Source organism: Amblyomma mixtum, chromosome 6 (assembly GCF_055824585.1).
Source record: "Amblyomma mixtum isolate Tamu chromosome 6, ASM5582458v1, whole genome shotgun sequence".
Lineage (NCBI taxonomy): Eukaryota > Metazoa > Arthropoda > Arachnida > Ixodida > Ixodidae > Amblyomma > Amblyomma mixtum.
Window position 1 is genome coordinate 39,681,735 of NC_143017.1, and position 72,089 is coordinate 39,753,823.

Genomic DNA, 72,089 nt, shown 5'->3' on the forward strand with positions numbered 1-72,089 from the left:
TAACAGCCCGCAAAGGGCTAACAGTATTTGGAAATAAATAAATAAATAAAATAAATAAATAAATAAATAAATGAATGAATGAATGAATGAATGAATGAATGAATGAATAAATAAATAAATAAATAAATAAATAAATAAATAAATAAATAAATAAATAAAAATGCAGCAAGCGATAACACGTACAGCTTATATTGACCAGAAACGCTGCGGTATTTTCTTCCGATATAATTTTTCGGGGATCGGGAGAAAATTCCTGAAACGTGATTCTTCATGGGCATAAAATATCCAGACGAGGCCATAAATTGCGCGCAAGAAGCATTTTTTGTGATCACTACATGGTACATTTTAAAATGGCAGCCTTTTCTTCGACGCTCTTCGAGGCACGAGTCCTCCATGCAGCAGGTAGCTGAGAAGCAGCACAGCCAACGCTTCCAGTTAGGTGGGGGAGAGTAACTGCATCTGCGCATCGGCGGAAGAGCGGCATCACATCGAACTCTGGAGAGCAACGCCACCTAAAAGCAGCCAAGATGGCGCGAAGCAAAACAAGCGCCAAACGTGCGGGCATGCCAGCTTTCACTGAGTTCAGTGCTTTGCACAGCATTGCTAAACGTGGTCAATGTTATTTGGGATCTTTTGGTATTGGGCTGAACGTCCCAAAGCGACTCAGGCTATGAGGGACGCCGTAGTGAAGGGCTCCGGAAATTTCGACCACCTGGGTTCTTTATAACCTGCACTGACATCGCACTGCACACGGGCCTCTAAAATTTCGCCTCCATCGAAATGCAACCACCGTGGCCGGGATCGAACCAGCGTCTTTTGGGCCAGCAGCCGAGCGCCGTAACCACTGAGCCTCCGCGGCTGGTCTATTTGGGATGGGCGAAATCGCTTTAGCTGAGGTATTTCAAAATTGCCTCTTACAGGTGGCTTGCAGGGTTATGCACCAGACTTTAAAGGTATTTTTGAGCACATATGTCATGCCGGCCTTTATCTTTACTCAGTGAGACTTGCTGTATTGGATGTACGCACTCAATCGGCATTCGTCGCCATCGGCTTATCCCCCGTCATCCTGCCTGCATCGCTGAAGCTCGATGCTAAACGCCAAACTGGCGTCCGTTATGTCATGTAAATGCCTCCTACAGAGCAGCTTTTTCGGCTGGTCATTGAGACATTAATTAAGCGTGTTATTCCGCTCGACTAACTTTACGCAGGTATGCGCGTAATTCATAGCAACGTTGCTCATTGTGCTATATATACTGCAACAAATGTCACAGAGATAGCAACACAATGCGGCCTGTAGTTATCAATACTGTGCCCCAAAAAGGTCACGATCATGTTATTCCCTTTCGTGCGGATGCCTCCTTATAAATACAATGAATTTTCTTGATATTTGGTATGTTGACCAAATATTTAGGGGAATCCCCCAAGGTGGAGTAGATTCAGGTGTAGTAGGTCCGGGGACCAGGACGAGTTTTTATTTAACTACGAAATTTCTGAGAAATCTGTATGGCTTTCATTTCTAGCCGTTTGGCTGCGCTCAGGTGGATGTCCATGAGTTATTACTCCCTTATTATATTTGGTATGTTTCGCTCTTAGTTCGTTACTTTAGAAAGCGCGTCGTGTAAATCAGCCGACATGTATCAGCACTCTACACCTTCATCCAGGAGACGTTTCATCATGCTCTTTGTTATCCGCTTTGGTTTGCTCTCTCTTTAACTTAACCCTCTATCTGTTGCCGTGAATAGATTTCCGACTTCACGCTTCAGGCTACGTGTGGTTCTTCAAGCCGGTGTCAAGCGCGCTCAACTCCTAAGGCCACCCCCAGTTTTGAGCGAGCCACAGCCCTCAAGATTCCCACTTCTGGGGGCGTTTCCGGAGCGAGGATGATAGCGGCTTTCCTTCCCCGGCGGCGCTTGTAAATACGAGAGCGCGGCGGTGGACTGCATCGGTCGATGGTCGGAAGTCGTTGACATCAAGAGGCGCTCTTTTGTCGCAGGCCTTATGAGATCTCTTTGGGCCGGCAGGAAGTCTGGCTGCTAGAGTAGCACAAATACAATCCCACATCTCTCTCTCTCTCTTTCTCCCCGCTGCCTCGGCAGGGCTTCAGAGCGTCCCCTTAATGGGAGCCACAAAAGGGCCTCTTCACTTCCGGGTCCCGGAAACAGTTTCCAAGATTGACGGCATTTGCAAGTGAGCCTCCGCTCCGGGCGATGTAGGCGTTGCCGACGTGGAGCGCTAGACTTTTTCCCGCGAGTTCCACGCTGTTAGCGCCCAGCGGTCGTACCGCCTTCGCCTGTCAGCGCGCGCACTGCGGTTCGAGCTGGGACAAGCGCGAGCTGAAGTTACGATTCGAGTGACTCCACTCAGAACGGCTGTGGGCGAAATCTAGCTCCTCACTCTCGCCTGTAAGACAAACAGTTTATGAATTATACTTAAAAGGTCTGTATGCGCCGACTTCATGCAAAGCTTGAGCGATCGCCACAAGGTCTGCAAAGAGGGACCATAAACGTGTACGTATGATATTTTTGGGGATAATAACCCGCATGTTATGATAACCTCGTCACCTTTGTTGAAGTGCTTTCATGGGAAAAAAGCAAGTGAGTTAATGTGTGCCCCTTGTTGAAGGCCCCAATCACTGCGTACCTTATGATGGAGATAATACCACCACTGATTCCTGGGGCAAACAGCACCGCTAATTTCCTACCGTTTCATGGTGTCTCATACATGTTTAGGTTAATACCAGACAAAAACGAACAAAACCACTGCCAGATGTTTTTAGTTTGAAAGGGTTAGGATAACGTATTGCAGCGAGCTAGTAAAAGGGCGCTCCGAAAGCGGCGAAGGTGTTATAAGCCGTGGCGTTCGGCTGCTGGCTCAAAGCCACTCCCGCACGCGTTTCTGTTGTGGCGAAATGCGAGTATGATCGTGTATAGGACTACGTCAGAGTAGCTTAAAGAAGTCTATGTGGACAAAATCAACCTGGAAACCTCCACTACTGCATCCTTTACAGCCCTAGTGCTGCTTCAGGATGTTACGCCATAAATGACAAAATATGGTGGCTCGGAGCACCATGGAGACCATTCCATGCTTTCTTGACACCGCCGGCCGCGTGAATTGTAGTGAAGACCGAGCACGCAGCAACTCGGGAAATTTATCCTCTCGCTTAAAACAAAAATTTTTCTGAATAAACATTTAAACTAATGCCAATATGTTGCAAGATGCAACACATTGTATTTAACATTTTTGTTGGGACCACCTCCTTAGACAATTTGTGGGAAACTGCTTTTCAGCAATTCCCCACGTATTCTTCCAAGTTTTAAATTTTACTTTCAGCATGGATTCTAACTGCAGCTGTCGGCAACATTGTATCGGCGGCTTCACCTTCTGGACAATATGGGAAAGCGGCTGGGATGACAACTGTTGTATGACGGAATGCAGTACAAAGAAAAATAACGGGAGGGAGAGTGACACGAAAACGCGGGCTTGTCGTTCATATTTCTTTGCTCCTTAGTCCACCATTAATTAAGCACCAACTCTCCCAGCAACAAGATTTATTACTAATAGACCGAATATTCTTCTTTCAGAGTTTCATTCGTACGAATTTGTTCTTTTCTGTACATTCCTTTATCGAGGTAACAATGCATCAAAGTAGCATACGGTTGTTATGTTTGGAGGCAGAATGCATTTCAGTTATTTCCGCATTCTTTACCCACGGCTAATGAACGCGGCAGTGCGCAAACGTTTAAAATTATTGCCCGGATCATGTAATTACAGATCTCTCGGAGGATGGAGACGACACTGTTAGAGACGCTGTGTTGTCGCCTGAATTGGTCCAGTCTCTTTTTACCGTTCTTGTTCTTCATAACACCAAATGGCCTGCAGCTTTGTCCCCCCTGTGTCAAGCAAACTTGCAACCTTGTACTTGAAAATGGCCATTGATCTCAAGCATGCCATAGGCATCGAAGACTGATGACATTATCCTACTTCGCAGGAAAGGAGACATTATTGAGTTGAAAAATGACTGACTGTGACAGATTAACTTACTATTGACTGCTCAAAAAGCATCTATTCGCCAAAGAAGTCTTTAATAGAATTACCGTAACTTTACATTTCACTCCACTAAGAGATGAGTCTGGCTCCCGGAAAGTGCACTGAACAAAGAACCTTGTTTAAACCACCAGTCAGGTTTTAGATCAGTCAGGTTTTAGATGCACAGACCATAAGTAGCGCTCACATATAGCTATTCATATATCACAAGAAACCATGCTAACGCAACCAAGATTTAAGCAGTCGCATTGATAGACAGGATATTGAGTCAGTTTTCTTGTGTTTTTTTCATTTAGTATAAGCTGCTACTTTTTTCTACAACGCACGACACTGCAAGAATGAGATAACGTATCGAATTTTAAGCCGTTTACAGGGACGAGTTTAGAGGAAACTTTGAACCAGAAAAGACACCTGATCATCGTTGAGCGCTTAACGCAGCACACTGAAATAACACCCTAAGCTGAGAGAAAGGTACTGCTATATCCAGGTGTCTCATTTATCCTGCTTCCCGCTGCATTAATTTAAAATTGCTTTCCCACTTTCCGCGCCTTCAAGTAATGTTCGGGCCGCCTTTAACTTGCACATGCCCCGCCTCTTGAGTAACAGTTCGAGGTTGACGTTTTTGCAGCTACTGGTGGAGTTAGCCTTGCGACTTCGGCAGGCAATTGCTCCACCGTAGCGACACTTAAATGCTGAATATGGTCCCCAAATGGGGCACACACCTAGCACCTGACTGATCTATATGGCTCTAAACACAGTCACTATCTGGAGCGAAAATTCGAGTCCTGGAGGAATTATAAAAGAAGGCGTGAAGCTTCCTTTCTACACGACTGTGCGCGAGTAGGCAATGTCCTGAAGGGAATCCCTCACAGTTCCTGTATTCTGTTGCCCCAGCCTATTCTTTGTATTCTTGTAGTGTGCAGGCAGGGGCTTATTATTTTTATTTTCTTTTTGGTTGCCCCAACCTATTCTTTGTATTCTTGTAGTAAGCAAATAACACACACTTTTCCGCGTCGTACATTGGACATCAAATAAGACAATGTTCTGTATCTCTGCACACACAACAAGTGGAACATAGCGTTGACGATGCCAGACCCGTCTTACACATCCACGCAGGGGTACGAGCAGAGCCCATGCCAGTGCGATGTAGCAATGTGGCCTGAAATCTTTTAAGGCGGAAGCCTTTAATGCCTCATCGTTGTAAGCAGGAGTTGTCGACAGAAATGTCACGCTTTTCAGCTGGTCGAAACGGTCATGACGTCACAGTGCGCGAATTTCAAACGGGGCCAATTGTACTTAGGCTAGTAACCATGCAAACAATTAAAGGGATCGTATAGTAATGCTCCAAGTGTGAACGAGTTTAGTTAATTGCTTAATCACCCGATTTGCCAAAGCAACCTTTTAATCAGGCCAGATAAATAAATAAAACCAAGTAGGAAATTGGTCGAGTTCGGGAATCGAACCCCGGTCTCCTGAGTGCGAGACGAGCGTGCTAACCACTGCGCCATGTCAGCTCGATGGTTTGGAATGAACAGAGGCGCGTCTAGTGAGTACGGTGTCCGTTCACTCCCATCTTCCTCCCTTCCCGTTACGGCGAGGTTCAGGTGTCCACCGAAGGTATGCGAAACAGATACATTTCCTTTCCTCAAAAACCAATTTACCGACGAGCAAGGCGTAGAGCCGAACGGGCGATGGCGTTCTGTGGACTCCCTGGCAGCGTTGGAAGACGGTGTCGCGTTTCGAAGCTTGACATCTTAACAACACATCAGTGACACAAGCAGCAACATCACGCTTAAGGCTTTCGCCTCACCGCACTTTAGGTCAACAAAGTGCCCCCCTGAATTTTTAATCCCTTGGTCACACATGGATTGTTGGGTGCACTCCACTCGGTTCTGAAATGGCCGACCACCATTTCACTGAAGATTCTCTGGACATCTTGAGGGACCTTTTTAATGCATTACCTAAGAGCGCTGTATGAGTGAGACTGTCTGCCATTTCGTTGCCTTGACGCCTATATTTTAGGGAATCCATTGCACTCGTATGGAGAAACCTCTGCTCTGCAGAATATGCACCATGGGTAGAGAGCTAAGACACAAGGCATCACTAGGAAGCCCACGCTCCAACATTTCAAAGACAGATTTTGAATCCGCAACAGGATCGCAACACGTTGAGCCGTACACGGCCCTACCTTACGTAAAGCCGCCTCAATTGCAGCCATTTCGCCCGTTGTGGATAGCACGACTTTACTAAAGCGTACTGACCAATCAGTTCAGAGAAGGATTGTGAAAACCTCCTGCGCTGGCTCCTCTGACCTTATCCGCAAAGGCATCAGTGAAAATTTGAAGATGCCAGGCATATTCTGTTTCTATATGTTCGAGTACAAGTGAATGCATTGCCGCGAAAGAAGAATTGAGCTTAGCGCGCATGTTAGGAATAGAGACCGTGCAGTCGAGGCTCGCAAATGACCGTTGTGGTTTCAAACGCTTGATTTGTCTTTAAACATGAAGGCCTGTGGAAATAAAAGTATTGAGTGCCAAGTAGGCTCGAGACTCAGATCTCTTTCGGAGGAGCTGCAGAAGGGATCGCCCAGCTGCCGTCTCTCCGAGGCGGCCAAGTTGCATTAGTAACCTTTGTGACGCGATAAGGCTAAGAGGTTTCGATGGTGACTGATGAAGAACTGCGTTGTTAGCAGTCGCCTGCGGAACTGCAAGGGCACTTCTTGGGACCTTTCCGTGCAAAGTTTCAAGACGGTCAAGCTGTGATACCGAGGTGGGGGTGGAGGGGGGGGGGGGGTATTTAAAGGCAGTTGGTACATTACGCGACAAATCACCAGTTCTACGAGAAGTCTGACCATCGAGGAAAGCTGGTTTTACCTTTGCTCTTGCGATTCTACGGATCACATTTATACGCGAAGATAAAGGCCTGACAATCGAGTCCACAGCTCGTCGCCACTGCAGAAAGGATTCAATAATGGCGCACAACAACCGCATAATGTCTTGCTGTACATGGAAACAAGACGAAGCCGGATTTTCCTTTTGATCGAGATAACCCCACACCTTGAAAGTAACCTTGTACCAAAAGTAGGGTCTGTCGAGCTATCAAGACTAATCGCTTGTGCTGGTCTGCCTGCCATGCTGCCTGCCATCTGTCTGCCATGCTTTAGCATTGGGACAACAGAAGCTATCTTCCATGACGGAGGAACGTCGCCAGCCTCCCAAACTTGATTAAAGAAGATTAGGAGCACCTTCTTAGGTTCTGGAGGCAGGTTCCGCAACATTTGGTTCGTGATGCCGGGACATGGAGCCCACCCGCGCCGTAGGCCGCTGAGCGCTGTCTGGAGTTCTCCAAATGTGAACGGGGCATCCATGACAGACTTGCAGGGAGCGGGTCGAGGCATTGGTCAGGTGATTTGCCAGTTGTGAATCACATCACCGAATACACATGTTAGGTGCTCTCTGTACTTCTCCCAGTTGATAATATTGCCACGTATCATTGTAGTGTTTGTTCGTTCACGCTCAAGGCTGCAGGAAAGGGTTGTTATCACTTTTGGTTGTGACGCGAGAAGCGACCAGACTAATCTCGATTGATCGCAGCCATGAAAGGCTGCATCTAGCTTTTTCTAGATTACTGTAGATGATTTTGTCCTGTTATCTGGAAGTTTCCTTGCCGCCTTTAAATTGAGTGATGCCGCGAGCGGCGGACATTCGTAGTTCGACGACCGACGAGCACGTTTGTTGCTTACGCCGCCGCCGAGTGATTCAGTTATTTTGCGGGCGCAAGTGAGCCCAAATAAAGAGCTTCGTTTCCAAGACTGGCTGGTGTCTTCCTGACCACTGGACTGCCGTCACTACAACGTGACATCTTGTGGAGATGCTGGGTAGCCTTCCAGGTACCGGACAACCCGTGCAAGTCGTGACGCCAGCCCTCTGAGTCATTCACCGGAGGTCCTGACTACAGTCTACCACGCAGCCTCTGGAGCCTCCAGCCATGACTTACGCCGCAGCAGTGCGCAGTCCTGCACCTCGACGACGAGACCCAAGCCCCTATCGCCCTCAGCCAGCTGCGCTGGCTGGAAGAATACTCATCGCCCAGCCGCCTATCACGTTCTCCGTCACCATCGTCACCGCGCTATGCATCTCCTAGCCGAGGCTACGCAGTGCGTGGACGCTCCCCCAGCCCCCGAAGGTTAAACTGAATAAAGCAGCCTCTGGAGGTGAGGTTGCTTCTGAGCGCAAGAACTAAGATCCTTCATCGACGAAAACAAAAGACCATGCCCCCTACGACGACGACGACGAACCCTACGACAACGACGAACCCTACGACAACGACGAACCCTACGACAACGACGACCCCTACGACAACGACGACCCCTACGACAACGACCACCCCTACGACAACGACGACCCCTACGAAGACGACGACCCCTACGAAGACGACGACCCCTACGATGACGACGACCCCTACGAAGACGACGACCCCTACGAAGACGACGACCCCTACGAAGACGACCACCACTACGAAGACGACGACCCCTACGAAGACGACGATCCCTACGAAGACGACGATCCCTACGAAGACGACGATCCCTGCGACGACGACGATCCCTACGAAGACTACTACGACGACTACTACGACGACTACTACGACGACTACTACGACGACAAATACGACGACAACACCGACGACAACACCGACGACGACGACACGGCCAGACTTGAAGCTTTTACCGCTGCCCTTACACCTTATAAGGAACGCTAAAGGACTCTAAGTTCTCGAAGCATTCTCCGTGTTTAATTTCATTTTAAAGCATCGAGACGATGCTTCTTTGGAAGGGGGGTAATGCCACGTATCATTGTAGTGTTTGTTCGTTCACGCTCAAGGCTGCAGGAAAGGGTTGTTATCACTTTTGTTCGTGACGCGAGAAGCGACCAGACTAATCTCGATTGATCGCAGCCATGAAAGGCTGCATCTAGCTTTTTCTAGATTACTGTAGATGATCTTGTCCTGTTATCTGGAAGTTTCCTTGCCGCCTTTAAATTGAGTGATGCCGCGAGCGGCGGACATTCGTAGTTCGACGACCGACGAGCACGTTTGTTGCTTACGCCGCCGCCGACTGATTCAGTTATTTTGCGGGCGCAAGTCAGCCCAAATAAAGAGCTTCGTTTCCAAGACTGGCTGGTGTCTTCCTGACCACTGGACTGTCGTCACTACAACGTGACAATATGGCAGATTCTAGAGCCACGCATACGAAAGTCGCAATCAAACAGAAAAATGGGGTAATGGTCACTTCCCATGCGGTCAGGTACTGTTGAACTGTTCACCCAGACGCCAGGTGAATGCAAAATCAGGACTTTGGCAGTTGCTGAAGCTGGAGGTTGGAAGAAAGTTGGCCTTCCGTCATTGGCAACACACAGGTCCAAACTATCAATGACGTCGACAAGTTTAAGCGGGAATCCGTGTTCCTCTCAACCCCGACAGAATGATGAGCATTGAAGTCACCGAAGATAAGTCGGGGAGCTTGGAAGCGATCACAAAGCTGCTGAAGAAACAAATTCAATTCTACGTTCCTCCGTGGAGAAAGGTACATGAATGCAACAGAAAGAATCGGAAAGCCAAGCTGTATCCTTAGAGTCGCTACCTCAATGTCATCTCCCTGCGTATGTAAAGCGCTGCGCTTCCTTCTGGAAAAAAAATCATGCTGCAGTTTTTATGGCCGACATATCAAAGATCTACCACTTGGCAAGCCAGCTTCCGAGAGGGCCAGTACTGACCTTGACAGAATAGATTAAGTTCATCTAATCGACTTAGGACCCCAGCGCCATTCCATTGCATTATAAACGGCACTTTTCTATGGTTTTTAGATCCAGTAATGTTCCGTGAGGTCCCGCAAGGTTAAAAACAAGCCATATTAGACAGAAATAAATTATGTTAGGAGGAGGTAAGTGACGCCAACCAAGTAAAATACAGGAAAAACATGACGTTTCGAAACCGGCTCGGCCCCTCCTTCACGGTGTGGGTTAGGTTAGCGTAGGTTACGGTTAGCGTGGGTTAGCTACGGAAGCTAACCCACGCAGGAGGCTTCTACTCGAGTCGTGGCACATTCAGCAAACACGAGAGAATGTTAATCGTTCCCTGGGGACACTACCCTCATCCTACATCCATGGGCTGCTGCAATTGACCCGGAGGTACTCCACGCAGGGGCTTAAAAAGACAAGCTGCGCTCGCCCGTAGTCACACCGTGAAGAAGGGGCCGAGCCGGTCCCGAAACGTCGTGTTTTTTTTCCTGTATTTTACTTGGTTGGCGTCACTTACCTTCTCCTAACATTAAATTTCCCAACCAGACAGACTTCTGTCGAATGTTTTCTTTTGAGAAATAAATTACGCTGCGAAGGTGGTAATCATGCACTCAAAGGAATGCATCAGCTGTTGGAAGTTCTTCAAGGTGCCAGGAGACATCACTGTAACATGCAAAGGCAGGGCATGAAACAAAACGCGCAGAATGTCGATAATACCTTCGTTTTTGAGCTTCTTATTTTGCACCACGCACTGACTCACAACGCCGGGAAAAGATGCGGGCTGGGACACACTCTTGGCCACTGCGGCTGCTTTTCTCGTCGCTTGCGAGGCATGGAAGAGTCCTATCTGCCGTCGAGTCTGGCTGTGGCCTGGTCGCTCAGGAACATGGACACTTTTTGCTGAAGTTGCTCGAGCAACCGACTCACACGCAGGGGACCTTGTCGTCTTGCTGGAATCAGATCTCTCAGGGACATTGCTTGCTGACGCAACGCGGACATCAGATTTTAACGCAAGGAACGTATCCCTACGGGCACAAGCTTCTCAGTCTACTGGATTTTGGGTGCAGTAATGAAGGGCATTCGACGGTGTAGGGCGCTCACATAGAAGAGGCAACCACCAAAAGTCGCTGGATGGTCACCATTGCTTTTGGCACAAGCAAAATCTGCTTTACAAGCTTTAATATCATGTGCACCTCCGCACCGTTTGCAGAGTTGGTCTTTGGTGCAAACTTTGGCCACATGTCTAAACCGTTGGCATATAAAGCACCGGGGAGGAGTTAGTGTGAACTCGATGGCTGCATGTTTTGTGAATCCGAGGTCAATTTTTTCTGGGCGCTCTGGGTTGGGAGCGAATGTCAGCTCTACAGAGTTGGTAGGTTTCACTACCCATTCCTTTCCCTGAGAGTCCACACGACGCATCAGTCGTCTCACGTGAAGATCACCTTGCGGTTTCATGTAATCAAGAAGGTCGCTTTCTGAGCGCCAGTTTGGCACATCCTTAATTACACAGGTGCTCTTCATGTAAAAATGGGGCAATCGGAATATAGCTCTTACGTCATCAATCTCGATCAGAGCAGTTCTGAAGAATGTCAACCTGGTCTTCTTTTGAGATATCCAAATGAAGAGCTACTTGCGTAGTGAGTCGCCTGATAATCGGAGATGATCTTAGCAGTGATTTAATGGCCGCGAAGAGCATGATGGGGTTCCGCTCTCTCAAATGAAGCCCTTTCTCTGTGGGAGAAGCTATTACCGGGATTCCTATCGTTCTTTGCTTCCGATGGCTCACAAATTTCAAGCCCTCGTCATACACGTCGGCCATATCGGCCACAGACTCGTCACAGTCTACGATTGTTGATTCGTGTCCCCACTTAATGATGATGCCTCGGTGGACTGGTATTCATCCCCGTTGCCTGGATGATCTCCCCCCCTGTGAAGCCATGGCCGCATCCACCACGCTGGCCACCTTCGGTTGGCACGGTTCCTTCAGAGCCCGCGCCGGGGCAGCCGTATACCTTTCCCATATGAACACTACCGCCTTTAAGATGCGGCCGTCTTCCAAGCAAATAAATGAAATTCGTCCCAATTAGGTAAAATTGGGAAAACAACAGAGCTGAGGTGACATCACATCGAACACACTCTTCTTTTCGCCTTTTCAGTAGTTTCATTTGGTATACGACGAGTCTCATTCTACTGACGTAATTTTTATGTGGGGTCTTGCAGCCTTTAACTGGTGATTTGTGGAACTAAACACCGAATAAGGTCAAGCAGACTTATCAGGAAACCTCGCTGATGGAAAATGTGATGAAGCATTCAGTAGAGCCTGTTTGCCACAGGTTCCCAGCCTTTGGTTAGGTAAGCATAGAGCACCTAGCAAAAGGAAAGTTGCACTTAAATAGACGGGTCTGCATTTTTTCACCGGAAAATGCTATCGAAAATCGAGTGAAACGAAGCTGCCTGTAAGAAAAGAACTTGTGAAGCGTCAAATATGCAAAAAAAAAGAAAGCAGGGGAAGTTTTAAGGGTACAACAATAGACTAAAAGGCCAGTGTCGCGAAGTAAAATTTATTGTTTGATTACGAGCTTAAATAAGTATTGTTGTTCATGGTTGCCTTGATCTTGAAATACAGGCACAGAGTAAAATATTGGCTACTTGCATAATGGAAGCATTACGCTGGCATGTAATGCTGGTTGTCGGCCAGGCCATGTAGAGTCCTTCTGCTTATATTTCATGCCCATATCGTCTTCCACGAGCGAAACGAGAAAATATCAGTTCGACGCACAGTTCTCTGGGACCAGCTCCGATGCCGTGTATTTTTGTCGACCACACCTTGCCGCTGACAAGCTTCTGGCCGAACGGCCCGCGTCACCATTGCTTTCCCGCTCGTACGTCGTAAACAGAACCCCCGCCTCCCTTCCCACAAAAAGAAAGGGAACAATAAAGAGAGGCGGAGGGCAAAAACGTCGGGCAACAATCTGAACAGCCGTATATAAGCGGAGCACTGGAGCAGCAGTTCTTGCTTGGAACGGACAGCGTCCACTGCTCCAGCGAACGCGCATTGTTCCCCTTTAGCGTAATTCGTATAATATCTGGACCCTTTCATCGCCCGTTCAGCTTCCAGATATGGTCGTCGGCTGCCTTTTTTCTCCTTTCTTTCGCGACGCCATCCTCCCTTTCTCCCCAACTCCTCCACGCCCGCCCATTTCTCGCTCACATACACTCACTTCCTATAGCTTTCACGCATTCGGGTTTGGCCTTCTCCTGTACTTCCTTGCGCGTCAGGTTTTGCTCTGTTTTTTTTTTATTATTTCTATTCGTGCTTAACTGAACCCGAGACGCAGAGTTAGTGCGGTAAGGCTTTTATTTCTCCCGCCTCGCAATGCATGGCGCCTGGTCGTTTTTTTTGTTTCGCTCGCTTGTTCGAGCTCGATCCCCGGTCGGCTCGCCATGCCCGGTCGTTCGAGCCAGCCGGGCAATCGAGGTGGAGGTGGTCGTGGTTCCTTATCCGGGCTGCGTGGTGCGCTAAGAGGTGAAAAAATAAAAGGTATAGGGGGGTGGAAAGCGCAGCCGCGGCTCAAATGGGTTATGAGCTGCCATGAATGGGATTCCATTTTCCTTCCACTTATTTCTTCTTTCTCTCTGTCTGGTTCTTTCAAACTCTGCTATCGATTTTCTTTGTTTAGTTGCTATTTTGCCTTTAACACTACCGTTCAAATGTGTTTGATTGCGTGCGTGGAGATTTCACTCGCACCCGTCCCCCACCCAAAGCTTGTTCCTTGGGTGCCCACGGGTATTGACCTGCCGACCCCTCCACTCTCTTCGTTCGCATGCCGGGTTAGGCCCCCAGGGTGCCGCGAGAGGTAGCAAAAATACCAAATTAAAAAGAAAAGTCCTGCAGGGCAACTATCTTTCTGTCCCGACCTTCCCTCCGCTGTCCATTGTGAGGCAATATCGTCCTGTTTTGCACAGATACCCCACCCCTGAAAAGCTGCCCTGGCACTCTCTAGGAACGCAAACATGCGCTCAGGACCCAAGGTGCTGTTTACTAAAAAAATTTTGCTTGCTCTAAATTCAAAGCTGTTTAACTTTGGAACGGTGGTCCACCCCTTCTTTAAGTGCTTCCGATATCGCGGCTAACTAGCAGCCCTTCTTTACTGTTTTTCAGAGCCCCACCTTATCCTCTGCGGGAATTTCAGAACGATGTTTCATTATTAATACTTTCCTGTGTTCCTTGTTCCGTCCTTGAAAAGGAAAAGACACAGCTAGCTGTTCAGTTAAACGTCCGTAAATTACGAAAATAGAGCTCTGTATCGATTTCATTAAACGCTTACTGCACTGAAGAATACCGAAGTCTTCGGCATTAAGTCTTCACATAGGATTACGTACGATGTTGCAAAACAATTAGCACTGGAAACATAAAAGCAGTGAACGTTAGTTCCACGCCAACAGTACAAACGGCGCACAGAGCGCTTTAGAACAGTTTCATTAGAAGCCTGCACAGCTTGCGGGCTTGAAATTGAGCCCGCAAGCTTGGATATTTCTTTACCTTCTCTGACTGAAAAGTGGATCCCGGTGGGGACTGCAGAGACGCGTAACGTAATTACTTAAAATAACAACATACTTATGTAGCTTCCTACACGCACATACTTTTTTTGTGTCCAAGGTTGTAAGAAAGGCTCTCACGAGATCAGAAGCACACTCTGATTTCATTCTGTCAATTTCCTACCTTGAAGCAGCAGGCAAAGAAGAACGTTGAGGTTCATCCAATGAGCTGAAGTGGATTCTCTAAACAGTGTAACTAGGCAGATTGCCTTGCTTTACAGCTATATGGAAGATAACTAGAAAACTCAGGGCGTTATTTCCTTTTTCGTGAGATAATTAGGGAAGTGTATAAGGTTTGGTAAGAAACGTTGAAGGAAGAGAAGCAACAAAGAAAAAAAAATTACCGCGGGCCATGGAGACGAGCAAGAAAGAGTTCATCGACCTCAGAATAAAAATGCCTGGTATGGAGACGTCTCACTATGGAATGCATGCATACTGAAACACGCAGTGGCGATTCCCTTGTACTGCCACATGCATACCACAAAAACTGACTATAGAATCAGGGGTAATGCAAAGTCGGCGTAGTGCATGCTGCAACACAAAAAAAAATCACGTACTGCAGCAACATGCGTAGCAGCAAAGGCAACGCCCTCACATGGCTGCAGTGCGCAGTCATCAAAGCTCGCTTAGAACAGCGCCTCGGCGACACGCTCCCTCGGCTCTGAGATGAAAACAGATCGAGCGTGCTGAATTAGTCAATGCGAGTGAGGTGGGGGGACACGGTGGCTGGAGTTCATTATACCTTTTTCCAATATCTCCTCCTGCGTAGAAAAAGGATGAAACAAAAGACGGGAGGACAGAAAAGCGGAAGGAGAAACAAGGCTCGACGATTCATGTCGGCAGAAACACGGTCCGGGCGGGAGGCGAAAAAAGTCATTTATATCGCGGCTGCTGCCTCCGAACAAGCCAAAGCAGGCTCAGCCAAGCCAAGCCTAAGGTATGAGCAGCGGGGTTGGGTCGTTGTTCCCCAAACAGAGCGGAGCCAAAAGAAGATATGAACAAAAACGGAAAAAAACTGCTAGTATATTTTTTTTTCTGTCCTTCAGTTCTTGTATTCTTTTTTATTAGCGAGCTCGAGTGCGTGTGCAGCTAAATTTCGCAGGCACAGGAATGATTGAAAAGTCAATAGGAGACGGTTTGCGGAAACGACAATTGAAACAAAACGCGTAAAGCGATAGCGTCTGGACAAAAAGAAAAAAAAGCGAGGCGAATAGAGACCATGCGTAGAGTAAAAAACGTGGAAGCGAAATATAAAGGAAATTAAAAATGGGAAGAATCCCTGAGCGTCAAGCACAGGGACTCATCGTTCTCTGTTTTCTTTGTTAGAATGAGTAAAAGGGAGCTATCATTTAAGGGAAGCCGCTTTATTCTTGATTGCTAAGTACTCAACCGAATCCAATCGATTTCCTTTGTCTCAGAATCGCTCCAATATTTAAAGCTTGATTATTCTTTACAGATTTATTCTTTTCTCGGGCAAAGGGTAATCTGTTTAAGTGGAGCGCCCTACACCGTCGAATGCCCTTCATTACTGCACCCAAAATCCAGTAGACTGAGAAGCTTGTGCCCGTAGGGATACGTTCCTTGCGTTAAAATCTGATGTCCGCGTTGCGTCAGCAAGCAATGTCCCTGAGAGATCTGATTCCAGCAAGACGACAAGGTCCCCTGTTAGTCACGACAATCGACTGCTGAATCAGACATTTTTTTTAAGGCGTTATGTTTTCTACAAGATACATGAGGAGCTCGCAGGACCAATGAATAATGTTGTTACGTCTGTAACGCTGGCTGAATGATGCAGCAGGGAACAGTGAAGCTGACTCAAGCAAGCTGCAGCTGACTCCAGAATTAGAAGTTCGACAGTTTCTGTCTCCAGACTTTGACGTACGCGAAAGCATTTTCTTTGCGGTGCTGCTTCTTTTATTTCAGGAACATAATCTTTGCGTGGACCTCTAACATGTGGCCTTTTTTTTTAATTTAGCAGCCTTAAATACAAAGCACGAAAGCTGAAAGCGTTGATCACAGCCGGTGCGCGAGCTCTATGGTGCCGCTGTAAAGCGACTGTGGCGCAAACAGGTGTTTAATTGGGTGTCACGTCATTTTCATCTGTCAAAAGAACTTGTCAAGGTGGATCACAACGCGGAATATGAATTCATGCAGAGCGCAACCGATGAATAACAGCAAAAGTCGTTCGTGATGCTACTGTCTGTCAGCGTCCTGGAACTGGCTGCGATAAATGTGTGCGCTTTTACATGGATGCCGTATGCACAGTGCTTAAAGAATTCTGATCCAGCAGTGCTTATTATTACGGCCGTGCATTTCCGCAATGCAGGTCCTGGCGTGGCTCTATGATAGTTCATTTTTAAATGAATAATTTTTCCAAGTCGTATCGGAATAAAAATTTGGTGTTTACATACCTTTGAGAACTGCCCTGACGCAAGCGAATTAAACTATACGCTCCAGATGTTACTTGATACGGAGGCATTGCCGTAAGGAATGTGATATTTTAATTTAACAGGTGGAGGATAGTTAAACCTCAGTAGCACATTTCGTGCTAACAATTCGAAGAAAAGCGATATTGATCTTTTTGCAGCTGAATTTTCGCGGCAAATATGAATCTGCGCATCACCGTTATAGCAACGATGTCGACAAACCATAACCAGGGGTTTCTTCGACATGCTGAGCATGAATTCGGTGGGGACGTTTAGACGTGTCTTATTTGTTCTGCCACTGAACTTCGACTTAAAACGCGCATCTGAACTAAGAAAAATATTGCGTATCAGGAAATTAAAGGTGCAGTAACTGTCTCACCTAAGCCTCCATGAGGAAGGTGGGAGTGAAAGAAGGAGGAGAGAAACAGGTGCCACGGTGGAGGCTCCAAGCTAATTTCGACCATCCGGGGATCTTTAACACGTATCAACACCGCACAGCACAAGAATGCGCTTTTGCGGTTCAACTCCATTGAAATGCAAACACCGAGGCCTGGTTCGAACCCACGTACTGCGGCTCAATAGCCGAACGTCCCGAACAACTGAGACACCGCGGGAGGTGTGGAGTGAGAAAATGATATCTTTTACAAGAAAAGGTTTAAGATAATCTAATGCTGTGCTCCGTAGTAGACTACAATGCGATAGCTTCACGCTCGGAAAACGGCATTGAGATGAATCGGGGCTCGCGCACGTGGTTGTCACTGCAGAGAGCACGCGTATTCGGCACCGCTTGTGATCACCGCGAACGGTTTATTTTTTTTTTTATTTATGTACATACTGCAGACCATGGTTAGGTCCAAGCAGGAAGGGCAGGTGCACAAAAAGCAAAATTATAGCAACAAAAATACAACAATACAGCAAAGATAATGTAGTAAAACAACAATACAGCAATCCAAGACAAAGCAGAAAAAATACATAATACGCAATATAAAAAAAGATGGCTGAGGAACGCGTCTGATTTTCAGGGTTGATTAGGTTCGGTTAATGAGTTCCAGTCGGATATGGTGCGTGGGAAAAAGGAAAACTTGAACGAGTTAGTCCGGGCAAAATATGGTTTTAAAAGAGCTTTGTGATAGTGTCGTGTATTCCGTGTTGGCATTGGGGAAAGATAAGCAGAAGGGTCAAGTCTGAGTTTATTGTTAAGAAGGAATGAAAAAAAATCTAAACGAAAATTTCGTCTTATAAACAATTTAAACATCGCTCGATGATATTGGATTTCTTTCGATATCGTTTTAGCTTTTCTTGGACGCAGCTAGAAGGCCTGTAAAAAACTAATTGCTGTAGAACTGCCGCGGTAACACACTTGCGACAACCACCTCTGTAATTTTAACTGCATCTCTTAATACGGGCGTCAAGAACAATGCATTCAGGGAATGATCTCTTGCATGAATGATTTAAAGTACCGCCGGCTTAATTGCCCGCTTCTTTCTTTTCTGAGTCTTCGCTCCACTACTCACACCTTACAGCCACATAAGAGGCTGAGGAAGCTAATAGAGAAAGTACTAAAATGGAGAAAAAGGGACAAGGCCAGTTAATAGAAACATAATTTAGAACTTTGCGTGGTGATGATTGCTGCAGCTGCGGCTTACCCAGAGCAGACATGTAGAACTCCAGTGGAGACACTGGCATTGTAAGCGTACGAGAAATTGCTCGCTTATTCTTCTTTTTTTTTTTTTGCGGCCAATTTAAGCTCTCCTGAACACAACAAAATCTTCGACGACATGCGAGCAGTTCTAGATACTAATTTCGGGCCTCCTTATGTAGGAGTACGCTTTTTGGAGAAGTTATACTTTGGCGGTCACTTACAGAAAAATACCGCTGGCTTTCTGCGAGAAAAATATGGTTTTCTCCTCTTACCTTAAGTTTCACTATTATATTACCTTAGAAATTGGGGGGAGAAAAAATACAGCCATTAACCTCATATAAAAAAACGCGTGATTTGTTGGTACCGATAGTCACTCGTTGAAAGTATTAAAATATCTATACTCCGTCTCACAAGATGTTTGCAGCACTACGAAAGGTACAGCTCTCTCGTCCAATCAGGATGGCGCGCACTACATTAGTGTGTTCCTACGCGCCTGTGGCTCCATCCACCTGATGTCCAGGTGGCTTCTTTCTACCTCTAGCAGGTGGCGCGTGATGTCTTTTTATTCTTTTTTTGGTTTGTTTTTGGACAGGCGGACGCCAGTTCCAAAGGGACTAGCCCCACTTTTTTTTTTTTGTCGCAACCTGTTCTCATCAGTTCCTCTGTTGTCGCGTCGCAGTAAATTTCAGTAATCGTGTCATGTGCATATAAATTTATTTACTCCAGCGTGCCGAGGCAGCCGAGTGTCGATGGTGGCGAAATGCAAAACAAGCCGATGTGCTGCGCGAGAGGCAACGCACGTTAAATGGGCTCGATCATCTCATCGTCCTCATAACAACTGAAATAAAATACGCCTACCCTGGCGTCGCAGCTCCGCTATCTGGCGCACGTACCGGCGGCGACACTGCACAATGTGCGTCGCTTCGATTAACATCGCATTCCGAGAGCGCTTCTTGTATCGGAAGCCAAGTTTCTTCAACATCCTCTGCATTGTCGCTGCGGACACGGTCGGTATCGGTTCGTCCTCTTCGAAATGCGCATCCACCTTCGCGATAGTTGGAATTTCCCCTCTCTGGAAAAAGGTGTGTACCACCCTTCGCAACACGCTCAGGTGAAAATCGTCCAGCTTCTTCGTCCGCTCGCGGCCTCTTCCGCCAGAACGCTTCTTCGGTGACAACACTAGGCCCGCGTTCAACGTCTCCGTTGTCCACTTGTGAAGCGTTCGCTCGCTCACCTGCGTGAGTTTTGCCGTCCTCTTGATGAGCGCATTTGTACTCCAACTGCCCCCGCACTCGACGCGAAGCACTTCAAGAGCATTTAAAGCCACCTGCTTCGCCTGCTTGGGGAAACAGCGCACTGTCGGTGTAGAGCACACAGGAGACACAACAGACTCGACCGACGCCATGTTGGAAAGTGGCGACGCATCACTACCTCGCAGCAGGCCTCCGCAGAGCTGTGTCCGTACGGGCTTTGTCTGGTAATTTCACCAGTGATTGAAACACTCCCTACCATTTAAATATACCTGTCCAAATCATGTTTTTAGTTGCAATGCTTATTGTTTTGATTAACAGTCATACACTCCTCAAATATTCGAGGGACTATTTTCTGCGTTTCTGCAGCCCTGATTCGACGAGAGAGCCCTACCTTCCGTAGTGCTGCAAACATCTTGTGAGACGAAGTATATGCTCAGTTGTCTACGCCTACCAGATATGACGCTTTAAAGGAAAGGCGTCTCTTGCTCAATTACGCTTCGAAGGGCCCTTGTTGGTCATCGACCTTTTCGGGGAATCAAAAGCGTGCTTCACTCGGTTATTTGAAAACGCCCATGCAAGCACGTTCACTCCGATATCACTTCCTTGTTCGCTGGTCTGAAGGAAGCCGTACTTCATCGCGCATTTCTCGGGTTTTCAGTACGAGTCCCGAGTTTCTCACTTGTTATACTAAAAATGCGTACTCGGTTTTTGCGCACGCAACATATTTCAAATCCCGGAAGTGTCGCTGTGCTCATTCTAAATGCGAAGAAGCCAATGTACCCAGTGGTGCCTACGGGCGCTAGATTGAAGGCACGTTACTTTGTATTAATTTCTTCATTTCTTTTCTTTTGTTATGAGAAGCGCAGAAAACACGGCTTTTTCACACCATGTTGTAAGCGTAGTTCTCTTGGACCTGCTTTGTGAAAAAGCTGGTAGTTCAGAAACAAAACAAACTGGCAGGCTATTTTCAATAATGTGCTTTTTCATAGAACCCGTCAGCAATGCTACAGTTTATAAATAACGGGCTCTAACCTGGAGCTGTGAAGGATTGTACTTTTTACCGGATTGGTTTCCTCTGCTGATGCGCTGCATATCCTTGCCAGACTTTTAATTAGGTTTTCTATCAAGTTGGTGCATTGGGCTAGCTGGGTGCTCTGTAAGTAGTTTTTTTGTATACACACACACGCGCGCGAGCGTTTGTGTATGTGTACGCGCGTGCGCATGTGTGTATGTGTGTGTGCGTGTGCGTGCGTGCGTGCGTGTGTGTGCGTGTGTGCGTGCGTGCGTGCGTGCGTGTGTGTGTGTGTGTGTGTGTGTGTGTGTGTGTGTGTGTGTGTGTGTGTGTGTGTGTGTGTGTGTGTGTGTGTGTGTGTGTGTACTTAGTGGCAATTCATTCCCAGAACAAATTTATTGAACACCTTTTACCAGCGCTGCGTGAAGGTACCGGCGGTTATAGGTTTTTTTATTTACAAAATTAGGCAACAATTTCAAGAGTGCCTTTCACAATAACTTAATGCATCAATAATACACACGCAAGCCTTTCCCGGCGATCATTCCTCGATCCTGTTGAAGCATGGAGTCCAGGAAGCTGTCAGTGAACGTTTAGCCCAGGGCTCATTGCAGCACCAACTCGACTTTGCTAGGCGCTGCTGACTGTTTTGTCGCTCAGACAATATCCGACACTTATCGAAATCATCATCATCATCAGCCTGACTACGCCCACTGCAGAGCAAAGGCCTCTCCCATGTGTCTGCACTTAACCCTGTCCTTTGCCAGTTTCGGCCACCGTATCCCCGCAAACTTCTTAATCTCATCCGCCCACCTAACCTTCTGCCGTCCCCTGCTACGCTTGCCTTCTCTTGGAATCCACTCAGTTACCCTTAATGACCAGCGGTTATCTTGTCTTCGTATTACATGCCCTGCCCAAGCCCATTTCTTGCTCCTGATTTAAACTAGGGTGTATTCACCCGCGTTTGTTCTCTCACCCACTCCGCCCACTTCCGATCTCTTAACGTTACACCTATCATTCTTCTTTCCATAGCTGGCTGCGTTGTCCTTAACTTAAGCCGAACTCTCTTCGTTAGCCTCCACGTTTCGGCCCTATAGGTGAGTACCGGCAAGGTACAGCTTTTGCATACTTTGCTCTTAAAGGATATTGGCATACTGGCATATGCGCTCCATCCCTATCTTATTCTTCTATTTATTTCCCTCTCATGATCCGGATCAGCGCTCACTACCTGCCCAAAGTAGACACATTCTGTTACCAGCACCTTGTTACCAATTGAAAACGGCTGTTCCCTTGCTAGACTGTTGAACATTACTTTGGTTTTCTGCATGTTAATTTTTAGCCCCACCGTTCTACTCTGCCTGTCTAACTTATTGACCGTGCTTTGTAGTTTATTTCCTTAGTGACTTAGCAAGGCAATGTCATCAGCGAATCGCAAATTACTTAGGTATTCTCTACTAACTCTTATCCCCAACTGTTCCCATTTCAGGCCCCGGAATACCTCCTGTAAACAGGCAGTGAGTAGTATAGGCGAGATTGTGTCTCCCTGCCGGACACCTTTCGTTATTAGAATTTTAGTACTGACTTTATGGAGAACTATGGTAGCGGTGCAATCGTTATTAATATCTTCCAATATTTTCACTTAACACCCTTCCACACCCAGATTCTGCAATACCTGCATGACAGCTGAGGTTTCCTTTGAGTCAAATTCTTTCTCATAATTAATAAATAGGGGTTAGTTATATTCTGCGCATTTCTCTATCGCCTTATTGATAGTGTGAATATGTTCTATTGTCGAGTATCCTTAACGAAAGTCTGCATGATCATTTGGGTGATTGAAGTTTAAGGTTGTCCGACTCTATTAGCGATTACATTAGTAAATACCTTGTAGGCAACGGACAGTAAGCTGATCGGTCTGTAATTCTTCAAGTCCTTGACGTCTTTTTTTGTGAATTAAGGTAATGCTACCGTTCTTCCCAGCTTGTGGTACTCTCGAGGTCCCAAGGCATTGCGTAAACAGGGTGGCTAGTTTTTTTAGCACAATCTCTCCTCCGTCCTTTAACAAATCTGCTGTTACATGATCCTCACCAGCTGTTTTCCCCCTTTGCATTGCTCCTAAGGTTTTCTTTACTTCCTGCTTTGTTACTGATGGGATGTCCCATTGCTGTGCTCGACTGCCTCTCCCTGTAACTTGATGATTACAATCGCTACTGTACAGATTTGTGTACAACTCTTCAGCTACTTTAACTATCCTATCCATATTGCTAATGACATTGCTCTCTTTGTCTCTTAGCGCATGCATCTGGTTTTTACCTATGCCCAGTTTTCTCTTCGCTGCTTTTAGGCTACCTCTGTTCTTTAGAGCATGCTCGATTTTCTCCGTGTTAAACTTTCTTATGTCAGCTACCTTGCGCTTATTTATTAACTACGATAGCTGTGCTCGTTCTGTTCAGTCTGTGGAGTTAGACGTCCTCATGCTTTGGCGTTTCGTAATCAGATCTTTAGTCTCCTGAGGTAGCTTTCCAGTATCCTGTCGAACTGTCCTACCAGCTACTTCTGCGGCGCACTCTGTGACGATAACTGTGAGATTATCGTTCATTGTTTCAACACTACGGTCGTCTTCTTCAGTTAAAGCAGAAAATCTGTTCTGCAGCGACATCCTGAATTCCTCTACCTTTCCTCTTAATGCTAACTCATTAATAGCCTTCCACTTCACTAGTTTCCTCCGTTCCCTCTTCAAATCTGAGCTAATACGAGATCATAACATTATGTGGTCGCTACAACGGACCTTTCCGAAGACCTCCACATACTTTACGATGCCAGACTGAGCGCACAGTATGAAGTCTATTTCATTTTTAGTCCCACCCTTGGCGCTCTTCCACATCCACTTCCTGTTTGCTCCTTTGCGGAAGACGGCATTCGTGATCCGTAAATTATTTCTATCTGCGAACTCTACTAATAACTCTCCCTTACCATTCCTAGAACCTATGCCATAGTCACCTACCGCCTGGTCTCCAGTCTGCCTTTTACCTATCTTCACATTAAAGTCGTCCATCAGTACAGGTACTGTGATTTTACTTTGGTGATTCACGATTCCAGATGTTCATAGAAGTTTTCAACTATCTGGTCATCATGGCTTGGTGTAGGTGAGTAGGCCTGCACTACCTTCGCCTTGTACCTCTTATTAAGCCCAATTACGATAGCTGCCACCCACTCGTTGATACTATAAAACTCCTCAGTGCATCCAAATATATTAGGTGAAATAATCTCAGTTGGATAGTTAGGCCACTCGATAACGTCGACCATCTTCTTCATCCGGTCCTTCACAAGCTTAGAAAACTGGTTCCGGTCGTAATTCTTTTGAAACACTTTTTGGAATTCCAGGTTTTTTGGTGTCTATGGAAGCATAACCTTTTCAGGAATGCCCTGATTAACCACTTCGCTCATGGTACGTTGACTGCACTCCAGGAGACAAACTCCAGGTGCGGGGAATCTTCCCCGTGCTATTACGTTCCCACCTTTGTGTTTTAACGTGGCGAGCTGACAACGAGGTCCATATGAATTGCGTTTGGGGCGACGTTTGCAACATTGGCGCACGACAACAACTACGATTCATCTAATTAGATTAATCTTTACTATTGATGACCTATCCACACCGGGTGTTCTTTTACCGGCACCATCCTGGAAACCCCTTTCTTTTGACTGATTTTGACAGATGTGCGGCGTTTGAGCTGAGCTCCAGTCGTTTAATTACGCATATGGTACATGACGTCTCACAGTCGATGGAGTTAGTGTAGAACCTGATAGCAGGGTCAAATCTTCTGAAATGCCGGCAAAAGTAAGTCTAGACTTTTTGAGGCTCGCGCGAACAATGTCTTTCTCAACAACTTGTTTGGTCATACTGGCATGTCCTCTGCGAATATCGGGAAACAAAACCTCCTCTAACCCAATATCTCTTCAAAACTTGTGAAAGCGTGGACTTCACTACTTTTAAATCCAGTGAAATCTGTTGCTGTTTCATCGCAAAGTTGCCGCCTCAGATAAATGCTATTTCAGGAGCGATGGCGTTCTGTTAACCTCGCTGTCTGCCAATTGCTTATAAAAATATGCAGTAATAGATGTAACCGCTGAATGCCACCTGAAATGAACAGCAAATTAATTATAATTCTGAACAGACATAAAATGAACGATGTGAATAGCGTCCATGAAAGGAACAAAAATGAAAAACGAACTGCAGGTAGTTACACCGCCAAAAACTCTAGATGGAAGGTGTGGGCATTAACGCATCATAACATATTAAAAAAAAGAACTAGGCTTTTATATCGGTGACATTTTGCACTTGAGCAAAAAAATAAAAATATTTAATCTTTTTTTATTACTGTACCTTTTGATCCATTGAGCTACTGGGAATTTTATTAGATAAGTGCGAAGGGAAAGGAGATTTTAGCGTAGTTACTTGCCTCGAAAGGCACTCCGCACGTCTTGAAGCCGATTGTTCATGTTAGGGTTTTTTTTAAGCAACCCACCTCTGCGCGACGTGAACTGTGGCTGTTCTTGCAGATGGCAACTTTAAGTTCGGTAGTACGCGAGAAACAGGCAAATTTCATGTAACTTTAATGCATCTTCTCGTCTCTTTACCCGCTGATTAAGCGACCGCGTCCACTCTTTCTCAAACCTATGACACTATGCACTACCAGTCTCACACTGTCCTTGGTTTTCTGTTTGTACCTTCTTCCATTTATCGCTTGCAGTAAAAACAGCGGCTGGTTCGTATTACCAACTCTAAAGAAAGCGTCTTTACATTTATTTGCGCTTTTTTGGCGATGGAGGGAAACAAAATTTTAATTCGAAGTGGTTAGTGCTAAAAGTTGTAACGATGCAGAAGTTCAATATACATTGCCATTGCCCTCTTCTTGCCAAATGGCAACGACATATCATAGCATGATATACTGAGCCACCCCCGCATAGCTTTTGCGAACATCTCTGAAGATACCTTCTAGTTGATAAGATTAAAGCAGGGTTACCGCCTGCCCGAAGTGATGGCAAGGTCGCATTTACAAGCAGCAGGCGAGAGCCAACAAGCGACGAACATCTAGCGACAAGCGTCAAGAATTGACGAATAAAATGGCATATAAAGTGGCAGCGGAGCGGAAATAATTCGGCATCGAAGAAATATACTTGTAGTGCATGTTTCTTCGATGTCGTCCCCGTTTCTGTGGCCCTTTCATTTGCTGTGGTTCGACAAGTTTATCGCGGTGAGGCAAGGACGAAAGCGATGGGTAGCGGCCCCGCAGCGGGAAAAGATCGGCGACAGATCGGCTTAGCGGCTAGCATGGCATTTCTGTATTTAAATCTAATCAGTCAGATGGCATGGTTTCTTTTCAGACGAGCGGAAAACAGTGCAATAGTGAGCGACTGAAAGTCGTACGCGTCCTGCCGTGTTTCAGCATGGCAAGTTGAAGCGCGATATTACATGTGGCTGGGGCCGTAAGCTGAACGTGGTTAAAGGGGGGGGGGGTTCAGATGTTAGGCAGTCACCCTTACCACGTGCCGTGGATCTCTCAGGCCTGCTTGCTTGCTCCGTAGGCTTGTACCTCGTAGGCTCTTTTTCCATGCTGCACTGTGCGCCCGCAAGGGGTTCTGGGATTGCCTCAGAAAGGTATATTCTCTTCTGCGAACAGGCTGAAAAAGGTGAGAAAAACTCTCCACACATCAACATATCTCTTTCCAACTACAAGCAACGCACGCGCATTCAGATTTCAGCACACGCGTGTTAGTTTCGGAGGCAGCGTCGCTTGCCGCTGTGTAAGCAAGCTACGTTTCTGCCTGCACCCCGCACAGATGCCGTTCACAGCATCATCTTTGTTTACGATCATGACGCTTGACTTTAAAGTGGTGACTCCAGCCTGTAGTCTAGCCAAGTCTCTACGAAGCCTTGGGACGAATCCTTGGAAAGAAGCCTAAAGCAACGTTTCACTTGTAGTTGACGTTGATCACTTGCTTCCTGTCCTCGTCGGCACCACCGACAACCGCAATGAAATGAGCCCGTGTTTTCTGACCACGCTTGGTGTGTGTGCATGGCAACGCAGCATCGTAATTGTAAACATTACTGCTACTAAAGAAAATTAAACACGTTACCGTCAGACTCTTCCATTGTTCGAAAAGGGTCCACCTGGAACGTTGGTGCGTTTAATATGAGTCTAATCATTAACTTAGATAAAAATTTAAGCTGGTCCGCTTTTACAACAGTCAAAAAACATGCTAATGCGGCAAAAAAATCACGCTGTCACCTTTCACATTCATTTTTCAAATATTTCAACGTGGGTTGTGTAAACAAATATTTATTCTGTCTGCAATCTGTGAGAAAGTGAGAAAAAATTATTACAAAGTCTCTACAGCCTGTGAGCGATAACAACCTGCCCATTGAGGCACTGGGCAAAGAATGGATTGCGACCTGCGCCATAGTTTTATTCCATGGTTATAATCACAAGATGATTTAGCGCTGGGGCACAAAAGTCAAGGCTGTCAGTGACGAGCGCATCGCAGCAAAGCAGCTCCACATAAATAATATGTCGGTTCACAGTCCTCCTGTACAGTTTATGTTGAGAGTCTGCACAACAAACTATACAGACTTGCGCTTCATGCTTGCATGCTAAAGCCAACGGCATTGTTCTTCACGCTGTGGTCGACGCCGACGGCATCCTTAGCGACACGCTGAGATATCTGTTTGGCCAGGCTCATATATCACTGCCCCTTTCCAAGCGCAACACTGCAGTGCAAAGTGTGCTTGTCACGTGTCTGCAACGCACAACGCCAGCAATGCGAAACTGTGACCACGAATTTTACAGCGTAGGTAAGAAATCGCAGATTGTGGTTAGTACGGCACGCACTGCTAAACATCGTCACTTTTTTGCTTGGCATCAAGGTAGCATCACTGCTTATCGCAAAATCTAAAGCAGCAGTTATCAGTCCACAGATATGAAAACGTGCGAAATTCGCTGTGCAGCCCTTCAGCTACAGCACACCCGCATTTCAATAAGTGCACACATTGCAGGTGTTATACTTTGATCAATTCGACAGTCCAGTGTGGTCCCTGTTTTGGGGAGTGAAGACAGCCTTGTGAGGCGACGGACACAACAGGTGGCAGGTGCAAGGATGCAACGTCTTTTGACAACACGTATACCCACGTGGGAGAGCAATGCACTGGGTTTGATTCGCCCTTGGCTTCTACTCTCGCCGAACAAGTACAGCGGAGATTGTAAACTCATGAGGTCCGAGCAAATGCGAACGAGAGCCGAGCGATTGCACTGAGCGTCTATCAACTAGTGGCGCTGCTTCAGCCTAGGTTGGCTCATGCACTCAAAATCAAACACTCCGAACACAGCGCCGTGGCCACGACCGCGAGAAGAACGAGGATCACGGGCAGAGGGGACACGGTCCTTGTGGCTGCGCCAACTGGAGTCACTGTCCTGCACTGGCGGCTAGGCAAGTTGCGGGCTTCTCCCGTAGAGTCTAAGGCCACCAAGCACAGCCGATACTCCACCGATGGCTCGAGCCCATCGATGGTATATTCTCTGTACCGGTACGGGATGTCTGTCTCACTCGCCAGGCTGCTCGTGGGCACGTCGCTCACTATGGCACGGAAGCCGGACACGTCCTCCTTGGTGGCCACGTACCACGCGAAGCGTATAGCCTTCTTGGAAGGTGAGTCTACGAGCCTGAACTTGAGGTCGACGGCAGATTCATCCTCATCGCCCTTCTGAGCTCGCTGCTCGTCGGTGAGGCATTCGAGGACGTCGGGGGTGACGTCTACCAGGTGGCGTCGGTGCAGGTGTAGCGGCGAGCCGCAGACGACGTCGTTCCACTCGGTCGCCTGAGGGTTGTGGCCAAGCCATTGGCGAAGGTACTTGACCCGGCAGTCGCAGTTCAGAGGATTTCCTGCGAACAAATTCAAGACAGCATGCATTGTTTCAAGAAGACACAACCATTTTCGGATATCACCTGAGAAAACACTTCTTAAACGTGCACAGAGGACAAATTTTTGGTTACGTGTTTTCTCCTTTCTAGTCATGCGTAAGGCATCGGTACACAGGAATCATCTCCTAATATTCGGCTACGACCGGTAGATAATTGATAATTCCATGTCATATCAACTGCTTCGGTTTCAACAGCCGAACGATCTCTATGACGTCGAAGGTCAGTATAGGTGATGTAAGGCATGAGAAAAAAACATCGCCATAAAGAGGGCGCCGATTTGTTCTTTTTATTAGCTACAACGCCAAAGTCAGCGTATACCTCATGAGTCGGAATCACTGCTAACGTAGAATCAGCAATTATATTTCAGTTGTTTCAATGCCTCATTTTACCTGCATTAGCAACTGACACAATAGTCACCGAAGCCGCAGCAGCTGAAACCGAAACCGCAGCAGCTGAGAGAACAAATGCAATTATAAACTGTTTAACTGCCGAAGCGAAAGCCGGATGTATTTCCGTTACAATAATGTTTAACGCACCCTTGCGTCAAACCCAAAACTTGCCGTCTGTCCCAATTTAGAACCTGTAGACGAGCTATCTGGTTGGTTATATAAGCCGAGTGGTTATCGTTCTGTTATCTCTTCGATGTTACCAAAACCACGGACTACTACTGGAGCGCTATAGGGCGGAAGGCTTAATGCCGCCAGCCAGGAGCAGTTCCAAATAACGTGCAGCGAGGCAATGAGTAACAAACCTGTTTGAGAGAGATAGTGCGTGCCTCATCAAAACACTTAGAAATCTGCAATTAAGATGACTCTGCAATTGCCGTGCGCGTATTTAATACGCGATGAGGGCTACAGCTCCAAAGAAGCGGCGAGTACAAGTAGGCATTGTATTGTGCGTTCTGAGCATTAGTGTATCAGTAACTCTGAAATGACATGATGCGGTAATGTTATCTGCGACACTCTCCGAATGCCAGAGCCATTACTGAGCTTTATAATACTCTTTGCTTCCTACAATGATGCATAGTTTTGAGGCGCTGAACTCAGTAAGATGTGTTTGCTGCCGATATGTGGTAACCTCAAAATGACGGTCCTGGCGTCCCAGCCCCTTCTCGTTCTTGTCGGCTTCCTGAAAAACTGCAAAGCTCTCCGTAACTTAACAAAGATGAAATGGAGGTTGAAACATTCTGGCTCAGGTGCAGCGCTGGATACTTATTTGCGGTGCGAAGAAACAGTCAGGGTTTACAGCTAAACCTGAGTACTGCAGCGTGTTGTGGTAACAATAGGGTGTACTCATACGCAATGTTAGATACAACACAGTGCCGGGGAACCGAGCAAAGTTAAGAGAATAATTAACTCGAAATGTATCGTATTCAAATGCGCGAAGAGCTTTATGGCGGTTAGAAGTAATTCGGACCTAATTTTCTACCTTGCTTTCAGAGGGCTTAGTAATAATCTTCCAAAGAATGCATTGGGCAGCGCACAATTCGGAGTGCCAAGCAGTTAATATGAAGGAAAAACTACGCTTTTTTAAGAACTTATTACCTTCGTAATAAAGGCGTAGGCCGCCCTTGATCCTCGCCATGTACTCCTCCTCGAACATGGTCACGTTGTTGAACCGCAAGTCCAGATGGCGCAGTGCGTGGGATCCGAGGAAATCTCGCAGGTCTACTGAGAATATCTTGTTGTGGCTGAAATCTGCCCAGCTAACGTTTTCAGGCAGTACAAGGGCGCCGTTGGCAACATGTCGAAGGTCATTGTGCGACATGTCTAGGTGCGTGAGGCTTGTCAGGTTTCTCAGAACGTTGGGATAAACCTCGTTAATAAGATTGTGGCGCAGGTCGATGTATTCCGCTTTTCCAAGGCCGTCGTCGAAGCTGTTAGTCAGAACCGAGATGAAGTTGTGGCTGAGATCCACGTGCTTGAGCTTGTAAGGAATGTACGGAGATCGGGGAAACGTCTTCTCCGTGACGAAAGCAACCTCATTGTGCGAGACGTTGATAGTGGAAAGCGACAACAAGTCGTCCAGCAAGCCATGTGTTTTGTTTTCGAGCTTGTTGAGGAAGTTATGCGATAGGTCTAACGTATGCAAAGAAACGAGGCCCTTGAACGCCTCAGGCGGGATTACGGATATGTTGTTGTAGCTCATGTTGAGACGGAGCAGCTGCAGCATTCCTTCGAAGGCGTATTCGCTGACGTTGTTGATTTGATTATTCTGAAGCCGAAGCTCGAACACGACCGGGAGACGACCGAATGCCTTCTTGGGCAGAGCTTTGATCTTGTTGTCGTTTAAGTAGAGGTACTGCAGGGCACTGAGGTCTTCGAGAGCTTCCCAAGGTACTCTGTCGATGCTGTTGTTGGCAAGAGACAGCGTTTGCAGCGTGAGTAGATTGGAGAAAGATCCTCTTTCCAGGCGGGTAAGGTTGTTACTATCTAGATATAGCCGCAGCATGGAGTTCATCGACCTGAATGTACCGGGTCCGAAGTGAGTGAGGCGATTATTTTGCAAATGAAGTTCGTTCAAGGCTATCGGCAAATTAAACATACGCTTAATCTTGTTGTCGTTGGCTTTGATAAAGCGAACGCTTACCATAGCCGAAAGACCACCGTGGCTGACGTCGCTAATGTTGTTGTGACTAATGTCCAGTTCAAGCAACGTTGGAATTGATCCGAAGGTGCCATAGCCGATCTTTTTGATTGAATTGTGGCTGAGATTGACAAATCTCACACCAGCTAGCTTTTCGAAAACAGATCCCGTAATTTCTGTAATGTTATTGTAACTGAAATCAACGGTATGAAGTTCATATAGTCTCTTTTTAGTGAAAGCCTTTCGGTTGAGCTCGTTTATTTTGTTGAAGGTCATGTTCAGAACCTTGATACCGGTAATATTAGCAACAGGGACCGCGTTGAAGTCACTTATGTTGTTGTGATTAAGTAGAAGAGTAGTTACATCAGACAAGTAAAATACGTCTTTTGGCATTGTGGTTATGTTGTTATGAGAAAGGTCAAATACGGTAACGTTCGACAATTCCTGAAAGGCCATGTCCCCAATATAGTCGATATTGTTATGACTCAAGTCGATGTGAATCTGATACATTTTCAAGAAAGCTGCGCTGGCAATTTTGCCTATCTTATTGTAACTTAGGTCCAATTTTTCAAGCCACTGAAAATCTTTGAACTGCTCGTACCCAATGTCCTCTAGTAGGTTATGGGCTAAATCGAGTGTCCGAAGATGCCGGGATGACACGAAGGCTTGTTTGTGTACCTTCTTGATTCTGTTTCCCCTGAAGTAAACATCACGGAGAAACCTGACACCCTTGACTGTGTTAGCGTCCACTTCAGGCAGTTCATTGTACGACATGTTGATCACTCTGAGAATGGCGTTCGCTACAAACATGCCACGCGGGAACGTCTTGACCCTGTTATTCGATATGTTTAAAAACCACATGTTTGTAAGTTGGTTGAAATCGATCTTCTGGAAAGCCGTGAAGTTGTTGTACGACAGATCAAGGTATTTGATCTTTCTCGCAACTCGGAACGTATTTCTTTCAATCTTCTCCATTTTGTTGTGGTGCATATCAAGTCGTTCCAACCTGTTGAGTCCCGTGAAAGCAGACGGATGCACTTTGAAAATGAGATTGTGGTCAAGGCGCAGTTCGAAGAGAATGTTCAACGCACCGAACGCGTTTGCTGGAATAACCTCGATTCGGTTGTGCGCCAGATTGAGAGACGTGAGATTCCTGAACTTGTTGATCAGTTCCACCGGGATCTCGGTCAGGGCATTGTCTTCGAAACTGAGCAGCTTCAGTGATTCGTTGAAGTGATCCATTACATCTGTGGCCACGGAGGCGAGAGACCCATGAGCAACGGTGAGGTTGATGACCTGCAGGTCCTTGAAGACGTCACCAAACAGCTTTTTGAACGATGATCCTACGATCGTAAGGTTCGCAACAGGGTGGTCCACGTTGCCTAAGCCACGCGACATCATGGCCAGATTCACACCATCGCATAAAACGTGAAGCCCAACATCTTCGCTTCTCGTGCACTTGCAAGGGTAAAGATGCGTCTGGCCGCTCGGGCACTTCGGACGAGCCTCTGCAAGCAGCGCCATCACGGCAACGCCGATGACTATCAAGGCTTGCATCGTGTGCTTCGCCGGGAAGGAAACCTGCGGAGAAATAACAGGAAAAACGCATCATTAGCACCCCAAAAGCTCACATTTTATTTTAACTATTCTTTAGCAGAATAAATCCACGACAACAAAAAAATTACTGCGGCAAAGTGCAGAACGCTAGTAGCGCAATAAAAACAAAAATCGACCTAAGCGGGGCAAGCAAAAGCACGCATCTAGCTTTTGGTGCAAAATGCATTCGAGTATTGTTTTGAAGCCAGCTAGAAAGGGAATCAACTGAGTTGTCGCAATTGAGGCGGTGCAGAGTGCAAACGCGTCAAAATGTCCCTCGCCACGTAAGGCAGTGCTAACAGACTTCTACGCATATAGAAAACGTAATTTGTAACTGGTAATACTTCCGTGGGCATGACTACAGGAATAAGAATAGTAGATACAAGAAACTTCAACCACAGATATTGTACTTTATTTAGAAACTCAAATAACCCACCCCATTTCGTACAACGTTTGCGGACCTTTTCTCTTGGCACCCTCGTATATTACTCGACCCCAGGTGAGAGGCCCCATTGCCTCGGTGCTGTTCGTCGTCTCGCCGGTGGCAGGCTTCTCAACGAACGTGGCGGGCGGAAAGTGAAGAGGGCTCGGCATGCCGATGATAAACGGAGCCAAAGGACGGAAGGAGACGGCGCAGCTAAGGGACATTTACCTTGTTGCCTTTTCACGGGCGTTGTGTTTCGCGCACCCCCCCTTTTCCACCCGGCGCGTCTTACGGCGGGCACTCCTCTCTCCCTCGTTCCATCACCCGACTGAGAAGAAGCTCCGGAGAAGGTCGGGCGGCTTCATGCTTCACGCTCGCCCTAGCGTGGCACACGCGGGGTTAGGTCTCGCGCGCCCGGCAGGCGGCCTCATTCATCACGCTAATGCCCCGGCTGAGCATGCGCAATCCGTTTTCCTGCCGCCACCAGCGCAGTGCCACCCTGCTCGTCTAATGACGGGCCGGGCCCAGCACCCCGGACGCCGATGGCAGCGTCTCAAGACACTGCGCGCAGAAGCGAATGAAAATGTAGTGGGGAGGGGGCTGGCGTCAGTGGCTGCAGCTCACGTGACTCTCAGTTCGCCTCGCGATGGCCGCCGTTGCGATGCCACCGACCGGGCTGTCAGCTCCACCACGGCCCGGCTTTGAAGCTATAAATGTTTTGAATCGAAGATATAGAGCAGGGAGTAGGAGGCCAACCGATAAAAAATAAAAACGAGGCAGGACATGACAGGAGGCTGAGAGGGACCGAGGGTCAACATCCAGTTAAATTGGCGTCTAGGGAGACGCTCCTTCAGCGTTTCCTCTTTCCCTCTTTTCTTGGATGAACACAGAGAGGTATTTAATACTCTTCTCCCGCATTTAACCTCCTTTATTTTTTTTCTTAGACGCCTTCCGTCGTATTGAGACCAGGCTGATCAGCTCTTGAGAGCTGGCTCAACGCTGGCTTCTCTGTGGTGCGTGATTGACGTCCGCAAAATGGATTTCGCTTGTCGGCGTTGAGAGGCGATACCTGTGCTATTGTTCATTAAAACTGGTGCAAGCCAACGCCTGACTTCGCCTTTGCCGCATCATACGGTGTGCTGCTATACCTCCCAGCAAAGCGGCAAGACTTTTTAGTCGTTATCGGCTTGAGTGCTGAGAAAGTTTTTCAAAACATTTTGCTGGCATCACGTCTGCCCTACAGAACTTACGATTAAGTAGCTGCGTTCAAAATGGGCTGTCGAAAAAATAAACCATGACAGCATGGAGAAAACCTTGAAATGTGAACCTTGTCAATCATGAACGCGTGTACACTTTCTCTGCTTCTGACAGCCCTACAGCATGCGTTTTACGCTATTCTTTCGATAAAATATCCAGTTTGCAGGCACATTGTACACATCACAGCGGCATTGTGTCCTTTCTAACTTAAACCAAACGGCTGCTTTTTGCTTTTCGCCTGACTCTAGTGGTGCACGGTTCGCCAAGGCGACGTTCAGAAAGAGCTGCTGGGTTTCAGGAAGAGCGCTCGAGAAAAAGGAACGTCGATCTAAAACACCCCCGCCCCCTTCCACACCCACCCACGCACGCACACATACACACACCCACCCACCCACGCACGCACGCAGACACGCACGCGCGCGCACACACACACACACACACACACACACGAACTTATTGCCCAGGCTCAAAGGTTTGTGCCTAAATTCGCTTTGTGTCCTTAGTGAGGAACCCTTATAGCGCTTACGATGCCCACAATGACGTATCCGTGTTCAAGAGTAGTAATTCTTGGCCGACATAAGTTCACTTCTGTGCATCAGTTTACTTCTAATTCATGGTGGACGTATGCTTACACACACAAAGAAAATCGCTGAATAACTGAGGGAGAAGGCGAGGAATCACGAACAAAACGGTTTGTGATCCTGGAACCTCGCTGTTTCGTTCAGTGCCTGCTGCGCTATCAATTTTTGAGCATGTCACATCAAATTTCCCAAAAGCATGTGTTTATTAACGGCGTTTTCGACTCCGCGCCCGCAGATCGGAGGGGCCTCTGAGTCCGTGTCGGAGGAGGCGCCGTCGAGCCAAGTACATGCGAGGCGCTTTGAGAGCTGTCACGCGAGGGAAAAACACGTGAAAGCTTTAATCATGGCAACGACTGCTTGCAGCATTCGGCGCATTTTATTTAGTACGCTACTTTTTCTTCAAACAACATCCATAATATTGCACCCTGAGAGCGCTCGTTGACAAAGCTGCCTGTCGGCACCGCAATATGAATTTCAAGCCTGGTCAGCTTCTTCTCCCGATCAGTTCGCCAGCTGACACTGCTCCTACTTCTACAAGCTACGAAGATGTTGCACTTTAACTGCCCGCACGTATATTTAATGCAGTGTACGCACTAATGAACACTTGTACTGCATTAGCAGTTATGATAACGCAGTCAGAAATGCAGGTCAGAAATGCAGGCGCTAAGACATCGCAGAAGGCCCCTAGCTCATTTAGATACGAATTAACAAACTTTCTGATGAGGCAATGAATAGTACTGCAATTCAAATAAATGACACTGACCAATAAGAACTGACACCACTACTCGACCGGCGGAAAACTGATTGGTTCTTGATCGATTAACTTTTGTTTGCATCCTAATGTGCTAGCATGTATTGGATTGTTTCTTTTTAAACGTATTGAAATCAAATATATTATATTGAAATATTATTGTATACCTCATCAGGAAGTGTAAACACTGCATTTGCTGTTTGTAAGTTTCGTGTTCATATTCATTTTTATGTCTGTTGTGTGCGTAATTCTGTAGGAACTGTAAGCGCCGCATTTTCATGCATTCATTTTTATAGTGCTGTGAGGTCCACTGCGTGATGCTGCCTGTAGGCCCCCAGGACCCAGTCAAGCTGTCTGTGACAGATTTTTGCCTGGGGGACCCCCAACTTGTAGGTTGGAAATAAAGTAGATTTGGATTTGGATTTGGAAGCATTCTCCATACTTGGAAACGCCGCTGGCTGAGTCGCCGACGCTTGTGCGATGATCTATTCAGCTACGCACAGCGACAAAACGTTCCGAGACGCCGACACATACCGATTAATTTCGTTGCCATGAACTTGTACGTAACTCGAGCGCAAGAAAATCAAAACATTGCCGTCGAGCCACTTCGTCGGCGACTGCATGCCCTATCCCACATTCCCGCCGTGCTGGCACCACGTGGGAGCGCCCACATCACGTAGAGCGCCCCACCGCCGTGGGTAGGAAGTCTGAGCGCTTCGCAGCGCTCTCAGGGAGAGGCCAGCGCTCGGAAAGAGCCAGTAGGATGCAGTCATAGCATCCGGCTTCGACCAACAGAATTTGCGGTCGCCTCTCACAGCGCTCCAAAGCGATCGTAAGCCAGTAGTCGCCGATGGCGTAAATGACATGATAGCGTCCCTTTCTAAATTCCATTGGCTTTTTCCAGGCTTTTTCGCAACATATGAACGCGCTGACTGTGGCTACGAGTTGAGAAATGTAATGTTTACTTCAAACATGATCAGAACATCTTATGGGAAGCAGTCGGTTAACTTTTAAATCCCTGCAATTTTAAACATGTTTCAGGAAATTGTTCAAATAGTCTGTAACTCCAACTCAGTAAATAGTTTTAAAAGACAGGTTAAAACTTTTTTACTAGATAAAACATAACTACCATTTTTTCATGTATGCTGTTTTGATGTGTTTTTTATTTGTTTTTTTATATGGTATTGTATTGTATCTTGAGTTGTGCCTTTGCATTGTATTCTACCTGCTCAGTGATTGATGTTTCTAATAATGGCGTCTTGTACCGCATCTTTCTGATAGTTTTGTAACTGTACAGTTTTGCGGCCTCTTTATTCTTTCTTGTTCTTGGCGCGACCGGCCACTTGTCTATCCTGATGCAATATTCGGGAGACGAGGCCTCGTCAGGCGTGCATTAAACGCCTTTTGCCTCGTCGACCTTGGCAGTGCTTTATACCCATGTGTGTTATTTGGTCGTCTATTGTACCCAGTTCTGCCAAAACAACATGATCAAACAAAATGGTAAAACAAACAAACAACCATTCACAAAAGAATCGTTAAGCGAGGGAGCACACTGCGTAAGCGCGATCGGAATTAGTCAAGAGCCCGTACAGAGGAGGGATATTGTCTAATCGCGGCTACCTCGAGCTGGAAGGGTCAGAGCAAGTAAATTTTGGGCATTGGTCTCCATCGAAATGCAGAACAGAAAAAACGGGTGAACTTGTACTGACTAACTGAACGCGGTGGCGCGTGGCTACCGCCACCGGCAAGTGAACTTCGTTTTGCCTCCATAGGCCGTCTAAAAGTTTACGCAGAGGCTGAATTCACTTTGAAAAAAGTCGTTTAATTGGTGTGCACGAGATGATAGACATCTCCACTAGTATACGTTCTCACGATGAAACGTAACAATTTGAGCAAAAAAAATTAATACGGAGTTCTCATCTTCTCATCAGACATAAACCTATGTGAAGCAGTATTCCTACTTTAGCAGCGCGCAGTGTCACCTTCGTGCTTAGGGCTGTTGCCCTACCCTCGTTGGAGACCTCCCATAGAAACAAATTTCTAGTTCACTGTCGTGTAAGAACCAGAGAAACATTTTATGTGCAAGTGCAGCCAAAGCTTACATGTACAGTCCAAAGTAGTATTTCTGTCTTCCACCTTGTCTCAGCCGATAAAACTTATCAACTGCTTTTCTGACACATTTTCCACTTTGATAAGAAGACATAAGAAGCCATGAATTATGGCGTTATTAAGTTTTTGTTTTTCATATCCTCGACTTGCGAGTGAAACGCGCTTGCACACCTCTATCGTGAAAAGGAAAAAGTGGGGAACCAGGCAAGGTGCAAAGAATTTAACAAAATGGAAATAATGCTTGTTTACAGGCCGTAGATTCTGACGTAGTGACACGTGGGCAGAAGCCCACCCCTTCCCCCAGCAGCCTAGGCTTGGCTGCACTACCGCAGGAAGTTGACATATCTCCTACCCGCATTCCATTCCTACCTTTTGCAGATGCCTTTCGGCTTAGCACATTAGTGAATTCCTAAAACTGAGCTAGATCGAGTTTTCTTAAAGGTGCACCGAAGAGGAATCTGAACTCGTCTTTTTGCCGCGGGAACTCGATCTTTACATTCTGTACATTCTTAGAAACTGCGACTTATTACCCTGTGTGGCCATTTCCCTAATTAAATCGAATTAATGTCCGGCTCCCGCCTTTATTTTTTTTAATTCTCCCCGTACGGTGGGAGGAGTCGACCAACGCATGGAGTGCCTTTCAGCCAGCTCCGTGGAGGCATTGTTTTCGCTTCATTTTGTTTTTTATGTTTCCGTGAATAAATAGATTCATTCGCAGATGATATAGCCGCAAAAAAAAGTCCGCAGAAATAAAAATACGCGCGGACTATTTGCTTATACGGATTACTACGTATTACTCCGCCGATGAGAGAGCGGCAAGCCGCTAGGGTCCCTAAAGCCGCCACGGGATTGGGTAAAAGGCACTCCACGCGTTGGTCGACTCCGCCCACCGTACGGGGAGAATTAAAAAAAATAAAGGCGGGAGCCAGATGTTAATCCGATTTAATTACAGAAATCGGCCACACAGGGCAATAAATCGACGTTTCTAAGAATGCTGAGAACGTGTAGATTGAGTTCCCGCAGCAAAAAGACGAGTTCAGATTCCTCTCCACTGCAAAATGTCATCCCTACGAGAGGTGTGGGAGCGACGAATGCGGAAAATATAATTAACAGGACGATACGATCTCAGTGCTGCTGATGCTTAAAGCAGTGGGATCAATTTTCGGTGCAATGCTGTCACCTGTGTGAAATGAATAAAATTTATATTAATGTTTTAACTTAGATTAGGATATCTTTTGCCGCCTGCTGAACTGCCACCAATAACAAAGAACACAATATTATTATTTATCTTGTTCCTGAAAGAAAATATTTATAATTGCCTAGATTTAGGTGAGCCTCTTATGAATTGCGGATTAAATGGTGTTCATCGTTAGGTGGAAGAATAATAATATACACTAACGGAACGCCACAGGTGAAAGCCGCAACATCCAGCAGCTTCCTGATGAGGGTATACAAATACTAATCGAGGCAATACAGCTTAACACTGTTCTTGCATATAATGGCATACAAATGCGGATACAAGTAGCCTCGTCCAGACCGGATAAAATATACGTCTTTTCAAGTACCGCTTAACATTGTTGCAGTTAAACACAGAAGGCATTCTACAGGGCCGCTGAACCTGTTTACATAAAGCAAACGCTGCAGGTGGAGATGAAAAACAGTTGTGCTTATTTGCATTCAAAAACCAACAAAGCAGACCTCAAGCCATGGAGTTTGTTTTCGCCTAGCGCTCTTGATAGCTTTACGTCACGCCCTAAAGCTGCAAGCGCACCGCGATCGTCTATTCTAAGCTGTCTTTGGAGCCATCCGGTTTTTATCGCATCTTTTTTTTTTCGTCAGCTTTGGCTCGCTTCGCTGCATTCGCCACGAACACCTGCGTAGGCTCTTGGCGGTAAGCCGCAATGAGCCGAACGCGAAGGTCATTCTCAGAGCCTTCATCCCTCTCACCCCTGTGCCTCCTTTCCCGACAGACAGGAAGTCAGACGCCCCTTTGCGGCCTTGGGGGAGGAGGAGGGGAGACCGCGGAAAGCAAAGCGGGCAACTTGTTTGGGGGGGGCTCGGCGCGCGTAAAATTTGATTGACGGGCGCGACGGACGGACCGGTTGTTTGTTTTCGCGTGTAAAAGCTGGAAACATGATACACCCAGTGTAGGGGATAGATCGTGAACACACCAAAAAAGCCAGCCTAAAAAAGAAACGAAAAACCTCTGACGGCACCGTCGGCTCGCCCCTCGGAGATGCGCGGAATTTTCAACCTCCCCTCGCGGCGGTGCGCGATCAGAGCGATATACGTCTCGCGATGTTTCATTTTGCCGGGCAAGAAATGCAGCGAGTTTGCGCGTGGACAGAATCCTGCGGGACGGCTTTATTTCCAATCTTCTTTTTTTTCTTTTTGTTCTTATTTTCCGAATCGCAGCGCCCTTTTCAGCATAACATGGGACGCTGCAGAAGTCAAGCGAATCAGCGCACACAGCAAAACCCGGCATTACATCCTTGCTTCAAGAGCACCGATATCCTCTTTTCAGTGAAAGCCGCAGGGCTATTAGAAACCAAGCGTGCGTTTTCAATCCTTGCGCCGACATTTCACTGCTTGCGCGTTAGTCGCCGCCGGACATCACCTGAGTTCCTTGAAATACATCTTCGAGGAATGGCAGACTTCGCCAAAATCTGTTTTTTTTTTTTTTGCTTGACACCCCGATGGGAGGAAATGGGATTCGTTTCGCAGAATCAATGCTGTCAAAATGGCGGGTTTCCCGTGTTTTTTTTTTTCTTTCTCGCGCCTAGGGGCTAGGCTCTTCCCGTTAAATCCGCACCTTCCCTAACTCCTTCTCGACATCTTCTCGCTCGCGTGAGTCGCGCTCTTCTGAAACCCCAAAGGGAAAAAGCGAGCAGCGTGTTTTCGAAGCCATGCAGAAACCGCGCTCATTTCCAGAAGTGCCAGTTCGAACAGAGGACCAGTTTTAGCCTGTCACGGTCGTCGGCCAGAGGCGATTCTTGGCAGCACGGTGCTTTCAAGCTTGTTTCGCGGGAAATCAAACCAAATGAAAAGAACCGCAATACAGCGTCTTTGCACTGAACTGCTTCGGCGCTAGCATCGAAATCGTCTCGGTGCCAGGCAGTTCATAGAAAGGAAGGGGAAGCTCGAGGGATCAGCCAGATTAATGAAGCCAGCAGGTAATGTGCAATGCACGTGCACGCTACGTGTCCATCGCACTATGAGTTTTCCGCGACTGTTATCTCTGTGGACTGAGCTTTATCTTTACACTTCGGGTATTTTCATTTCAGCGGAGCGCGCATTCTTTAACCAAACACGTGGTGTCTAAATGGCTTAAGTACGGACAGGTAGAGTGACAACACTGGAATGACACTTTCTACTCGGAATATGCGCCGAAAATTAACGACACATTATATGGCTTGAAGATTTCCTCTAAATCCGTGCAGTGTTGAACGCTTCACGACCACTCAACGGTTGATTATTGCTTGATATATCTCCAGAAAGAGCTGAGCAATTTTGTGACATTTACCCAAATTAACACAGAATCAAACTTCTGTTGAAGCTGCGTACACAGAATTCCCGATCATCTGACGGTAACGCGCAAAAAAAAAAATAGAGAAAACAGCTGCGATTGCATAGGCTGTAGCGCAAATTGACGCGCGCCCGGCCCTCTCCGTCAGCGATTACAACAAAACGATGTCTTAACACCTCGATATGTAATCGAGTGCATCGCGTATGCAACGACCAAACTTGTAGTAGGCTTACCTTCAAGAATATATCCAACACTGTAGAACCACCGGGAATGACTGTGGTTTCAACGGCAGTCGTCCAGAAATTACTGCGGCGTGCTCAACACCAAGCGACTTGGCATTACATATCCGCAGCAGGAAGCCAGCGGTCACACTTGTTCCTTAGGCAGCAGTGACTACAGACGTTGACACTCACTCCTGTGTCGCTACTAGAAAGTGGCCTTACACCGAAGCGAAAATGCCGATCTGGCAATCAGCGCTTCGCTCAACGTCACACTGATGGTGGCTATCCGGCGCTTAACATGCACCCACTCACAATGCAAGAGCTCACAGGCACAGACTTGACAAACACGAGGCGAACCACCAACTGTAATGGCACTTCCCTCAGGTGCTGCGAGGAACGCAGTAAGGCGAGTCCACTCTCGACACACGAGTAGCGCAGGTTGTTGGCTCCCCGCTAACCGCGATTAGTCTCGGCCTTTCACAACGCCACGGCACGCAGCAGGGGCGACATTCTCCTCCCCCGAACACCACCACAGACGCAGCGGCCCTAACAGACACCGCCTTTCTTCACATTCCCTCGCTTTCTCCCCCCAGAAGACAGGTAGGAATGCCACACGACGGCACAGCGGTGCTAAGCTTCAGCGCGCTCCTTCGAAGCCCCGACGTGGTGCGACATGGTCGCTCAGGCAACGCTGTCGCTCTCGGGCGCTCGCTCCTGGTCACGACGTGTCCCGCCGCGCGGAGCCCGAATGGCAGAGGGGTTAGCGCTGGTCTCTCTCTCGATGCGAGCGTGAATCGGCAGATGAGTGGGTTCGTTGCGTCGACGATGAACCATCCCCTCGTGTTGCGAGGAGTCGCCGGCTGGCCGATTTGCTTTTCGCCTCTGCTGCAACGTGGGCGCCTCCGCAGGTGGAAGAAACGACGGCGCGAGCTGACCCAGAAAAGGGAGAGGCGAGCGGTTTCTTCGCCTCTCCTGTATTTGGGTCACGTCGCATGGCCGCTGGACAGGTTTCGCTGCCGACCCTTTCCCTCCGACTCCCTCACCGCCCAGTGTTTTCGCTTCTCCCTTTCTGCCTGCCGTAAGTGGCCTCTATACAGTATGCAGGCACTCCGAGCTGCTTCGGCTGCGCGGCGACGGCAGCGGCCTTCGAATCCATGGAGCCAACAGACAAGGCCACACGCCGCACCGCACTTGTCCCGCACGTAGACTTGCTCTTGTTAGCTGCAACCACTTCCTCCTCCTGTCATCTGTGGATACCACACGCAGAAGTCTTTAATGACGTGAATAAAAACGCTAAAGGTCAAAACAGTAAGTAGCTTCCATCGAGCCTGATTCAATCTTTTCTTTCCTAAAAGGCGTACATGAGCAGGATACGCTTGAGCGATGAAGTCATCATCGGAGCCATGTTTGGAGTACAATAGTCAGTTCTGAGGCGGACTTTCGTGAAGTTTCGGTGAATTCTTTATTACATATTGTCATATATAACGACCTGCAAAGAAAGAATCACGTAAGTGAGTATTAATTTCTGAAAGCTTAAGGATTTCGGACGGAACGGGAGACAATGCACATATTCAGAAGCTTAAAGTTTATAACATTATTTTTTCTCAGGTTGAGGCGCCCAGAACTTCACTGTATTTTGAACAAATCTACCCGAGATTTCACGCATTTATTTCGTCTGTTAGAGGGCAATTGCATCGCTGGGTGTATGCCCGCCCATTTTTAGTGATGTTGTCATGTTGTGTAGCACAGATTCAGTGTAGACCGCCGCGGTGGCTCATTGGTTATGGAGCTCGGCTGCTGACCTGAAAAACGCGGGTTCGCTTCCGACCGCGCCGGTTGAATTTCTGTGGAGGACGAGGAGGAGAAAACGTTTATTGTAGCACTATATTGAATTGGGAAGGGAAGCTGTGGAGGGTCGTTGACCTGGGTGGCAGTCCCTATTCCGGGACGCCATTGGCTCTGGAAATTTCGACCACCTGGGGTTCTTTAACGTGCACTGACATCGCACAGTACACGGGCCTCTAGAATTTCTCCTCCAAAGAAATTCCAGCCGCCGCGGCCGGGATGGAACCCGCGTCTTTCGGGTCAGCAGCCGAGCTGACTCTCTGGACCAGGGCCCGCTGGGCCTCCAGGTCCGAGCTGGACAGGTTCGCCTCCCTGCTCTCCCTAGTTGGCTGACTTATAACTGATATATTTGTATTTAACTGGCTGGCCCACACCATGTGGTACAGGTCAGCATACTGCCAGCAGAATTTGCACCTGCCCGTGAATGTCGGCTCCACGTGTTTTAGTACGGCGGGATTTAGGAAAGACCCGGTTTGGAGCCGTCTGAGGTGGCACTCCTCGGTTCTGTCGAGACCCTTGGCGGGTCCCGGGAGTACCCTCCTGCAGAGGCGTAAATGGTTTGTGATATCCGCGTAAGAGACTAGCGGAATCGGTATGATTGCCGCGGCGACGAAATTCTAGAGGCCCTGTGCGAAGTCAGTGCACGTTAAAGAACCCCGGGTGGTCGAAATTTTCGGACGCCTTCACTACGGCGTCCCTCAGAGCCTGAGTTGTTTTGAGAAGTTAAACACCATAAATCAAACCAAAACAGACATACCAGTGTACTGAATCGAGCCGTAGAAAAGCAATGAAGTTTAGGTTGGCTTTATGCACGATTTTGATTAAACGATTTTAACAAAATCAGGTTTCAAATTCCTCCTTTCTCTCAATGCTTAAATATTAGGGACGGTCAGCAAGCTAATGCGCTTTTTTCTGTGCGTTGATGAAATAATGTGCTCAGAGCTATTTTAAATACAAATGAGAATAGGGAAAACGTGTGTGGACGGGCACGAGAGGATGGGTGGTTGGGTGACTCTGATAGGTTCAAAAACCAGCCACAGGCTGTTGCTGCGGCCGCTGTTTCGGAATTTCGTAAATGGGTTAATTGATGAACTCCTACTTCCCTCTTTAATAAACTGCATTACTTTAATTGCATCGTGCGACAGACAACAACGCTGATAGGCAGTCGAGAGTAGCCTTTACTATTGAACACGCCATGATGTCTAAGGAGCGACGCCGCGTACAGTAGTGAGCGCCTAATAGCTGTTGTCACCCCTGAGAAGAAGCGGCGACAAAATAGCATAACATTTCGTCCAAAGCGTAAAAAAAGGCGGGGGAATTGCGGCATCAATAGCAGTACAGCACACGCACGCGCACAGAATCTTTGACGCCTCGTAGTGAATGAGTCACTGTGTTGCATTTGTTTCATGTTTTGTTGGATATGTTATAAAAACCGTTCTCCTCATGTCAATACAGCGCTAAGAAATCGTCTGCAGTTTATTTGCATTGACTCAACCTGATGTATCCGGACTCGTACTTTAACAAGCCGAGCAGACTGACCGGAGGTCAAGCTACAGCAGAGTTTGTGTCCCTTCTTTGTATTGCGCTGCTTGCTTAAGTACGGAAGGGCACCTACGTATGCGATACTGTTATGCGATACTGTAACATTGCTGACGCCGTGTATTCGGCGAGGAATATGAAAAGCCGTAAACGACTGGGCACTAATGAGTATTTCAGAGCCCGTTCAGGGATGCTTATAATTTCCCTAACCAGCCAAGCCCGTTCATGAGCTTGTTTGGCAATGTCTGACTCCTGCGAGAGGATAGCTAATCGATTTTGACTCTATTCCGCTCCAAGTGATTTTGTTCTGTTCTGTGCCGCGCTCTCGAGCAACCGCCTTGAGCCGTTGTAATTGCCGGCATCGTCGATAGGGGCGGACAATGACCAGGCAGAAAATCATTTTCTTAATATAGCTCCAAGTAAGCAACGGGAAGGCAATTAGTTTCGGCGCTCGCTAAGGGGTACTGGTGAGCTCTTGCCAATGCCCTGTTCGTTTCCCAGTAAGACACTGGCATATTCTTTCTCCCCCGTGTGCAACTGTCAGGCCAAGGCGGCAGCGATCGCCAAGTTCATCGTCCGGTCGCCTGTACGTCGTAGGCGTGAGTGCTCTAATTGCCTCCCGCGAACTGTGAGGGTCGAACGATTTGGCGCGCGGGGAGTCAAGGACAGGGGACTGCATTCTCAGAAAGCACTTCTTTGCGGCCGAATCCACCGGGAGGCGGGAAAAACAAGCAGTGCGTCTAATTACAGTCGAGTTGCCTCCACTTCGACTCGGAGCGCGGCGAATTAGTTTCTCGCAATGGGGCGAAACGAAGTGGCTGCGGAGCCGTCGCTCGGGATGTGTACGCGCCGTTAATCTCGGAACAGAGTTCGCTCGGGAGAGCCGGCTTTGTTTTATGATGAAACGGTGCCTTCACGACGCCGCCTCGTTGCTTGCTCGCAGTTCAATCTGGTGACGAATTTCAAGCTCAGAATCAATGAAACGCACGAGGTAATTTCGGGCCGTTTTGTGCTTGTCTGAGCAGTAATGACAAAACAGCCAGCGAAGATGCGTAGACGTGCGGTGTATTTGCGCATTCTCTGGAAGACTTAGCAGCAAAGGGGGGAAGGGGGGTTAATTTTCACTCCCTTATAAAATTTGAGACAGGACTGTCCGTAGACTTCAGTCTATAAGGTCTATAGAGAAATCCTAGAGACCAGTCTATAGACAATACAAATGCTATACATAGTCTACACACCATCTATAGATTTATGGTCATACACTTGCAGTTGTCTTTCATCTATGGATAGTCTATAGACTATGAATAGACAAAAAGCAATATCTATAGAAAGCCTATAGAGTCTATAAGAAGTTAAAACTCTCTCTATAGACCGTTTTTGTAAGGGACTAATCTGACTTGACAGCAGCGAAGAAACAACCTTTGAATAAAAGAATCCTTTAACCGGAGGGTAGTGCTGAGAGCATTGAAATTCCCAATCGACTCTTCTATTTTGAACTTTGTCGCTGCGGCCAATGGTAGAAATTGCCAACTGCAAGCTCAGTTACACATAAAGTTATAGGTTAAATGAGCCCTGAACTGGCTGAATTGAGGAAGGAACTGAAGCATAAGCCTTTCATGAGTCGACTGAACGAGACTTGCAAAGTGAAATCCGCGAGCTGAAAAGTTAGCCAGTAACTATACCAGTAGTTAGGGATTCGCGCATCTAACAGTATGGGACCTGGAAAAGAGGCTAGATCCTGCTCGTCTAAAAAAAAAAACAAGCGGCTTAAAAATTCAGTTGAGGTAGTTCGTGCAATATGCTCATCCGTCGGACGCCAAAGTGTCAGATCTGAATGCGGCCTTGTTCAATCCGAGCAGTATTACATTAAAAGCAACACCGAAATTCAGAGCGAATTAAACGAAGATACATTCCTTACGGACATACTGGGCCAGATGGGTAGCGCGAAAAGTATGCTTATTGCTGAAGGAGAGATTGAAGTCTGCGATTGCGTTACGACACAGTATGCTAAGAAGATCAACATCACAGTCGAGTGCATATGAGCGAGAAGTGTTCTCGAGTGCTGGAAAGGATTCTTGAAATGGCTCCAGTGGAAAGGAGCATGAACACAAAGTGAATTATTATGGTCGAGCAACGGAAATATAGTGTAGAAGCATGATCAAAACGTGTCCATAAGATATACCGGGTGTCCCAGCTGAATGTAACCAAACTATAAAAAAAGGCGAAGTGTCCTAGTCTAGTGAAACCAAGTGAGGGCTGTTCATAGTCGCGTGGCCTAGTCTTGAGTATTTTTTCCCTCTTCAAAGTTAATTAATTAGTAAAGTTCGATTAGATAACTTTTTAATTATTGACTTCAGGAAGAAAGTGTCAATGCAAAAGTTTTAGATCGCCTCGAAAAACCGCTAGTAGCGCTGTTTCCGTCAAGTTACGATGTACGCAGCTTCATTTATTGGCCTTAAAATAAAGTTATCACGTGACAAGCTGCTCGTTCACTTCTCTGCCCCAATGTGCACCCAAAGTCTCATCGAGGAGAAGACATCAGAAAAAACGGATTTTATTCTTTAAGGCGTGTCTTGGGACGTTGAAGGGGCACAGTTGTCATGTGGAAGCTTTTGGTTATTGTGCGCGTTATGGTTGAAGGCCGGTAAAAAAAGTATTTTACGCAAATATTACTTTGCTGCAAATGTCTCAGTAAGCTGTTTCTCAAAGCGATCTACAACTTTTCCATTGACACTTTGTTCCTCAAGTAAATAATTAAAAAGTTAGTTAATTGAGCTTAACTAATCTGTCAACCTTGAATAACGAAAAAAATACTGCAGATTAGGTCACGCGACTCTAAACGACCCGCATTTCGTTTGAGACGGCTAGGACACCCCGTGTTTTTTAAAAGCTTGGTTACATTTAGCTGGGACACCTGGTATAGCTGCGAGCGTGACCTCGAGAAGACTGCTTACAGCGAGGGAGGCGTCAAACCTGCACAGAGCTGTAGTCGGATACAACTCAAAAACGAAGCAGCAAATGCTCCTCAAATGATGCCCCCCAGTCAATGGCCCCGATCGTTTCTCCCATCTCTTCCCATGTTTTCGGACCAGCTAGCGTGAAATCGTAGGGGCGGCAGATGAATGGGGATTAACCATGGCTTAACGGGATTGACCACGGCGTCACGAAAATCGGTCGACGCTATTGGCTGGAGCGCATCAGTTGAAGGGCATATTCCGTTTAGTTCTTGAGTTGTATCCGCGTAAGAACACGTGAAAGGTGTTGCCGGACAGGTCTATGTTGATCTAGAAAAATAGATTTAAAACTGCATTACCGTGGACTCGTAGTTATGTAGCTATGTGAAATCGGTTAATAATATACACGCTCGTTCAACGAACAGGAAGGAGTACAATATTTCTCTTCATCAGAACCAGTTTCACAATAATACACACGCACCTTCAGTGAGTAGGAAAGAGTACATTTCCTTTGTTCAGAACCAGTTTCATTTGAAAGTTATCATTTTCTCGGTTTCTGAAATGTCATTTTAGTGTAAATGTGAAATTATGAAATTGGGCGGTTGCGACAATTTGTTTCTTAAACGCCCAGTTGGATGAGAGGATAGTATATAGTAATTCCTGTAGCGGAAGTTGATAAATCTAGGCCGCCGCGATGGCTCAGTGTTTATGATGGTCGGCTGCTGAGCCGAATGATGTTGCCTCGATCTCGGCCGTGGAGGTCGCATTTCGATGGAGGCCAAATGCTAGAGGCCCGTGTACTGTGCGATATCGTTGCACGTTAAAAAACTCCGTTAAAAAATTATCCGGAGCCCTCTACTACGGCATCCCTCATAGCCTGAGTCGCTTTTGGACAATGAACCCTATCTAACGTAACAAATCTAGCTTGTTCCCAGAATTCAGCGCGGTGGCAGGTGATTATGATATTCTGGCCATGAAATGTAGAAACGAAATGTAGAATCTCCGCGATCGACCTACTTATAAGTAACATTGATACCACTGTTCAGAATGCTGGCACAGTTGCATTTCAAATTACTGACCAGTGTCCAGTCTTCTTAGGATACCGCAACAATTCGTTCAGCAAGAGATGTTGTCGGGCCGCCGTGGTGGCTCAGTGGTTATGGTGCTCGGCTGCTGACCCGAAACACGCGGGTTCGGTCCCAGCCGCGGCGGCTGGAATTTCTTTGGAGGAGAAATTCTAGAGCCCGTGTACTGTGCGATGTCAGTGCACGTTAAAGAACCCCAAGTGGTCGAAATTTCCGGAGCCTTTCACTACGGCGTCTCTCATAGCCTGAGTCGCTTTGGGAAGTTAAACCCCATAAACCAAACAAAACCAGATGTTGTCGGGCTAGTTGGCTTGATAATTGTAATGCCATGAAAGGTTATGCGCAAAAAAAGGTGACACGAAGAGAGAAGACACGACAGGATGAGCGCAAACTAACAACTGGTTTATTCAGAAGTTGACACCTCTAAATATAAGACGATCAGGTGCACACGCGGCGGATACACCCACAGCATGCCTGCCCTATTGAAAAAACTCTGCGTGAGTTTGCACGAGAACAGTGATTTTTGTACGATCACGTTCATTTTGCACACGAATCCGCAGAAATTGTGCGTTACCTGTACGCATTCTGTGCGTCCTGTGTGTACATGATCGCGTACTGTGAGCTGAAAGACGTACACGCACACTCTTTGTGTGTAAAAAATCGTGGACTCTCGTGGACAACTCTCTGTGCGTGGACATCTGCGTGCTGAGAGGGGGCTTGCCGAAGCTGTGCGTGCTTATGTGCATACTGACCAAGCTCAGTGAGGCTGCGTGTGGCCATGTGTGCGTTTGCTTGCTTAGTAGCAACTTGTCGAGACTGTAAAGGCCCATTTAGGGTGAAAGCAAACAAAGTTCGAGCATTCAGTTAATGATTACTTCTCAATAATGAGCAATAAGCTCACGTTTTGCTGTTTTATGATTTTCGTCTTGGCGTAAGTACCGATTAATCATTTTCAACTTCAGCAAACAAATAACCAAAAAATTATTTTTTAGTGCAAAATGGTTCCCTTCGATACTGCAGGGACCTGTACATGACAACATGCACACTGAGCAAGAACTTGTCAACATTGCAAGTTCATTGTAAAATAATGTAAAAAACAAGCTTCTAATGACTCTTACAGCATCCTTCAATTCTTCCTTTAACCAATTCTGAAAGTTACAGATATCTTATAGATGCATGATGAAAGCCATCCACAGCATTTATGTTGTCACCCGTCATGCAGACAGCCATATTTCGAAATCAGAAGCAACACAACCATTTGTTGCTTGCACTCGAAAGGAGTCAATCAATGGAATAACTCTGAAAGGGCAACAGTGTTTGTTAGGTGCAACAAACAAGCTTGGGGATATAATCAGGTTCAATCAAACATGACGTGCAGAAAGCGAATTGTGAGCTGTAACAGGAATGTTACGAGGCAATTTCTAAAACCATTTCCAAAGCAATTTCCAAAGTCATTAGCATAAATTTACATACACGTAAAAAAGCCATGTAAGCCTACATGAAAAGACAGTTTTGAATTCACAGTTGGTGTCAAAAGTTCAGAAATTAGTGCCCTCTCTCAATTTCAGTGACAAATCACAGATCGATTAATTAATTCCCAGTATGGCTCCAGAACAAATCCAATGAATCTCAAATGTGCGAAGTATATATACCACACATGTTGCCTGATTAGCACCAGCATTGCATGATGCATGACGAAGTATCACACTCTTCATTCTTCTTCGATCTGTTTTGAAATTTGCACTACCACAAAGACCATCTGGATGGACTATGATTCCATCATATTGCTGAGAGTCACGTTCGGAGACCAAGAGCAACACAACAGTGTGCTGCACATGAGTGGATATAATGCACTGGGACAACTGTGCACAGTAAGGAACGCTTGTAAGGCGTCAGGTATTTGCTTGGGGAATGTAATCAAGTTCAGTCATGTTTCATGTGTAGAAAGGAAGATAAAAGTTGTAGCAGAACTATGAAATCCAACATCCAATACTGAACTTCCCCAGGTGATCTACACACACATAAAAAGCACGAAAGGATAAGCTCAGCGGTACTGTTAAGTTTGATGCCCTTTGAGGTTTGACTTGCGCGTCTGTATGCAACCATCAGATACCATCTTGAAGTTACCAGAATGCCCAAAACAACTTTGTTGAACTGTTCTACTCTAAACTGAAATACTTTTCCTTAAAACATTTTTTTTTGCAACATGCTGTGTAGCTAATTATAAAATAAAGAAAAGAAGCTGATAAAATTTTCTCATCTCAAGCGTACTGATAAGTACACAAATCTGAGTGCTTTCAAGAGAGGTGACGCACCCGGTATTCAGTGTCCAGAAGCATACATAATGCTGCAGAATCCTATAGCAAGAAAATTTCTTTTAGTTGACAGATGGCTATGTCTGGTCACAAAGTCAATACCAAGTAAGGCGCATATCCTAACCTGCAATTACATGAAGCTGCACGTGCTTCATAGGCTGTAACTCCGCCAATAACTGCTACATATTTCCCACCTCTAGCACGAGTGCGGAATCAATATACAGCATGGAAACAGCAGTTTTGTTGCTTTAGCTTCTTTACTATGCTGTTTAGGCAAGAGACGAGTTGAAATATTTGCATGGGCAGTTCTCGATTGAAGTAACGTAAAAAACATCCGCACTCCTTTCTGCTGAAGCGACTGGTGGACCACTTTTGCATGTCGCATCTCGTATGACTTGCTAAGGGTCCAGACTGACACACGCACTTCGTCAAACCTTCACACAAAACACTCTTCGCTTTTGCTATAAGCTCCGGCCACAGGCAGTAAGTGTCCCGTCACCGTTCACATCAACGTTGGTTCACATCGCAAAAGAAGGCAGCGCTCGCAGGCGGTCAGTTTGAGCTGACAGCGACAGGCGTTGCAGGCACACCGCCGACTAAGTTTCCAAGGAAGCCACACTGTAGAAGGGCGCCGTCTTGTAATCGAAACACACCACAGAAACAATGGCCACTGTCGCTGCTTATGAGCCAGGCATTTTTGCAACGAAGTTAGCAGAGCAATAGGCCGAAAGGTTCGACTCATCAAACGACGGCACCGCACTGCTGACCTCATTATCGTTGTCGACCAGACATCCATAACACATATGCCCCGACGGATCGCTTAATTGGGAGCTGCTACTACTCTTGGATGAGAGCGCGCCCACCGGCAGCACACACCGGTAATCCTTCTTCTTTTGCGATTCCAGCACAGTAACAGCGGCGCGCAAGACCGCCCAGCAGCAGCACGAGAAAACAAGCGAAGCTCACGGCGGTGATCTCAGAAACCATACAGCATGTCGGATAGGCTTTGGATTTGACGCGCTAGACCATGCCCACTCACGCACGCACGCACGCACGCACGCATGTACCGACACGCATATTCATGAGTCCACGCGTCACAAATTTCTCAAGTTTTTAATGCTAATATGTGCACAAGAACTTAATTATTTTTGTAACGAAAGTTTCATTTGGTTTTAATCCTTTGCTATCGCACTGCCCAAAAGCATAGAGCCCGAAAGAGACGACCTGGAGGAATGCCTGGAGGCGATGCCTTTCTAAACGGGCCGAAGGAAGCCGGAACTGGCCGAAGCGCTAGCCAACGAACGCAGCGTCTGGGAAGGGACAGCATGGCGGACAGCGTTGCTACGTTTGTCGTGTCGTGGTCCTCCTTTGTGGCATAGAGTCTATGCTTTGTGGTGCCGAGGGCGTGAGCCATCGCTGGCATGAGCATTTGTCACTCTTCCGATATGTGATGTGCCGACAGCAGTGAAATTCGCTGGTGCGATGTACGAAAACGTGGTAAGGTGCTGAGTAAACCTGTGTTTATAGCGTGCGTCAGCGGGCTCGACGGATAGCGCGTCGTCCTTTGCGCGCCTTCACTGGAAACGCTATGCTGACGGCGGGGCTCATTTCCTCCATGGCGGAGCAGCTGGTGGGAGACCACTACCCGGGTGACATCTCGCATCTTGGGGGTAAGTTAATTTTCTTCGAACCTGTTCATTATTTCAAAGCCTTTGCGCACAACTGGCCACGTCAACACAGCTAGTACAGAGACGCGAAGACGCAGTGCCTATCGCGGCAGCACGCAGCGCTGAAAGGTTGTTTGCTGGCGGCACACGGGCATGAATGCGCGTGTAGTGTCAGCGGTCACACGGTCATGGTCAGTATGCCATGCAAATATGCACAGCTGATCCGATCGCGGGGTGCACGATATCGGCGCCGTACTGCCGCCGTACTGCCATTCATCTCTCGCCGAGAATGGAATATGTGCCCGCGAATAGATCTTCGGCCCGGGCTTTACATTCTCGCCGCATGTTACGCTGTAATTGAAGTAACAGCGCTCGAGCAGTATAACTACGTAGACTGCGATTCAGCTGTATGCGTTAGGATTGAGCTTCCTCCTCTTTCACTTGTATTTCACTTGTACTTTTATAAATTGTGTATTTAAGGTACGAAGCTCCGTATGATCCAGCTGCGTTCGTACTTATAGCCGAGCCAGTGTAGTCGAGCCTTGAATAGCAGAACGGTGAGATAAAAACAAATTGCTCTGAAGTTTTTCGCCTCTATTTTGGCATTCGCTTTTTCATACTTTGGCTCGGAGCTGAAATGGTACAAACAACTGCAAAATGCACACAGGTGCCCTAGCTCCATTTGGCCTAAATCCCGAAGTTGCAGTGAAATTTAAGGGTAATTGAGCCTTTAATATGTACGAAGAATAAACTTAATTGATTCATGATTATAACCAATGGCGGAAATAAATCTGACTTTGACTTAAATATGCTGAGGTACCTCTCCAATACCTTTTTTGATGTTAAAGGAAAAAGTGTGGTTTTCTGCAATTGGCACTATTAATTCATCATACCTGTGAGAATGTGAAATCAGTGCTAATCATGCCAGATTTCAAATTGAGGGACGCATGCAGAATTTGAAGCAAACCAGCCTTCTACTGAAAATATCGTTCTGCTGTGGTCTGTTCTTTTGAATGGTGGCATGTATTGTAGAAACGATGCTGGATATCGATATGCAAGTGATGTCTCGTCTGAGGCTAGCTTGTGAATGACTGCCGTGGTTATGAATTTCTTGTTGCCTGGCCCACTTCGAAATGTGGTTAAACAGTCGTGTTCCATTCTGCGACCGGCTCCTTTTTGTGCCTTGCATTTTGCCTTACATGCTTGATTCTAGTCCATTTTTTGCACTGTGCTGCTGTTAAATGTGTCTTTTTACCTTGCAGCAAGCTCCACATAGCTTTACCAGCAATGCCTCTTCCAAGCTCTCCAGTATAGCTGTGCCAGCCTTTCACTTGGTGCTAGGATGCCCAGCAAGCAAGCAGGCTTTTGAGGTAAGCACTGAAGACATCTTCCGACACAAGTAGCTTTTATTTTCCTAGTCCACTGCTACTTGTGTGACCCCTCGTTATGTTGATTTTTGCAAGTTAGGTTGCCTATTAAGGGCTCTCTTTTGTTTTTCACCTGCTGCTGTGGCCTACTGCATTGGTGTTCGGCTACTGAGCCCAAAGACGCGGGATTGAATTGTGGTGGCTTCGTTTCGACAAGGCGAAATGCATATTTGCTCGTGTGTTATGCAATGTCAGTGCATGTTAAAGAATCTTTGGTGGTCGAAATTTATGCACAGCCCTCCTCTATGAATGGAGCTATTGTTCAACTTTGAGGCATTAAAGGGACACTGATGGCAAGCTGAAGTTGACCTGTGATGATGAAGTTCCGCATCCTAACCACAAAGACGACACTTTTTCTGAAAGTGGAGCTTTATAAGCCAGAGAAAGCAAAACATACAATTGTCATCAGCACCGGCTGATATCGGAAATAAATTGCGATGTGATGACTCCGTTTTTTTTTGGCACAGATTCCAGAGGCTAGGCTGAACTGCCATTCACCTCAGAACGGTTATCATGGAGTCCTTTGTGTAGACTTCATGAGTTCAAATCGAGTGTCGGGAAAATTTTTAAATGTAATTTTTGCGCCAATCATTGTGTTGATGGCCTTTGCGCTGCTGTTAAAACCCGGGATAGCAGTATGGTATCCCATAAAACTAGGTTCAGGACTTGCAGGAAGTGGTTTATCACATTCCGCTAGCTTGTGAAAGAAACTACTTCAGGGATATGTGCAGGTGTCTTTAATGTGTTCCTGAGTGAGCACTAACTCGTTAGGGGGAAGGCAGCTTCTAATCTGGCACTACAGTGCCAATGTTGTGAGTGTAAATCATAAGATGACCCATCAGTGTGTACGCCTGATTTCTGTGACACTTCAGTGGTGTATAGAAGTGGTAAACAAATCTGTAAGGTATTTGATGCATATCTCCAAGGCAACGGCTGTATGAGTAGCGAAGCCATTAGTCAATCTTCAACGGAAAGAATTTTCTCTTTTAGATGACGTGCTTGTATATCAGTGACAGTTATTTGTTGTCCTGCCTTTCGCTGGTGTGGGTCATGTGTGGCGCATCTTCATGCGAGCCTTCTTTTCCTTCACAAAAAATTCAATTGATAGTCCAACCTGTTTTCTTCTCTTTTCCTGTGTTGCATCTTTTGGCTGGTTTTAAATCTGTAACTGAGCTCAGACCGTGATAATTACAGCCGGAAAACAGGGCTACTGAATGTGAGCTTGGCATATATGTGTACTGTATGTGTGAAAGTGCAGTTTACAATATTCAGAAATGCTTGATAGCCTTACAAGAATCTAAAATTTTGTTGGAATTCCTATTTGTTCTCTGTTCAAGTGTCGAGAGTTTTTCCGCTTCATCGTGTGATTAGAGCCACTTTGGTACTTAAGCTGAAATCTTTTCTTTAGCCTGCATGTTTCTCACTTTTGGGACAGAAATGTGGAGGCTAATTAAAAGAGTTCAGCTTAAAAGAGTATAGACACCTAATCTTGGTGGCATGTTTTCTTCTCTATAATGCTGCGGAAGACACTACTATGCATGAATCACCATCTGGTATTCGCGTGAGACCGCTAAATAATTTATAATCAACTTTTTCTGCCATCCTGTTTCGGTGAACAATTTGACTATGGCTATGACATCAAAGAGAGGTTATAGGTCACGTGAGGCGTGGAAAAACTGCACTTATAATCGCTGCTTCATCATTTTAATTCGCTACAGCGCTGACACCAGCATTCCTTAAGAGCCAGAAGTACCAATTGTATTGGAGTTTTTCATGCCTCACGTGACCAATAACCTCGCTTTGACGTCACAGCCATCATTCAGCTGTTGAAACCGAAACAAATACAGCAGGAGAAAGAAATTTGATTATAAATTATTTAGCGGTCATAGGAGGATGATGGTAATTCATGTATAATACTTTATGCCTTATTACAAAGAAAAAAACGCGTGCCAAACGATAAGGACAGCAAAGTGAGCTATGGAAAGAAAAATGATAAGTCTAACATTAAGAGACCAAAAGGGGGCGGAGTGGGTGAGGGAACAAACGCGGGTTAATGACATGCTACTTGAAATTAAGAGGAAGAAATGGGCCTGGGCGGGGCTTGTAATGGGAAGACAACATAACCGCTGGTCCTTAAGGGTAATGGAGTGGATTCCAAAAGAATGCAAGCATAGCAGGGGGCGGCAGAAACTTAGATGGGCGGATGAGGTTAAGAAGTGTACGTGAGTCCTTTGCCCTGCAGTGGGCCTAGTCAGGCTGATGATGATGGTATGTGTCGCACCTGCTGCTTCGTGCTATCAGCTGGCCCATGCTTGGCCGACCAGACTAGCCAAATTTGTGATGTGGGTTTTCTATTGCACCTGCATTTGTGTACACAGAGGACTTGAATGGTAGCAGGCGATCCTGTGCATGTGTTCATGCCACAGCACACATGACCCACACTGAAAGCTTCTCTGCCTTTAGTAAGACAGCTGCATCAGTCTGGGGCATAATGTATCCGTAATCCGTGCATAACAGTGTAATCCGTGAAAGTTCACTGTAAACCATTCGTTTCGATGTAAATTAGGAAGTCCTTAGAGCCCTGTACTTTTTAATGATAATAACAAGGTAATGCAGTAATTCAATTGTACCTGTTCTCTTTCAACACAGTAAAGTGCTGCTGGGTCGAGTTCACAGTTTTACTTTGTAGGTGTGCTCAGGCTGTCATCATCATCATCATCAGCAGCAGCAGCAGCCTGACTACACCCACTGCAGGGCAAAGCCTCTCCCATGTCTCTCCAATTAACCCTGTCCTCTGCCAATTGTGGCCACCGTATCCCCGCAAACTTCTTAATCTCATCCGCCCACCTAATTTTCTGCCGCCCCCTGCTACATTTACCTTCTCATGGAATCCACTCTGTTACCCTCAAGGACCAGCGGTTGTCTTGCCTTCGCCTTACATTCCCTGCCCGAGCCCATTTCTTCCTTTTGATTTCAAATAGGATTTCATTAACCCGCGTTTTTTCCCTCACCCACTCCGCCCGCTTCCGGTCTCTTAACGTTACACCTATCATTTTTCTCTCCATAGCTCGCTGCGTTGTCCTTGAATTAAGCTGAACCCTCATTGTTAGCCTCCACATTTCTGCCCCATAGGTGAGTACCAGTAAGATACAGCTGTGTTAGACTTTTCTCTTGGGGGATATTGGCAACTGGCTTTCACGATCTGAGAGAACCTGCCATATGCGCTCCACCCCATTCTTATTCTTCTAGTTATTTCCCTCTCATGATCCGGATCAGCGGTCACTACCTGCACTAAGTATACATATCCTCTTACTACTTCTAGCACCTCGCTACCAATTGTGAACTGCTGTTCCCTTGCTAGACTGTTGAGCATTACTTTGGTTTTCTGCGTGTTCATTTCTAGCCCCACAATTCTGCTCTGCCTGTCTAACTCATTCATCATGCTTTGCAGTTCATATCCTGAGTGGCTTAGCCAGGCAATGCCATCAGGGAATCGCAAATTACTTAGGTATTCTCCATTAACTGTTCTCCCCAACTGTTCCCATTTCAGGCCCCGGAATACCTCCTGTAAACAGGCAGTGAATAGCATTGGTGAAATCGTGTCTCCCTGCCTGACACCTTGCCTTATTGGAATTTTATTGCTGACCTTATGGAGAACTATGGTAGCTGTGCAGTCGTTATAAATATCTTCCAATATTTTCACATAACACTCTTCTACACCCTGATTCCACAATGCCTGCATGACAGCTGTGGTTCCACCGAGTCAATTGCTGTCTGGTAGTCAATGAAGGCTATATATTGGGGTTGGTTGTATTCTGCCCATTTCTCTATCACCTGATTGATTGCATGAATGTGGTCTCTTGTTGAGTATCCTTTATGAAAGCCTGCCTGATCATTTGATTGATTGAATTCGAAGGTTGTCCTGAGTCTATTAGTGATTACCTTAGTAAATACCTTGTAGACAATGGATAGTAAGCTGATCGGTCTGTAAATCTTCAAGTCCTTGACATCTTCTTTCTTATGAATTAAAATAATGTTCGCATTCTTTCAAGCTCCTGATACGCTCGTGGTCACGAGGCAAGCGTATGCAGGGTGGCTAGTTTCTCTAGCATAATCTCTCCTCCATCCTTCAACAAATCTGCTGTTACCTGATCCTCGCCAGCTGCTTTACCCCTTTGCATTGCTCCTGAGGCTTTCTTTACTTCCTCCCTCGTTACTGGCGGGTGTCCCATTGCTGTGCTCTACTGCCTCTCTGTAACGTTCTGATTACATTCACTACTGTAGAGATTTCTGTAGAACTCTTCGGCTACTTTAACTATCTTATCCATATTGCTTATGACATTGCCCTCTTTGTCTTTTAGCGCATACATCTGGTTTTTACCAGTGATTAGTTTTCTCTTCACTGATTTTAGGCTACCTCCATGCTTTAGAGCATGCTAGGTTTTCTCCATGTTAAACTTTCTTATGTTGGCTACCTTGCACTTATAGTTAACTTCGATAGCTCTCCTAGTCCTATTCTATCTCTGAAGTTAGACGTCCTCATGCTTTGGCGTTTCTTCATCAGATCTTTCGTCTCCTGAGATAGCTTGCAGCTATCCTCTCGAATGATCTGACCACATACTTCTGCAGCACGCTGCAATGAATTTAAATATGTATTTAAAGATAACAGTTAAGGTGGGAGATTGAGCTTTGAGATTTGCACTTCAACTCGGGAGTTATGCCGCTGCTACACAGAATACTTGATCGCCGTAGAGATATTTCATCATCTCGCACCAAACTGCTGTGGAGCCACTGTCACAGTTGATAATTTTGCTGGGAAGCTGTTGTAGCACTCACGCAGTTTTGAAAAGGTGGTATTCATTGTTTTTGTGCTATTGGCAACAGTGATAATACGCTTGCTGCAGTGTTTTGTGGCCAGCCTTCTTTTTTTTCAGTGAAATAAGTTGTACATTTCATGTTGAGTATTCTTTCAGCGATTAAATTGCTTTGATTTTATTCCTTAGTGTAAGTTGCGAGTGCTCCATGTCTGAGTGCAAATTTCTACCACTGAAAAAGCCTTCAAAATCTTGATAGATGTCCACACTGTTCTAGGGACTCTGTGGCTATTGGAAATGCCCATTTAGCTGCATTCAAGTGCCACTGAGTTGATGGCCATTTGAAAGCCTTCAAAATGCCTGTGTGACACGGTTATTAGATTTTGTGCAGGTTTGATGCTGAGCAGCCTGCGTGCTTGAGTCGGGTTTTCCAATGTCTGTATTTCAAACCTGATACTTTTCGAAATCATCATTAGTTCATTAATGGAAGAACTACTTGTGCCCTTTTCTGGAATTTCCAGAAAACAAATTAACTGAATTTTTTTGCATATACTGCTACCTTTTTGCAGGTGCTGCATAGTGAGAACCTGGATCAAGACGCCAACCTGCTGGACTTGGAGAAGCTGAAGAAATTGTTTAGCCACTGTGTGGCACCCGTCATGAGGGATGTGGCATTAATAAAGCCAGTTAAGGTGACCTTATCTATGTCCTTTTGCAAGCATGCTACACACATGAGAGCCATCCCACGAAGCACCATTGCTGCAAAGCTTGTTATCTCACAACATGCATGCTGAATGAGGCAGTGACAGACAGGTGAGGAGGCCTTTAGGTAGGGCATTGGCATAACGTGTTGAGCAGTGATGTAGGAGCCTTGCAGCCATGCAAGGTATTATCGGTATCATGATGGTAACTCCATTTGACACTGTCTAGTGCTCTGTGAGCCAGACAAGGCTCTTGACATTCTGGGACTCACCCTTGGCTCTCGGACATTCTGGAAGCCCCACCCGGCTTGCGCATATCACGCGAGGATGTCTCCTGCTGTACGAGCCTTACGCGGCTTGCGCACTTTATGTGACAGATGTCTCGCATTTGCGAGCTTGCTCGGCTTGCGCAAATTGTGTGAAATATGTCTCGCGTTCTGCGACCTCGCTCAATCGTCACAATGTGCGTGGCAATAAACACGCAAAGATAGGCACGCAGAATCCACGTTCAGTATTTTCAATAGGGTGGTAAACGTGATAACACCATCACACCCTAAGATAGATACTAACCCTACAAGATAGATCTCTCACCTCGCATAGAAGCAAGTCAGCTTTGTTAAAAATCTATCTTGTAGGTTGTGATGGTGTTATCACGTTTACCAGGCATGCTGTGGGTGTATCCACCGCGCTTGCACCTGACCGTCTTATATTTACAGGTGTCAACTTCTGAATAAACCAGTTGTTAGTTCACGCTTGTCCTGTCGTGTCTTCTCTCTTCGTGTCGTCTTTTTTTGCGCACAACCTTTCATGGCATTACAAACAATTCATTCGTAAGTATCTATTCCTTTATTACTCAGTACATCACTCAGCGCGGGCCAGAGCTATTTAAGTATTGCATTGCGACCATAGACTGGTCATCCGTGACAAATAAATCAAATGCTAAAGATCTCAGTGAACTAAATTTTTTGCGTGTGTTAATGATACGCACTTTACCTACACAAGACTTAAAAGCAAGAAAACGAATGGTTTTTACCCGTGAACATCTGAGAAAATAGCAAAAAAAAAAAACTGCAGTTGGTAAGCTAGCACTGAACATGAAAAATTCAGTGAAAAACTGTCCCTGCGGCGGCATTATCGGTGCTGTCGGACATTGAGAGCACGCTGCTCATCCGCTAGCGCATGTTTCCTAGGTTACTGTAGTCGGATACAACCCAAGAACGAAGCGGCTTTTCCCCGTCAAAGGACCCTCTTCCAGCCAATGGCATCGCCCGATTTTCATGACCCTGCTAGCATGATAATGCAGAGAGCGGTGGGACAATGCTGGGAGGGGATTATACCCTTTCATCTGCCTCTCCGTGCATTGTCCCACTAGCAGGGTGATGAGAATCGGCCGATTCCATTGGCTGGAAGGGGGGGGGGGGGGGTCATTTGACAGGGAAAAGCCGCTTCATTCTTGAGTTGTAGCCGATTGTAGGCGATGGTTTCGTGGACGGTCCGGACGCAGCTAAGGTGGCAGTTATAGTTCAGGCGCTTTCCTCTCTCGAACGTATACTGCGTTCATCTGACGTCAGCGTCCGGTTGGACCTCGAAGCCTAACAACTGCACATTCCACTTCATGTAGGCTGGGTTTTTCAGTTTCGACGCTTCTCACGCTCGCGAGCATGCCCAATCTTAGCTGTTGACTGACCCCTTCCCGCAACGTGGCGGGCCTGGCTCGGAGCAGTATACGGACCAGTTGGCTATGGTTAAGTCTGTTTCACATGCAAGCGACAGTGCTAGCGAATTCTGCCGCCGCGATAGAAAAACATGTTTCGCGTCGTCGCTGCGACGATCGGCGAAGTTCCAACAAGTTGGAAATTTTCGCTGCGACGCGCCGCTCAATCGCTTGCATGCGAATCGGCCTTTATCCTGCCGTAGGATATTCTCGACGCTCAATTCGCTATGCTAATAAAGTTGTTTCTCTCTCTCCTATAGCAACTTTGCGCTGCAAAACCACCTTAGACATTCGTTCTTGGAAACACGCTTAAAAACTACCTTGAAAAAAGTTGCGTATTTAAAGTAACTGTTTACTGGTGTATGCCGGCAGCGCCGACAGGTTGCCTGGAGAGCACTGAACATATTTGATCCCGAAAGGAAACAGTTATATTCAGGTTCTCCTCCGTCCTTGCACCAGGGGTACCCCGTCAGAGACGGTTGGTTCACTGGAAAACCGAAGCGTTATCTTCGCACAAGGGGTGCCCCGTCAGAGACGGTCTTGCGGAGTTATGATGCGGGGATTAAGAGAGTACTAGAAGTTTATGTACAGAAATTTGCATTGCATACAAGTTTAGGCACTAGAGATATATTTAAGCGGCAAAAAGACAAACAACAAAAACGTGGAACTGGCTAGCACTGGAGGAGGCCCCTACTCGGCATAGCCGAAGATGCATTACACCTGACCTTAGCCCAGAACCCTTTTTTTTCGGCTCCGGGGCCCGGTTTTAAGAACCTAGAGGCCCGGCCCACATTTGGTAGCATCAAATCATGTTACACTCAAATCATTATCATTGGTTCATCGAAAGCGTGGCCAGCCCTACAGCTCCCGTAAGGTAAATAACCCTCTCATTCGCGAAATGAAAACAAAAACAAACACAAACACACAGTCGTGTCAGCACGTGCAAGGTAAAACATTCTCTCTCTCGCAAAATAAAAGCAAAAAAATTATAAACACACACTCGTGCCAGCACGTATTTCTGTTTCCCCGATGGCGCTCGACCTTGGCGTCGTCTCGGAATTGGGGATTATCGGGCTTAAACGGGTAGTTACCGCTGTTTGCCACTGCGAGCTCGGACCCACGTTCCTTGGCGACCTAGCTTTCCCCAGGCTTACTAGCCGGCGCCTTGGCTAGCCGCGCTGTCGCCGGCTATTCGTCATTTCTATTGCCCCCCTCGTCAACAGCACCCTGACACCGTTCCGTCCGGCAGTGCTTAAACTTCAGAAGGTCTCCAGGCCTTTCGAAACAGGCGTTCGTCGCGAGTTTGTGTCGCATCTGATGTCCGTCAAGACGAGAGGGTCGATCAGGGTGCGGCGGCTCTCACCGTTCCCCGTATAGCCGGCGCGAATCGGCCCCAAAGGGCGATGGACGCCCGAGCGGCCATCTTTCTAGCGCGCACACGCGCTTTCCAAGAAAGGTGAAACAAAGGGCGAGCGCACCCAGCCGCCCCCTCCCACCGGAGGGGTCCATTGTAGACGGCAGCGGCGGGGTGCTGAGAAAGAATCACCGGCCCTAATGTACCCGCGTGCACTACCGACGCCCTACAGAAACTTTAAAACCCAACTTCTGGTATTTAATGGGAATGAATTGCGTGGAAAAGCACTGGCAGAATTCTTCAATTATGATTTCGTACATCCTGCGGCTGAATATAACAATGTTCGCGAAGCAACTAGAGACGCTACAAATGGAATTAAAGAAAGCGTACTCCTGCAGCCAACAGATGAATTTAAGATGTACGCTTCTTTTACACTTTTACTTGTCTGCGAGACAGTGAGGAGTTAGATATTGGCAACCTGCAGATAAGACCAATAAATCATTGTCAGTGCAATTAGTTCCACACTTCATATTAATAATTTATTTTATAAACGGGATCCTCTCCCAAGAACATAAAAAGAGCCAAATTGTATGGAATCTTTACAGACGGCTAAAGACACTCGGCCTTAAACTACCGCTCAATAGTTGTGCTCCCCTTGTTGTCCAAGAAAATAGAAATAATTATTTTTACTCTCGCAATTTCTTCAGTAAGGAATACATCATCACAAGTGCTGAATTCGTGTTTAGAAAATTGAGCTCGACCGAATCATGTCTTCTATTTCTAACAGGCTACGTCTTGAAAAGTATTTAAAAGCGCACTGTTTTACTTTGCCACTTTGCGGCTTTTGCTCATTTTCGAAAACCATTTCATTACTTCCACCTCAGCATTCTCCTTAGAGGGCTACAGTCCAATGGCATTCGCGCAAATTGTACAGACTTCTACCTAAAGCTGCAGGACTCAGCGTGTTGGTTATATCGGCGAGCACTACGAGAGAAATATGATTTGTGTTGCCGAGGCTGACGCGGTATGAAAGCTCCGGCAGCGCTAGCCGGATACGGCCTCAGCATTTTCGCACACTTGATGCGGCGGAAGGAAAATATTCCCTCTTCGACATGTATGGACATGTCACCGCCTCACCGCGCCGAGCGAGGTACCTCAGTGAAAATGGATTTATGGGTTTATTGGAGTTAAACGTCCCAAAGCAACTCAGGTTATAAGGGACGCCGTACTGAAGGGGTCCGGAAATTCCTACCACCTGAGGTTCTTTAACGTACACTGGCATCGCACAGTACACGGGCCTCTAAAATTTTGCCGCTATCCAAATTCGACCGCCACGGCCAAAATCCAACTCGCGTCTTTCATGTCAGCAGCGGTGCGTCATAGCCACTGAGCCACCGCGCCAGTTGACCACGTGACAATCGAGAACGAAGGAGACAAGTTGGCGTGGTCAGCCGTATCCTAATATCCTCTTTACACGGGCGGCCTAACTATAGTTAAGCGTAACTGCTGTTATACTGTATTTACACGGGCACCCTTAACCATAGTTAATGTAACTATGGTTCTCCGTAACTATAGTTAGCCGTGCTCACACGACAAGCCAAACTATAGTTACGCCACTAACTGCAGTTAACGTAACCAAGCTGGCTAACTACCGTTTGCGATAAACATACAAAATGGCGACGCCCACGGAAGGGATGGCTGGTGCAGCAGCGGAGTCGCAGGAATCGTCCTCCCTGAGGCGTGTCAGCTGGCCTGATGCGACAACAACGGCCTTGATTCGTATCTGGGAGGACCAGCTACCCGCATTGCGTGGAAATACGCGCAATGCGCGTATATATGCTGCTATAGCAGCAGAGTTGAACGCCGGTCTAGCGCCGGCCGAAGGCCCCTACTCGGCAAAACAGGTTAAGATGAAAATGGATAACCTGAACAAGAAATACCGGTAAGTGCGCTCTTTATCCCCATCGCATTGCTCATCTAGCGCCGTTTTCATGGTGCGACGTTAGCCCCACATGCGGAAGCAATGTGTTGGTTCACCAATGTGCAAACTCTTCTCGCCGTCGTCGCGTATTGTTTACCTCGCGAGCGTCTCAATAAGAACTGAACAACGAAGGCCTCGTGACAGGATCAGCGTATGTTGCACTCAAAATGCAGTGCCAGACTGTTCTTCGTTTTTTTTTTTTGTTCGTACTCTTCGTAAATAAGTACTCTTTTTCGCCTTCGTTCGCGTACGCGTGCATGCACCGCTCTGCATGCAAACTTCGTCGTTCTCATTTTCGCGCGGACTGTTCTCGTTCAAGATTTTCGTCTACAAACTGCCACACAGCTAGTGACCTTGCCATAGAGCAGTCAGCAGGCATGACTAGAGCACGGAGCGCTGTGATCTTTACTCATCTCCTATTTAACTAGCACTCATTGACTGGCAGGCCAAATTCTCAGTCAGGCAACTTCTTAAGTGTAAGCATTGCGTGGTGAACCGAATACATGTGGTTCAAAGTCTTACTTTTTTTGCCTGAGTTAAGGAGACTTCATAGAGTGCTTGGGTACTTCTGGCTACCAGCTAGGGTAACAGCTAAGCAAATTTCTCAATTGTTTATATATATATATATATATATATATATATAGAGTAACTGTAGGCCTCATTGGCCTACTATGCAGATGTTGCTAGAATGATGTCAGCTGATCCAACCACTAGAAAAGCTCCAACTGGTGCAGTTAAGTCACATTTTTACCAGTACCTTCCAGGTGGTTAGGCATAATTTTGTCACATTAGTCTTGCAGCCCCAGTGTTCACAGTGATGTTGAAGAGAACTGCAGAGATCACAAAGAGCACATTTAATGATCAAATCATTTCCATCTTTCCAGGCAGCTGAGACGAACAGCAACGTCCACTGGGTCTCCTGGTGTCCCGTGGCAGTTTTACTGGCCGCTTCACAGTTTCCTCGGTAGCCTACCCATCAATGATGATGGACGGGTTGAGGAAAATTTGGAGGTAATTTGCAGTTTCAAACGTTAGCTGTTATTAGACCACTCAATCACTGTCGATTTCCATGACTACTAATATCTAAATGTACAGAATACTGTACAAGGCAGGCCGGATGCAGATATTAGAGAACTGACTAGGAAAAAGAGGGAGAGGTTGCACAGAAAAAAATAACCCTTGTACAACCGTGGCTGTCAGCTAAGGACGAAAAAAGGTACTTACTATCCCACTCCCGTTCAAACCAAAGTGTCCACTAAAGTCTCCACCTAATCTCTACTTAGGGTAATTGGTTTGGCCTCTTGCCAAGATTATATATTAAGAATGGCACTCCAATGTCTCACACGTTTTAAACATACTATTCATTATTGCTTTTGAGTGATCAGCTCACTAGCCTGTACTGTTAAGTTTTTGGATAATATATCTATGCAGTTATGTGCAGATTAAAGTTCTCGAATTGTACCTTTCTTTTTGCCGGCTTAGGTCGGGACAGCTGATGATTGCACACCATTAGGGCAACTTGACCCCTCGCCTGGGACGATGCAAATGCAATATACTATATTTGGTCATGTGCAGCTGCCAGTCGTCACTGAGGCACCAGGAGATGCGGAGGTGCTTGCTTCAGGGGAAGACGGGCCTCTCAGAGCTACCACAGACCCCCAAGTCAGCGTTGCCAGCATGCCAAGTACCAGTACCACTGCTGCAGTGCTGAGCACATCTGCTCTTGCTGTGCTACCCAGCACAAGTGGCAACATCGACCAAGTGGACATTGGTGGCGTTAGAACTGGAGGTGACAGAAGCCGCCGCAAGCGGCAAAATGCTTCTGTTGTCCAGCAGCTTCTTGCGCTCCACAAAGATGAAGCAGCAGAAGCAAAAAAAGCCGAGAAAAGGGCTCATAAGTTCCGCAAGAAAATGTTGCGCATGACACAAGAGGGAAATGATATCAATGCCAGTTTGGTTCGCCTGCTCGACAGATACCTAGTCTCAAAAGAAAATAAGGAGAATAACGACCAATAAATAAATAACGCTTTGTCGTGAGTGCTGAGTATTTGTTGGTCTGCTGTTCGTGATATAACAGCATGCGATGAGGTTAACAAATATATTTTACAAAAGTAATTTCTACTCAGTAAGCATGCATATGCACTACAAGAGTAGATGTGAATAAGGAGTGGGTGCAGGTGACCAGTAACGTCACTGTCGCTTTCAGAGCATAGAAAGCACAGTGCGAAACACAAGACATGAAAGATTTGTGAAACAATACATTGATTATTATTAGTTTTTTGAAAAACTACTTTTGTAACCATGCTCACATCATTCAAACAAGCTACTTTTGAAGCGAAAACTTCACTACGGGACCTCGTGCTTCAATCGCCGGGTGCCTAGTTTTTTACCTTCAGCTGAGTTAGAGGTTAAACCATGAAAAATAGAAAAAGAAATTGAATCGATATCCATGACTGGGAGTCGAACCCGCAGCTGCATGAACAGATCTCGTTTAAGGGCCGCTCAGCGAGAGCTCTATAGACTATCGCCACATTTTTTTTTCTTTATTGCATGGAAATAGTGCCGAAAAAAAAAACCTAAGCATGTTTACACCACAAAACACCAGGCCACCATACCTCGGAATGACCCAACCTTCCAAAACATCAAAAGTCTCGGAGGCACACACATGGACCCAGGTAGGAGAGCCAGCTAGGCGGCTCTTGCAGGGCAGCATATACTCCCCGCACCAAAGCGCATTGTTCACGAAACACAGATTTCAACGACCCTGGTGACTCGGAATGGCGGTCCATCATGCGGCTCTTCCAGAGACTAAACAGTCCCAGCAACATAAATAGATCATATGGCACAACAGTTTTTCTCCACAGGCAAAAAACGGACGCTGTAGGGTGCGATGTCCATGTCCTTCTTAATTGTTTGTTGTAATATGTCCCAGAAGAGCACAGCATCAAAGAATAGAATAAAACTATGGTCTCTGGTGTAGTGCACAGGCAGCAATTCACCGTACATGGCGCAAGCATATCCTTAGCATGAAGCCATGCCTTGACAGGCAGCATAGATGTGTGTAGTTTAAGGAATGTTTTGGCAGCAGAAGAAAAGCACATTCACCTAACATGTTTTAAAACACTGGTGTCAAGGAACTCCAGAAAAGGTTGCCGATACAACGGTACAGGAAACAAATACTCTGTAAGTGCCTGCCTTCTGGAGAGGCTATACAGGTAGTCTAAAGAAAAGCGCACAGTGAGGAAATTGAAGGTGTCGGCAATTTAAGGAATCCTCATAAAGGCCCCTCACGAGTGTTTCCAGTCGGTGCGAACAGGAAAGGCAAATGAGCACCGAGACGCATAATAAGCACAGCTACTAAAAAGGGTTGTTTTCCAATTTGAAACAGAAAAAGAAAAAATGCAACATTTTTTTATTTGCCAAACTTGCTTGCCTCTGTGCTGCAGGTTCGCCACTGTGCGAGGAAGAAAGTGCAGGTGATGCATAGAATATCTGCTACCTTCGTATGGCGTTCCCAATGGGAACCCTTGCGTCACGATAACCTATTTCTTCCTGTACAGTCTGGTGGAATAGGCCTTGCTCACTTAGTGCATCGGCTTGTTTTGCGTTTTTTTCTTTTTCACTGGGCTATCGCCGTAGCTAACACGCCTCATGTTAAACTGCACCACACTCTCGCCCTGTGCATTGGAGAACGTCGTCTTTATCAACTTCCATGTGCTCCGTCCCGCGGCGAATAAATCAGGGACGAACCTAGTTTGCTTGAGATGCAAGTTCGAAGTGAAACCATGAAAAAGAGAAAAAAAATTGAATCAATATCCATGACTGGGAGCCGAACCCACGGCTGTGCGAACAGATCTCCTTTAATGGCCGCTCAGCAAAACCACTAGGCTGTCACCGCAGCCAACACGGCTCATGTTAAACTGCACCACACTCTCGCAGTGTACATTGGAGAGCGTGGTCTTCATCAACTTCCATCTGCTCCGTCCTGCAGCACTGCCTGCTCACCGTCGTCTTCTACGTAGCACAAGTCCGCACTTTCGCTCCGATTCAAATGTAGTAAACATTTTTTGTAGTTTTTACAATCTGGTGTACGTCAAAGTTCAGTTTTGTTCATAGTTTAGTTTAATTTATATGTTACCAATTTGTCTTGTGTTGTTACTCATCCTAGATTATTTCAATATGCTTAGATGCCATTCATTTCTGTTGTCACTCCTAGTCTTACTTATGGCATGACCTTTTTGCAAGTGGATGCTGTTCTTTTATAAAATGTTAATGAAACAACCAAATCTCTGTCAATCAGCAAAAAACTAAACCTCTTTTTGTAACCCACCGCTGCTCCTTCATGTATCAAATTACCATAATTGCAAATGTACAACTAAATTTTCAATCAGTATTAAATATTTGGGCATAATTTTTGACCGTTATATAACTTGGAAGGGCCACTTAAATTATTAAGTCCAAAAACTAAGGCCCGGGCTAAGACACTAAAGGAGTTGTGTAGTCTAGCAATCTTGTATTTCTTCCTCAAGCAGGCTGACCTAGCTGGTGAATCTCCAGCTTCCATATTTTTTCAGGACGCATTTCCTACAACGTAAAGGGGGCAAGCCCTTTAAGGGGATAACTTGTAATGCAAGGCCAAATTGCTGGCTGTGCCCATTTCTACAGATTGGCAGTGCTGCTTAGTAATGTATTAAACAGCAACCCATCTATCCATCTCACAATTTCCTACACAGCAGTGTTTCCCTTCTCAAACTGTACAATTTGAAGCAAGTGGAATAGAAGATGAGTTCACAATCAGCACTTTGTTTTGTCAAGTTCTCATCCTTTGCTTTGTGCTGTTTTTTATCCTTACATATGTACCTATTTCTCCCAAACATTTGGCTTAAAACAGTTAATCTTTACAGTATCATACCACCTGCCTCACCGCAGCAAAGCAGTGCCTGCGCACTGAGTAATCTCTGCTACAGGGGTTTCATTTGGTTTGTACCTATATGAGCTTCCGCTATGGAAAGTGAGTATTCCAGCTGAGACTGGGAATTTAAATATAGCCTTCTCTCAAAGTGGATTCCAAGAGAAGTCAAGCGTAGCAGGGGACGGCAGAAAGTCAGGTGGGCGGAGAGGTTAAGAAGTTTGCAGGGATACTTTGGCCGCAGCTGGCAAAGGACAGGGTTAACTGGAGAAAAATGGGAGGCCTTTGCCCTGCATTGGGTGTAATCAGGCTGATGCTGATGAATTAGTTCTGACATAAAATCATGCACGTCTAATGTGCATTGCATGCAAGTAGGTCATTGCAAACATATTTATTACATCACACTTTTTCAAAGTCCTGTTCACTAGCAAAAGCCAATTAAAATGCCCAGAACCTTGACACAATGAACTGGAGATTTATTGTAGCTTTGTTACCAGGGCCTGTGTTCTTGATTTTCAGATTGCATAAGCATACAATAACTTTTGTTATGGGAAAATAATTAACCATGTGTTGCCTAAACCATCGACAATAAAGGAAACAAGTCTGAACTTGGAGATAGTTGAACTTCTACTGGAATAAATTTGTGCACACCATGTCACAAACAGGTTCCTAGCATTCCCCAAATGCTAAGTAACAGCAAGGAGCATACAGTCGTGCATCAATATGAATGGACTGGTTCGTTCCCGAGCAGAACTGTCCACTAGCAGAATCATTCACAAAAATAAATCATGACAAGTAACACAGAAATAAAAAAATCCTGGCACATAATGTACGATAAGCGCAAGATAAAACTTTCGCACTGCACTTTACTCGTGGCTGGACAAAACGTACAGGACTACAAACGTGTGGTTGAAGAGATTCAAGTTCATGTTGCTACAGGGGGTTGATTCCCGTAGCGTAATAGCAAAGTATCCTAGATAGTACCTTCATGCCATGCTGCACAACACACCCACACACACTTTGCACACTGTCGACACTGGCCACACAGTCATATTTGTCGCCATAACTGCTTGATGAAAGATGATCACTGCAACTCAAGGGGAGGGCAAAGTGGCTGCCTCGCAGTAGGGCTCTGGAGGATAAGCGCGAACAGTCTCTCATGCGGCGCCTGAGATTTGGAAAAAAGCAGCAAAAGCTTGACAACACAATTGGCTAAAGAGTTGTCTTGTCCACCTTGAAGCCAAACACTTCATAGCCTCTGCCGACAGTCACCATCTGAATAGAAGTATGCAAGCGGCACACCTTCCGCCAAAACATCACATGGCTACATGAAGCTTTAGACACATCTGAGGAATATCTTGTTACCACGTACTCATTGAAACCAGGTTTCCGCTGAGCTAGAACAGCACCGAGACCAATGCCGCTGGCATCTGTGTGCAGTTCTGTTGGCGCGGAAGGGTCGAAATGGCGCAAGATCGGAGGAGAGGTGAGGAGCTGGCGCAGCTTGCAAAAGCTTCGTCGCATGCAGGGGACCAAGCCGACAAGTTGTGGCTACCAGCGAGAAGTTGCGTCAGCGGGGCGATAACGGCAGCAAAATTCTTGATGAAACGGCGAAAGTAGGAGCAAAGGCCAAGAAAGCTTCTGAGTTCTTTCAGGGATGTGGGCTTCGGGAAATCAGCAACTGCGCGGAGCTTGGCAGGGTCCGGGAGTACTCCATCCTTGGACACGACGTGGCCTAGGATAGTCAGCTGGTGAGCGCCGAAGCGACACTTTTTCAAGTTTAGCTGCAGGCCAGCGTCACTGAGACAGCGAAGAACACTCTCGAGGCGAAGAAGATGAGACGCAAAATTCTGAGAGAAGATGACAACGTCGTCCAAGTAGCAGAGGCATGTCAGCCATTTAAAGCCACGGAGGATGTTGTCCATCATATTGTAACAGTTGCTACACAGAAAAGTAACTGCAGCGGCTGAACGAGGGCACCAGAGAAAACG

At 46.5% G+C, this 72,089-nt stretch overlaps 1 protein-coding gene and 1 long non-coding RNA gene across 2 annotated transcripts; one reads left to right on the forward strand and one right to left on the reverse strand.

Moving 5' to 3' along the window:
* Positions 1-27,282: 27,282 nt before the first annotated feature.
* conv (insulin like growth factor binding protein acid labile subunit convoluted) lies at positions 27,283-42,661 on the reverse strand. Its single transcript, XM_089547793.1, has 3 exons — positions 41,806-42,661; positions 30,287-32,909; positions 27,283-28,703 (listed from the first exon to the last, which is right to left on the reverse strand). The coding sequence occupies exons 2-3, from the start codon at positions 32,883-32,885 to the stop codon at positions 28,117-28,119; spliced, it is 3,186 nt and encodes a 1,061-aa protein (XP_089403919.1). The 5' UTR covers positions 32,886-32,909; positions 41,806-42,661; the 3' UTR covers positions 27,283-28,116.
* Positions 42,662-52,629: 9,968 nt separating this feature from the next.
* LOC149338809 (uncharacterized) lies at positions 52,630-60,135 on the forward strand. The gene is made up of 3 exons (XR_016283456.1): positions 52,630-53,201; positions 54,461-54,568; positions 60,009-60,135. It is a non-coding gene; the product is annotated as an uncharacterized LOC149338809 (long non-coding RNA).
* The last annotated feature ends 11,954 nt before the right edge of the window (positions 60,136-72,089 follow it).

Bases quoted from the DNA above. Each gene is read 5' to 3' on its own strand.
- conv (XM_089547793.1), bottom strand. From the start codon at position 32,885: ATGCAAGCCTTGATAGTCATCGGCGTTGCCGTGATGGCGCTGCTTGCA. The intron at 28,704-30,286 runs GTAATAAGTTCT...ATTTGTTCGCAG, and splicing joins CCTACGCCTTTATTACGAAG to GAAATCCTCTGAACTGCGAC.